Genomic DNA, 72089 nt, shown 5'->3' on the forward strand with positions numbered 1-72089 from the left:
AAATCACATAAACACTTGTCGAATGACAATTGCCCAATAGTACACGGGATTGTGAAGCTTCCCGGATCTTTCAGCTTCGGGGGCAATTTCTGTTGCAACACAGCACTACACTCCTCGGTCAAAGCCACAGTTTCCAATTCCTCAAGTTTGAGTTTTCGAGATAGAATACCTTTCATGAATTTAGCATAACTCGGCATTTGTTCTAGAGCCTCCGCAAAAGGTATGTTGATTTGTAATTTCTTGAAGACCTCTAGAAATTTTTCGAATTGTTTGTCGAGCTTTTGCTTTTGAAGTCTCTTCGGGAAAGGTGGAGGTGGATATACTGGCTTGACCCCAATATCAGTTTTCGGGCTAGACTTTTCGGCTGAATCCTTGCTTGCTTCCTCGTTGATTTTATTCTTGTCAGCTTCAACAACAGTTTTTCCACTATCAGACTCAGATGAGAGCACGGGTGTTTCAACCTGTTGATTACTCTCTTCCTTGTTTCGCTCTGTTGCTGATTCTTTATCCTTCGTAACCTTTCCGGACCTCAAGGTGACAGCCTGTACCTGTTCCTTCACTTCCTTCTTGCCCGGATTGGCCTCAGTATCACTAAAAAGAGTTCCTTGTGGTCTATTATTCAACGCATTAGCAATTTGCCCAATCTGATTCTCCAAAGTCTTGATTGACACCGATTGGCTTTTAACCATTAGTCTTAATTCTTCCAATTCTGATCTTTCATTGGAAGACTGTCCAGCCACCCCATGATTTTGTTGCTGGAATCCGGGTGGATGGAATTGCTGCCTCGGTGCAAACTGTTGTTGAAAACCAGAAGGGTTAAAAGGTCTGAATCCTTGCTGCTGAAACTGTTGCTGCTGTTGTGGCATGTAGTTCTGATTATTGCTCCAGCTGAAATTCGGATGATTCCGATTATTGGGATGATAAGTGGCCGAGTAGGCTGTTGCGACCTCTGAAAGTTGCTCACAAACTGAGCGGATTCGCTCGATATAGCACACTGATCCGAAGAATGTGCTCCAGCACAGAGCTCGCAGACTGAAGGTGGCTGCTGATTTACTAGATTTGCCAAAGAATCCACCTTCATAGTAAGAGCCTTAAGCTGAGCAGTTATGGCTGAAGTAGCATCAACATCCAGAATCCCTGCTACCTTACCCTGATGAAGACGCTGAGTAGGATTCTGATATTCATTCACGGCCATCATCTCGATCAACTCATAAGCCTCATCATAGCTCTTAGCCCATAGAGCTCCACCTGATGCTGCATCGAGCATTGGCCTCGATTGAGGACCCAAGCCATTATAAAAGCAATTTATCACCATCCAATCAGGCATCCCATGATGTGGGCACTTTCGAAGCATCTCCTTGTAGCGTTCCCAAGCTTCACATAAAGTTTAACCAGACAGCTGAGAGAATTGAGTGATAGCATTCCTGATTGCAGCTGTTTTAGCCATAGGGAAGAACTTAGTGAGAAATTTCTGAGCCAGATCCTCCCATGTCGTAATAGATCCTGTAGGAAGAGAATGCAACCATCCTTTAGCTTTATCCCTCAGAGAAAATGGGAATAGCCTCAATTTGATGGCCTCATCAGTAACCCCATTGAACTTGAAAGTGTCACGGATCTCAATGAAATCCCGAATATGCATATTAGGATCCTCTGTCGGAGAACCCCCAAACTGCACTGAGTTATGTACCATCCGAATAGTGCTCGGTTTGATCTCAAAAGTGTTGGCCTCGATCGCTGGCCTGACAATGCTCGACTGAATATCATTGATTTTAGGCTCAGAGAAAGCCTTAAGAGCCTTAGTATCATTCGCTGGTAGTCGATCACCCATTGTAGTGTTCGTTTCTTCCTTAACCAATGCTTCCTTACGAGCCTGAGAACGTGTTCGCATATACGTCACTCAAGTACCTGAAACACACACAACGAACTAAAGTGAGAAAAGAATCCAAGTCACTGAACTTTAACGACCACTAATGACAAGCACATAAACTAAAGTAAACACCGAGTCCCCCGGCAGCGGCACCAAAAACTTGTTCGCACAAAATCACGCAAGTGTACGTGGTCACAAGTAATATAGAATATAATTCAAGTTCGTTCCCACATAGACTGGTGTATTCAGAAATATGCACTTATGCACCAATGTATGATTATTATTCAATGCTTAGACAATTATCAAATTGGGTTTTGGTTTTCTACTTAACTAATTCGATTCGAATTATGAAACTAAGAATTATAAACTAAGAGAATAACGATTTACTAATGAGAATAAAACATGGGATTCCAGCTTCATTAACAACTCCAATCAGAGTTCTACCTTTATTCGATTGTAATGGTTGATAACTAATCAGATAACACGAGACTGATACACGCTAACTGTCGTTATACGCGCACCATACTGCTACACATCCACAATTAAGATAGAAGGTAAACTGACACCAATTATGCTTAGACCCTATATGTCTATAGAATTTGAAAACATAACGGTTGAAGAACAAGTTATCTATCAAGATTACATAGGGCGATGCAAGATGGGTAAAATCACATCACAAGTCATGTTATCGAACACGAAACCTATGCTCGCATGGCAAGTTCTAAATCAATATATTCACTGTCGCTTCAATAAAGATTAACAAGCAATCTTAGATGTTAGCTACGCATCTAAGACGAATAAGCACAACCAATACGAGGGAATCAAACCATCACATATGAATAAGACAAATTAACTACTGAAATTCATCGATAAATCCGCTAAAATTCCATGACAATGATTAGTTCATAATCGAACTTCTCATCATCATGGGTTCGAATGTAAACATGGTACTAAATAGGAAAAACAAAATCAAAGTACTAGAACAAGAGTTAAGAAACAAATCCGAAACGAGCATCCAAAGTTACGCCTACTTCGAAGAATTACAAAAGTGAAAAGTATGAAATCGATCTTGATCTTCTCCATAGCCGTCACGTGCTCCTTAGAATGTTTCTAGGTTGTGTTTTAAGTCCCCCAAGCCTTCCTTTAAGTTTCCCAATGAACGGGCCTTCAAACGGATCAAAAACGGGCAAAACGGGCCAAAATTCCCGCTCAGGTCGTGGGGCGGCCGCGCCAGAGTTGGGGCGGGCACGCCAACGGGGCGGCCGGGCCAAAGTTGGGGCGGCCGCGCCAAAGTGGCAGCCCTGACATCCAACTTTTACGCGTCCGTATCTTTCTCCTCGAGCATCCGATTGCTTCACCGTTTTTTTTCAATGAAAGCTATGATTCTCCTCTTCGTTCGCCTTCCAAGAAACCTACACAACAAAACACTAAAACATATCAAAAACATCAAAAGCTTGAGGCCATTCCATCAATTTAAGTCAAAACGAAGGCTTGCAAGTGGATATAAAATCCACTTATCAGTAAACTGGCAATATGGCAAAAATTTAGCAAACTCGTGAGATATGAAAGTGTGTTTACCCGTTCCTCAGCAGATTTATGTGTTTGGTTTGATTGTTGAGGAGTTGCATCTCTTAGTATTGTCCCAGAACCAAAAGCACCTGGTTCCTATTCCATGACTTCCCTTTCTTTTAATTTCTCCTTTGTCCAACCTCTAAAAGCTGGTTGTTTCCTTGGCACTTTTGTGTTTATGTTGAATACAACTCGGTCAACATACAAAATCTGCAATATAAGTAACATAACAAGTGATTATAATAGTACACACCCATATAAATAAACAAGCAGAAGGCAATTAAAAGTTAACTTACAAGTAGAAATATCATTGGTCTGGTATAGAAAAGTGATGATGTGCTCTTCCACCTTTGTTTTGTAATCACCAAACTCCGTATCAAATATGAAGCCCAGTTATATTTTGCACAATTATCAAGATCTTCATCAAACAAAATTATTGACTGGGCCACAAAGTTGTTTTTGTTTGATCTGATTAGAACATTTGCCATCACCACTAGAAAGTTGATCTTAAATAGGTCATCAACTGCCCCACTCTGCCTCATCCTTTCCACCACATCACTTGCTTTAATCAGGCTTTGTTTTTCAGAAACTGAGAATTGTTCTCTCCATTCCAGCTGTCTATCATACCTCGAATCACCTTGCGCCAGCTTAACTTCATGTCCACGACAAGGGAGTCCAAGTATCTCATGCACAAGATGATCAGTTATCTTTATGTTGCCGCTTTGGAGTACCAACATGCATTTTTTTTCATCGAAAGCCTCTAGGAATTTATAGGCCAATCTCTGAGGTATCTGCCACAATTCAAAGTCTACTAAACTCCCGAACCCTGCACTCTTCACCCACTCCTCTTGTTCGTCAGATAATGCAGAAACCATATCACATAAAAGTCTAGGAGAGTTTCTAATCTTTGCTATTTCATCATCCTGTAGAAGTTACAAAAATTATGAATATGAATGTGAATGTGCAACATTATACTAGTGACTATTGTGCATGAGAGCACTAATATTATTCAGTTGAGAATAAACGATTAGAATATACAACAGGAATGACACTTGGAGTGTAAAATAATCGTACCTTGCTTATGATCTTGTCCCTCTGCTCTATTTTCTGTTTCTGGCCTCCTTTGTTTTTACCTTTATCATTGTTCTCTTTTTGCTTTTTTTTCGGTCTTTCATCAACTTTGTTTTCCAATCACTTTTGCACAACTATTTTCAACGATTTTCGAGGTGGAGTTTGAAAATCATCGTCAGAAGTAGTTTCAGCAACATTTTCCACTGCACCATAAATTAATTATTAAACAAAAAATGCTCAGAAGTAATGGCAATACTCAACAACCAAGGAAACATAAACACAAAAGTGCCAAGGAAACAACCAGCTTTTAGAGGTTGGACAAAGGAGAAACTAAAAGAAAGGGAAGTCATGGAATTGGAACCAGGTGCTTTTGGTTCTGGGACAATACTAAGAGATGCAACTCCTCAACAATCAAACCAAACACATAAATCTGCTGAGGAACGGGTAAACACACTTTCATATCTCACGAGTTTGCTAAATTTTTGCCATATTGCCAGTTTACTCGAGTTATGTTCTTCAAACTATTTTCTACTCGGACAGGGGCATTGTTTTTCACACCCATGATTGGTTTCTAACTTTTTGCCATAATTGTTTTCTAACAACTCATAATTTCACATAATAGGTGGAAGATGATAGACAAGCTGAAAATGGAGAAATTTTTACAGAACAAAATAATAATGGAAATGATCATCCGGGTGTAGATAATCATCCGTGTGGAGATGATCAGCCAGGTGGAGATGATCACCCAGATGACATAACAGAGGTACAACTCATATTTTAAATCACCCCATAATCATCACATATATGTGATGATTATGGGGTGATTTTTATTTATACACCATAACCCTGTTCAAACTAAAAGGGGAATTGAATTTCATATTTCTATCCTCTGTTTTTATTATATTCAGTAGCTTACCATTTCCAAAATCACAATCTAATCACCACAAAATTTCACCTATAGTGATAAACTTATCTATATTTGTAAGACTTTATTGTACAGTCTTATCACTTATTGTATGTAATGTTTTTTTATTAGGATTGGTGGGAAACTCTTAATGTGAAGGCTGCTTTATTAATGGATGCAAACATCCAACTGATGGAAGCAAAAAATGAATATGATGCTGAGTTGGCTATTGCAAAGAACTTATATCCAGATGACGAGAGGATTGTTGATATGGAGGCAAAGGTGAACACTGCAATGGAGACGAACAAAAATTGGATGGAAAGCGAAAGTAATCCAGAAGATTTGGTCGATGATGAACATGTCTCACTAGGGGAAGTAAGAGATGAGCCAATAGAGCAAGTTGATTTACCTCCCGATGCTGATGATCATCTTGACATCATTGCTTGGTTGAAATCCCCAGAAGGAATAAAAGAGTTTGAATAAGACTTTGACGACTTTGATTACCCGTCGTTCTCATTGGGCATAAGTCAGATTTGCCAACAAGTGCAGGAGGAGCATGGAGAGGTTGAAACAAAAAAAGAGCATATGGAACCTGAAAAGAAAACAAAGAGGGACATCAAAGTGGGACCAGCTTAACGGTCGCCATATGTGCAGCGAAACACAAATATCATCTCCCATTACTCAAGACAAGAAATTGCTGTCTACAGGTGGATGATTCAAGAAGGCAAAGATGAGCTGTAAGTTCTTTAAATCACCTCTTATCACTCATTAAATAATTGCATCCCAAATCTTATACTACTGAACATAAAAATATTTCAGGGAAAATATTTTTGTGTGTAAAGAACAAAAATTCCTCCGAAAAGTGATTCGAACACTCAGGCCTGGGAAAAAATTGTCATATTCAGTTATAGATATATGGTCAATTTTGATGAACGACAAGGAGAACTATAAGTCCCCAGATTCCCCAATGCGCCTCTATTTCGACATTGCTTTTTCGGTCAATTGTTTCTAGCCCAATACTTTGAATTCGCATGTCATCACGAGCTGCCAAGATCTCTTCCTGCACTTTATAAAAAACTGAACGAGTGTACAACTCAGAAGCATCATCTTCAAGATAGAGTTTTGAAACTAGAGCGGGTTTTCCAGATCTACACTCGTGATTCAACCTCTTTATTTCTGAGTGCTGCTTATCCATTGCACTTTCAAATCGAATGTAAAACTGACACAAACTACTGTCACTTTGATGAAAATGACTGAAGAAAAAGTTTTCACTTTCGGATCTCGATGTCCTCCGAATTAGACCATACATTGGTTTATCACGAAAATATGCAGGGATCCACGATTCTCTCATATCATACATATCTATCAGCCAACGATTATCTTCTAACTTGAATTCTTTTATAACTGATTTCCACCCTTCCTCAAACTCAGTAGCCTCTATAGTTGAAGACCATATAACATTCTTCATTCTTTCCATAAATTCAGTTTCTTTGCACAAAAAGTTGCCAAGCTGCACATGACGAAAACACACACATTAACAAAACTAAATAGTAGAAAAGAATCACCAAATCATATTAAACATAGTATACCTTGGCAGGGAATTTTTCGGTTATATGCCACATGCACAAACGGTGCCTAGTGGCAGGAAAATCATCAGTTTCTTTAAAACAAATGGGTACAGCCTGCTTCATTGCTGGACATTGTCGGTCACTATACAAACAGGATTCCTACCCATAGCTTTCAATAGTGCTTTAAATGCCCAACTAAAATGTTCAACATCTTCTTTCGAAATAAGGGTCGAGGCAAACGTCACACATTTGTTATGTTTGTCCACTCCGGTAAATGGAGCAAAAATCATATTGTACCGGCCAAGAATGATTGCATATAACGTGGCAGCTAGAAATAATCACCAGGAAGACAATTAAAAATCACCATCTAATAGTATCACAATTTTGCTTTATACTCTGAGTGCTTATGAAATTCATGTTAACTCAAGTAATAAGCAGAATATTGAATAACTCAGATAGTTTCAAATTCACAACACACTATGTTAACAAAAGCACATGTATTAATAAAAAAGATAACTATACTGATTTTAAAGCACTTGGTAATATATGATAGCAATAATAATGAGTCCTAAACAGCAAACATCAAAAGGTTTGGTCAGGTGACCAAACTTTATAATTGAACTCACTTGTTCGTGTTGAATGTTGCATCAAAAGATACTGCATCGCCGTAGAGCTCACAATTTCTTCGTGTTGAATGTTGCATCAAAAGATACTTGCTTATTATGGTACCATCATCGTGTTTCTTCTCAGAACTACGACGAAGATCAAATCCACACAATCGTGCATACTCCTTATAAAAAGAAATACCAGATTCAAGATTTGCAAATGACTTGTTCAAACACGGCTTCAGCTTCTCATCATCAACAGTATAAGGAACATAATACTTACTTCCACCAGGACTAACCGTACAACCAGAATCAACTTCTTCGATGTCATTTGAAGAGTAACCGTCCGTCTCCATATCACGTAAATCATCAGCAAATCCAATACCTATAACAAAAGAAAATCAAAGTTAAAACTAACTGAATTCAGAAAAGGCTAATACATAAAAAAAAAATCACTTCAAATGCAAACAAAAATCACCACATCAAATTATTGATCAAAATCAAAAATCCTATAAATCAAATTATTAGACAACTCAGAGTAAGTGAATTGTACACAAAATCACTACAAATCACAACTGAAAATCACCGAATCAAGTTATCGAGTAAAATAAAAAATAATAATTATAAATCAAATTCTTAAGCAACTGATAATCAGTTTATTCTACACAACATCACAACAGTTTCCAACAACAAATCACCTCATCATATTATCATAAAAACTAAAAAATCCTATATAATCATGTTGTTATGCAGCTCAACATACTTTAACTGTAAACAAAATCACTACACTTTACAACAAAAAATCACCTCATCGAGCAAGTATAAAACACAGTTACAAAACTACATCTACAGTGATGAATGACCTTTACACCAAATCAATGCTAAATAAAAACAACACCGCCTTTAAATCACCTAGAATATGCTCCAACACATGCTCAATAACTGAATCACTGATCTTCGAACAAAATTGAAACATACACTACAGTAATATATCCAAACTATGAAGAAACTACCTTGATTTGAACTTATCTTCAGCAAATCTTCAGTAATCTTGATGAAAACAACGTAATTGATGCGGAGTTTGAGTGAAGATAACGAGGAGAAAGAGGTTGAGTTTGAGCGATTTCGAGGAGAGAGAAAGAGGTTGAGTTTAGAGAGATAACTGCCGACGGAAACAAACACAGGTAAGAGTGAAAAAAAACATTTTTTATATTTTTTTTATTATTAAAAATCAACGTCTCAGATTTAATGTGGTTTGTAATATTTGTAGGGCTGAGATTAAATCTCATATCTCATATAATTTAGAGTTCTCATGTGAGCACAAGCCTATATATATATATATATATATATATATATCTGTGTGTGTGTGTGTGTGTGTGTATTAAACTCCATAAAATTATATTTTGTGCTATATAATAAATACATGAATATAAGTTTAACTAAAACATGCATTGTTAGGGTTGTAACCTCTCTCCCACCCCTAATTCTTTCTAGCCTCTCTCTTGTCGTAATGGTGTGGGGCTTCCATCGGTTTTCATCGGTGAAAAGTTCCTGAATCAGTTAATTACTTTGTTTCTTATTAGTTTTTGAATAATACTTCTTCTCGAAAAACTTAGATCGAGAAATTTAGATCTAAAACCATCGGAGATTTTGCCGTCTCTCTCCCAAACAGGTGGGTTTCAATCCAATTTCTCTTGTTTTTGTTGTTTGGCTCCGTATCTATTCTCGAAAGAATTCTTAGATCTAAAATCATCAGAAATTTCGCTGTCTTTCATTTCTGTCTCAAGCGGGTGGATTTTCAATATGATTTCTCTTGTTTCTATGGTTCTGCTTCAGAACTAAGATTTATTTATCTTTATTTATTATTTTGGTTTGGCGTAGTCTCTCCTTGGTGATAGTTAGGTTGTTTCTCTCCTTGGTCAAAGTTTTGGTTTTTCTCTCCTTTGTTTGTGGGAGTATGATTTTTGATTCAGTGATAAAAGCTGTTAAGTGATTGTAATTATGGTCGATAGCTCAAACAGGATTAACTCCAATCTGATGTAGAGAAGAGGGTGCTTGTAAATATCTAATCTTCAAAAAATCGGGTGATTCCATGAAGAATGGATTAATCAGCAATTGTTTCTGTTTTATGTTTGTTCGACGCGACTGTTTTTGTAGATGTTGTATGGCCAGGGGCGGATCTAGTAAGAGGCACGTGGGACACATGCCCCCCCCCCCCAACTTTTTTTTTACATTTTTTCATCATTTTAAATTTTACAAAATTACCCTAAGATTTCGTTTCTAGATCCGTCCTTGCGTATGGCTTTTCATTATTGAATTGATTTTCTATTAAAAAAACATGCATTAAAACTTTAAAATATGCATCATATTTCAGTTCAAGATTTCGTTAATGGCTTCACATTTACATGTAAGTATGAGAGATGTCTTGAACTCTACATTATGATATTTCAATTATTAAAATATTCAGAAAGTAATTTCTTATTACTGCATGTCCGATATAGAACCACTTGTGAAGGGTTCTTTTGCTGTTAGTGTTGGTCTGACACTGGTCAGGTCGACGCAATCGACGACCGATCGGATAAAAGTTATTATTCTTGACATTTTTTCTAAAGTCGTACTTGTTTCAAAAGAATTTTAGCGGGGCTCAATGTCCAAATGGAGACATCGGTGTAAAAAAACGTATATATAAAGGAAACTATTCGAATACAGAAGGCCGGATTGGATCAAGATTGAAGGTTAAGGCTCAGACTTTGAATGACAAAGTCGGGCGATGAATGTTCTAAGAGACTAAGGGATGTTCTAGAGTTTGGCTTAGGCTGAAAACTATTTATAGTTCTATTTCTCAGAAACCCAATCATTCTTGTCCCAGTCTCCTAATACTACACAAACGCCCCCAAACACAAACATGTCACTTTGGGAAACAATAGGAAACGCTCTAAAACTCTACTATTCTTAAGCATAGTCTTATTAAAATGATGCGTGTTGGTGAAATACGCATGGCAATCATGAAACCGTACTTTAGACAGGCAAATACTACTACGTGAGAGATAGAGAAGAGAACTTACTGTTTAGAATTGAAAGAAGTAAAGATGATGAACGGGAGACCTCTACCGCTGCTGCTTGAAAACTTTTGATTGAGGTGCTGAGGGTGCTAGCGCGTGGAAAAGATGATGGAGGTTTGAAACTGTTTGTAAGACAATAGTGTAAAAGTGGGAAGAAAATGACTCTATTTAAAGGAGCGTATGTGTTATGTAGGAAGATTCATTTATGCATCAGGATATCATCACAATGAAGTGACAAGGAACAATGCAGTTGACAAAAACTGATGACCTCATCAGCAACTGATGGAACCTCATCAGTAAGCGGATACTTGATCAGTATCGGGTGAAATCAGTATTTAGAGATTGAATTTGAGAAGGAAAAAAAGAAGATTGATACGAAATAGATTATTTATAGATATAGGCTTCTGGTTGAGTAAATCAAGTTAGTAATTGTAGATACTGTGTACTATATAAACACAGATTATTAGGTCTTACGAAGAGAGGAGTAAGAAGCACAAACATGAGTAATATTTTGTGTAACCTAGCAGCTCTTAAGAATGTTGTTTTCTCGGGAAAGTATTGTAACAGTTCTTATTGTGATTAATAAGATCTGAGTTAAGTTTAATCTTTTTTGGTGTTTAATTTATCTTACACTACATTCGATTGATCAATAGATACAATTTCGCTTAAGTCTATTGATTCAAATCAAGGCCTAACAGTATGAAAAGACGCGCCTACCATTAATGCATCCTTAAAGATTCATGGTCGATATTAAGCACGTATCTCGAGACGCAACAGCTGGCTACCACTGTCCATAAAGACGTTACTTTGCCTGCTACCGAGCTGTTTAAATATCAACAGATAAAGATGAAGAGTCATGAGTCTTCTGGAAGACTGATTTTACATGATTGTTCCCAATTGCCGTATTTACCGACTCCGGGTGGATCAGTTCGGATTTGGATAGAGCTAGCCCAATCAAAGCCCGAGGACATGTTGGAGGCCCAAATATTTTTACCTATATTCTGGGGACATTGGGCCAAAACCCAATTGGATCGGCCCAATAAGTGTTTAAATGGGCGAAGACCACGTATGTAACAGAAAATGAACGTTGTATCACAAAGTTAATATCTCTCTATTTTTGTGGAACCACTTTCCCACTTCGGTTTCGGTCGGTCCCGTCTAAGGAAACCGGTCCCTCGTTGTATAAATAACTGGTAACTCTATTTTGTAGAGGGAGATGAATCGGGGAATCATTCCTCGAATTCTTCTCTTTGCATACGTTCGGTTCAACATAAAAATGGTTTCAGCAAAATAATTATACCCAAACCTAGTCAGGACAAACCCAAACAAACAAGGAAGTGAACAGATACATCCCAACTTAAACTATTTACGATATAAATACTAAACGGATCCCCATCAATAATTTTAAGCGGACAAGTAATAAAATCATAATAGCACCCTTTTGTATCTATCATAAGTAAATTGAAGCCATTTATGATCGTCATGGTTAATCGTTAATAGTATAGTTAGACTTGTGTTGTTTAGCCATATTAGGTTATTTAAAAACCTAGGAGTGGGTTCTCTCTCTAAAGTCTTGTCTTTTGACATGGTTGGTTTAAACTAGTGAGTTTTAGTCATCGTCAAGTTCAGTCAAGTCCTTGTTTATAGTATTGTTTCTCTAAATATAGTTTCTAATGGCTGGAGGAAGAGATCCAATGAAGGAGATGGAAGAAAGTTTTGAAAGGTTTAGACTGGAAGAAGGTGGAATTCTGTATGAAGAGAACTCGGATGATCTCTCTGAATAAACGTTCGTTGGTTCTTGGTGGAACGTTTTCTAACTGATTCATCCAATAAATTTTCAAACTATGTAACACAAAATGGCGTCGCTGTGGAGACCAGGACGAGGCATGTATGACGAGGCATGTATGTAAAAGAATTGGAACGTAACAGGTTTATTTTCCAATTTTATCATGAAGTAAATATAACTAGGGTGATTGAAGGGAGCCCATGGACGTTTAGACGCCCGCTTCTACCTGGTTTTCGCTCGTTTGAAGGAAGGAGATGACCTAAGAACAGTGGGCATTGATGACATTTATCTATGGGTGCAGCTGCATGGCATGAGTACGGGATTTATGTCTCAAAAGGTAGTCATGGACATAGGGAATTATATTGGTCGTTTTGTTGAATCTGACGCCAATAATTTTATTGGTGTGTGGAGAGATTACCTTCGTGTAAGAGTCACCATTAATCTGAACCAGCCCTTAAAGCGTAAAATGAAAATAAAACGGAGTGCAGAAAATTGGTGTTGTGTCCAGTTTCAGTATGAAGCAGTGTCAATGTTTTGTTACATATGTGGTCTGATAGGCCATAATGAGAAGTATTGTGAACGAATATTTGAAACACCTTTGGATCAAATTGAGAAACCATATGGTCCTTGGATGAAAGCTGAACCTAAACACAAAAACTACACGTTGGGTGCTCAGTGGTTAAGAAAAGGTGGTAATTTTCCGGTCAATTCTCCGGCGAAGGCAAGAGATGAAGCTCAGGGAATATCTATTACCGTAATTCATGCAGTGGATAGACACAATCCCGAAGTTTCAGGAAATAGGAGGAATAATATGGAAGCTAATGAAAAGAAATTATGGTTGTTGGAGATATAGATCACACAAATCTCGCAACTAATGAAATTTTGAACACTGAACAAACGGGGGGAAAGTTTATAGATTTAGAGTCCAATGGGCTTTTTGTTACTGACCTAAAGAGAAGACGGGTTGAGGAGCCCAACAGTGAGGAACAATATTGAAAGGCCTTATTCAAAGGTATATGTCTAATCCTATTTTGTACAACCAGTGATAACTCAACTAGTGTCTGATAACCACTCAACTTGTAACTCAACCTGGAATCGTCTCTGATAAGTTATGTCAGTAGATAGTAGATAGTTTAGTTGGAATCAGTTCAAGAAAGTCTAGTAGATACAAGAATCAGAATGTCAGAAGAATTCCAAGATATCAGCTACAAGCCACTGGAAGAAGTTCATTCCATATGATCAAGCCTCAGTGTAAAATAAACTGTGTAGCAGTTCAAGGAGTTCGGAAGGTATGAAGATTCAAGTATTTATTTCATCAGAGATTCCATATGTGTACTGAAATGAAGAAGAACTAGAAGACAAAGATTCGAAGACCCGACCACAGCTCAAATGTTTAATTGATGGAGAATATTCAATTTAGTTAGGCAAAGATGAACCAGACAGTACATTTGTGTGCCAGCTATTTATATTGAATATTTAACATCAAAGGAAGGTGGTCGTTCAAGCCGTGTGATGATCAAGACGAAGGCTCAAGACATTTGCTTTCTGGAATATAGAGTTTTTAATTAATTCTTTGTTAAATAATTAATCTCTATTAATTTATTTAGTTGTTAAATTAATTCAATTAGAATTAATTTGATAATTAAGTTTATTAATAAGTTAATTGATTTAGAATTAATTTACAAAAAGAAAGCAAAAGAAAGAAGGCCAAAAGGAAGGACAAGGAGACCGCCGCTCAGACCTGTCTAGCTATGGGAAAAAGAATTATCACCAACGCAATGGAGTGTAATATATTCTTAATGCTGGAAACCCGGTTGGAATTGATTTATATTTTTCAAAGCAAAAGGGATCCGGTTCCAGACCCACAGGAGACCGAATCTTAGACTTGTCTGACTATGAGGAAAAAGAATTATCACCAACGCTATGGAAAGTGATATAATCTTAAAGCTAGAACCCCTGATGGAATTAAAATATTATTTGCAAGGCAAAAGGAGTCCGGTTCCTGGCCCTCTAGAGACCGCAGCTTGGACCGTAAAGATTTATTTATATTAATAAATATTTTAATTAATTAGAAAATTATATTTATAAATGTCTAATAATATTAGATATTTATTTATATAATTTCTGGATTAAATTAAATATTTATTAATTAAAGATTATAAGCTGTGCGGGATTAAAAGCATTTCTAAGGGCTGGCTGAAGGACGAAAGTTTATAAACTTTCGTAGCGAGCGTACTGCCGAATGATTCAATGGTGGCCAAGACAATTCCAATTGTCTTACTGCCATGTGCTAAGGCTTGGTAGACAATCAGATTGTCTTACATTCCCTCTCTCAGCAGGACAATCTCTAATTGTCCTACCTTCCCTCACCATCAAGACAAACCAATTGTCCTACCTTGTCTCAATTTGTCTTGCCCATGGAGAATTGTCTTGCCCTTCTTTATAATTGTCTTTCTGGCTTGTTTTAGGCTTGTTAGGCAATCCAGGATTGTCTTCCCTTGCCTTGTAATTGTCTTGCCCTTCTTGTTTTGTCTTTGCAAGCTTATTTGTCTTGTCTTTTATTTGTCTTACAAGTACAAATGGTTGCCTATATATATGGCACTCCATTCTTCATTTCTAAGTGTTTATTCTCTTTGATTTCAAAGCATTGTTAAGCTTTCAAGTTGTTCGTAACTTGCTTGTTATATCCACAGTTTTCTGTGCTTTGATCACTCGGTTGTTTTAACTACTAATCTAGAATACATCCTGTCGAATTTATTCTACAAACATTAGTGGACATTAAAACTGAACCATATTAATTTAATAACGACTTTCAAGTTTAAATAACTTTTTACTTGAACCTTGTTTATTTAATTAATTAAAATCTGATTATCCTGTTTTATCCAAATCAGATTTATTCCGCGCGAATTTTTGTGACGATTGTATTCAACCCCCCCCCCCTTCTACAATCGTATCGGGACCTAACAAATATAATGAAGAAAACAAAAAAGATATTGAGATGGCAGATAATCAAACCATCTTTCTTCTGAAGTCAAAAAACATGGAAATGGCGGGTGCTGTGAGGCAGCCCCGCCAATTATTATGAGTACATTAAGTTGGAACTACCAGGGAATTGGGCTACCACGGAATGTTCAGTTCCTTAAGGACATAGTACGTCATGAAAAGCCTAAGTTTGTGTTTTTGTGTGAAACATTAGCGAGGAAAGACAAGTTAGAATGGCTGCGAGTGCAACTGGGTTTTGAAGGTCTGTTTGTTATTGAGCCTATAGGAAGAAGTGGCGGGTTAGCTCTATTGTTAAAGGGGCGTGATCATGCAAAATTGATGAGTTTTTCTCAAAACCATATAGATGTGGAGGTTAATGTGGACGGAATGCAGCAGTGGAGATTAACTGGCATTTATGGTGAACCTAATCGAGCTAATAGATCTAAAACTTGGGATCTTTTACTTCACTTAGCACGGGATTCAAACCTCCAATGGTGTGTCGTGGGGGACCTAAATAATGTCATGTCTGTGAAAGACAAAGTCGGAGGTCTGCTATATCCAAGATGGCTCATAGATGGGTTTCATGAGGCTCTTCAAGATGCAGGGCTTATTGATATGGACATTACCAGGCATCAATTTACTTAGGAAAGGGGAGCTGGTACATAAGATTAGATGAAGATCCGGCTAGATAGAGCTCTCACATCGATTTTGTGGCTGCAATATTTCCTGGTGGCAAAGTTTTATAATTTGAAGGGAGCTGCTTCAGATCATAGTCCTATATTTTTGGTTCCTCAACAAGTCTATAAACGGAATACTCCCTACAAATTTCTTTTCGAGAACGCGTGGTTATTAGATCCTATGTGTGCTCAGTTGGTTAAAGATAATTGGGAAGGGGACAATGTTCTAAGCATTCAACAAAAAGTGCAGCTATGTGGCGATAAATTAGCTCTTTGGGGGAAAAAGTGACTAGTAATTTCAGTGGAAGAATTAGGACTTGCAAGGAAGACATGAAGCGATATAGAGGCAAAATGGATGTAGAGTCTCTAGAGAAGTATAATGAGGCAAGGAAGAACATGGCCTTAATTCTTAACCAGCGGGAGGTGTTCTAGCGCCAACATGCAAAACTACTGTGGCTTCAAGCTGGGAATCAGAATAGCCAATATTTTCATGCATTTGTTAGTACTCGTAAACACAATAATCAAATCCATAGACTGCAGAATGAGGAAGGGCAATGGGTTGATCGGGATAACGGTCTACCTGAGCTTATTATAGACTTTTTCTCAAATTTATTTAGCAGAATAGAATCAGAGTGGCATGAAGTAGTGCACTACATTCCTTCAACCATATCTCAAGTTCAGAATGAAAATCTATTGAAGCAAATCATGTAGGCGGAAGTCAAGGGGGCTCTGTTCCAAATGCACCCTGACAAATCACCAGGACTAGATGGAATGACCCCAGCGCTCTTTCAAAAACAATGGATTATTGTGGGAAGAGTCATTGTAACAATGGTATGCCAATTCTTTTCTGATGGTGTCTTAAGTGACGGTCTTAATGATACAAACATTGTGTTGATTCCGAAGAAAAAAATCCTCGTCCTTGATCAGTGATTTAAGACCAATCTCTCTCTGTAATGTTTTTATTAAGTTTATTAGAAAAGTAATTGCAAATAGAATGAAGTGTCTTTTGAGCTGGTTGTGTCAGAAAATCAAAGTGCTTTATCCCAGGGAGGCTTATTTTGGACAATGTAATGGTCTCCAATGAAGTTATGCATTATTTAAAGCGCAAGAGAAGAGGTAGAGATGGCTATATGGCTATGAAAATAGATATGAGCGAGACGTATGATAGGGTGGAGTGAAACTATCTTGAAGCAATTCTTTTGAAAATGGGTTTTCACGAATGGTGGGTATTTTTGATTATAAATGTGTTAACTCAGTGTCTTATCATATAACTCATGATACAAGAGAGCTTGGTCCAATCTATCCTACTCGAGGTATCCGTCAAGGGGATCTATTGTCTCCATATTTATTGATTCTATGTGCTGAAGGTCTTTCTGCTCTAATTCGGAGAAATGTAAACCAGAATTTGATTCAAGGTGTAAAGGTTTGTCGTCAGGCGCCAAAGATCTCACACATGTTTTTTGCTGATGATTCTTACTTATACTGTAGAGCTAATGAGGCAGAAGCTCGAGGGATTTCAACAATTTTGCACACTTTTGAGATGGCTTCAGGTCAAAAAGTGAAGTTGATGAAATCTTCATTTTTTTTCAGCTCAAACATAAGGCAGGAATGTAAGCAGCAATTATGTCAGATTCTCCAAATGGTAGAAGCGGATAAGGGTTGTACGTATTTGAGGCTCCCTAATATGATGGGCAGGAGTAAAGTTTTTACGCTGGAGTTTCTAAAAGATAAGATGAAGAAACGCATTTTAAGTTGGGATGGGCAATTGATCTCGTAGGGTTGAAAAGAAGTCTTAGTGAAGTCAGTGGTTCAGTCTTTGCCCACCTATGCTATGAGTGTATTTATGTTGCCAATGGAGATTACGAGGGACCTGGAAATATCTATATCTAAGTTTTGGTGGAATTAAAGTTCAAGTGATAAGCGAGGTATCCATTGAATGAGTTGGGAGCGCTTGTCTCGACACAAAGCAACATGAGGCATGGGATTCCGGGATTTTAGAGACTTCAATATAGCCATGTTGGGTAAGCAAGGATAGAGATTTGTATCAAATCCAAACAGCCTGGTGAGTAGGCTCTATAAGCCTCGACATTTCCCCAAAGCTACGTTTCTGGAGGTTGAAGCTGGTAATAATCCTATCTTCGTTTGGAGGAGTATTTTGGAAGCCAGAGATTTGATTAAGACAGGGATGAGATGGTAGGTGGGTTCTGGGGTATCTATAAACATCTTAGGTCAACCTTGGATTCTTGATGATAATAACCCATTTATTACATCGAACTCCATGAGTCTCAATATCGCAAAAGTTGCTTCAATTACGTCTACAAATCACAGTGGATGGGATGAAGATATTCTAGCTGACTTGTTCAATGAACGAGACCAGCACTGTATCCGTAGCATCCAGATAGGTCAGGAAGGGATCAAGATGTAACATATTGGATTAAAGAAGGGTTAAATATCAAAGTAGTCACTGAAGTGAGGCTTATGTATCAAAAGCTTGATTTTTCTTAACGGGGTCTCAGTTGCACCACTTTAGTATTGAATAATGATTGTCCCGTTAGTCAAGCTCGTTGACCCGACGGAAAAAGTTACGATGCTCACTTGGCAGCTGACTAGGTCATACGTGGCTTCACAGCTGTAAATGTATGGATGTGTTGTAACATCTAAAATGAAAATAAAAACAAACAAAACGATTCAGTCCTAATTCAAACACAGTTACGGATAGCTTAAGGAGATTTGGGGGAGAAAAACCCTAACCTGGCGATTACTCAAGAACCACCTCGTCGCAGCGAGACTAACTAAGATTCGGCACCATCTAAGAGGTATGAACTCATTTCCTTCCGTATTGTTATATATGTGTGTGTTTTGCTTGTTTGATTGATGTGTGTTGCACTTTAGTTTGTTGAATCGCATGTATACTGAGTCGTATGTATATGTTTCGTTTAATTTATGTGTTATTGTAATGTCACAGTATGGATTCGTTGGTTAGTTTGTTTGTGCACCACCATGGGGATCTGTTGTATGAACCCCAGATTCAATACAAAGGTGGAGTAGTAGATGTAATTCCTGGGTTTGATACGGACGAGTTTTCATTTAGGGATTTGGATGATTTTGCTAAGAGTTACGGTTATGACAATACTGATTTGGTTTATTATAAAAAAGGGATGGATATCGAGGATGGGGTGAAGTTGTTGTATGATGATAGTGCTGTGAGGGAAATGATAGCTATTCACCTGCCCTTAGGTAGGATAGATTTGTATGTTGATCACTACTCTTTTGACGAGGTAATTGACTCTCATGAAGAGGAGAATAACAATGGGAGTGAGGGTAGTGATGTACCTAGGAAAGAGGATGGCACAGGGGGGGTTGTGGATGATGGAGGTTTTAATGATGATGAATTGAGTGATCCAGATTATAGTGTTGGTACTGAGAGTGATAGTGAAGGGGTTGAGGAAGATGACGATGAGTTTGACGTATTTGATGACAGTGACGAAGAATATGCTGAGTTCAGGGTAAATGAGAAGAGAGTGTTACATGACATGGCTACTGGTAAAACTCTAGAAAATGAGACCATCCCCTCTGGTCCAGTGCCAAGTGATGAGTCAGATTTTCCTTCGACAGAACTAAGGTCTGAGTACTCTTCAAGTGAAGATGAGAATAGCAAGATTGGGTATGTAGGTCCTCCCAATCCTAAAAAAAGAAGAAAGAGAAAAAATGTTAGTGATTCTGTTCAATGGCAAGTGGGGATGAAATTTGGTAGCATGAAAGAATTTAGGGACAGTGTTAGAGATTATGGAATCAAAGAGAGAAGGGGGGTTCAGTTTGTGACCAATGATCAGAATAGGTGTCAAGTTTGTTGCGAGGCAGGATGCAAGTTTTATATATGGTGTAGTAAAGATAAGAATGGTGATGACTGCACCATCAAGACTTTGTTTCCAGAGCATAATTGCACTAAACCATATACTAACAAGCTTGCCAGTGTTAGTTTCATAGCTCAGGTCTATGGTGATAGGATTAGAAAAAATCCACAGTGGAAAGTTAAAGACATGGCTGAGACAATCAAGAAAGAATTGGAGATTGAGGTACCTAGAATTAAGATTCTTAGAGTTAGGAAAGCAGCATTGGATGGTGTGGCTGAAGCATTAAAGGAGCATTATTCAAGGTTAAGGGATTTTGCTCATGAAATCCTCAAAAGTAATAAAAGAAACACAATTCAGATCAGAACAACCAGGTTGAATGAAAATGACGCAAACAAATTTAAGAGGATCTATGTCTGTTATCATGCTCTGAAAGAAGGATGGAAGGCTGGGTGTAGGCCTGTTATAGGCTTGGATGGTTGCTTCCTTAAAACTGTGTGTGGGGGTCAATTACTTTCTGCTGTAGGAAGGGATGGGAACAACCAAATGTTCCCCATTGCATATGCAGTGGTTGAAAGTGAAAATACAGATTCTTGGAAGTGGTTCACAGAACAAATGAGTGAAGATCTAGACTTGGGCAATGGTGCAGGCTACACTATCATCAGTGATCAACAAAAAGGCCTTGACAATGCACTTAAGGAAATTCTCCCTAGAGTTGAGCACAGATTCTGCGCAAGGCACCTTTACAGTAACTTTAGGAAAAGGTACAATTCTACACTTCACTTAGTAAATGTTTTTAGTAAATGCTCAGTACTTAGTATATTCTACGCATTTACAGATTTGCTTCACTTGCTATGAGAAGAGCATTCTGGAATGCATGTTGTGCTACTCACCCTGTTGCACACACAAGGGCAATGAAGGACCTTGAGAAGCTGTCCAAGCCAGCACATGAGCAACTGTCTAAGTTGGACCCTAAATTGTGGAGTAAAGCTCATTTTTGCACTCATAGCAAAGCAGATAATGTTGAGAACAACATGAGTGAGTCTTTTAATGCATGGATCATTAATGAGAGGTAATAATATGTCTTTATATATGCATGTTATGAGCAAGAATTTTATCTATGTATGTTGAACTTCTGATGATGTCTTTGCAGGTACATGCCTTTAGTCACCATGATGCAGGAGATACATTTCAAAATTATGACTAGAATGAGACAGAAAAAAGAAGAAATGTTGAAAAGTGAGCACCTAATATGTCCAAGGATCAAGAAGAGATTGGATTTGCTTGTTACTGAGAGCAGAAAATGGAGTGCTTCTTGGGATGGGGATAAGAAGTTTGCTGTCAAACAAGGGACAAGAGTTGTAATAGTTGATCTGGAGGCAATGACATGTTCTTGCAGAGTGTTTGAGCTTACAGGTATTCCCTGTGAGCATGCCATTGCTGCAATTTATGATAGGAGGCACCAGGTGGTTGACTATGTGAGTGATTTTTATAAAAGAGAGAAATACTTGGCAACGTATCAACATGCTTTGGAGGCTATTAATGGTGAGGAATTTTGGGAAATAAACTCAACAGATGAGCTCCTACCACCAGACATTCCCAAAAAGCTAAGAGGGAGACCTAAAAAACTGAGGAGAAAGGAAGATTGGGAAGGAGGAAATAGGAGCCAGACCAGTCAAGCAAGGGCAAGTGGACCTATCTTGCAAAGGTTTAGCAATAAGAGAAAGATGCACTGCAGCTTGTGCAAGTCAGCAGACCATAGAAAGTCAAACTGTCCAACTAAAGGTGAAAATCAACAAGGTTCTGACAAAGCTCCAGCAGCAGTCAATAACCCTCCATCTCAACCAACTTCAAAGAAAAGGCCAAAGGAACTCAAAAGACAGAAAATGCAGATAAGAAGAAAAACTACTAAGGTACCTACTGAGAAGGAAGCTGAGAATGATGGTGGTAATGGAGAAGCTGTGGGGGATGGACCTGAAAAGGAGGCAACTGCAGACAAGGGAAAAAACCCCATCTTAGAAAATGTGGAGTCTGATGAGGGGGTGGCCCTGGCTAGAGCATTCAAAGTGCCAAGAAAGTTTATGCCCTTTCTTAATGAGTCTGATGAGGTGGTTGAGAAACAAGTAAATGACCACCGACCATTTCAGGACAAGCTGTTGGGGCCACTTGGGTTCAAAGCTGTATTTATGCCAACACCAGGCTTTGTTCCATTCTTACCTCCAAGGAACACACCACCTGCATCCACTCCTCCAAATCAACTTCCACCAAACTCTGGAACCCAGGAAAGTAGCACTTTGCCTCCAACAATTAAAACCACCTCCAAGGCAGCAAGTCAAAGCTCATCAAAAGCTTCACTTGAAGGCAGTAGGAGGTCTACAAGGCTATTGCAAAAGAAGGCCTTCAGCTGGACCAACACTCCAGATGACCCTGTCGAACTTTAAGAATATTTGATTATATGCTATGCTATGTTATATGCTATGCTATGTGAACTTTAAGTAACCTTTTGTTGGGGATGTTTTATGTAATTTAGGCCTACTTTTGTTGAGCTTGTTTATGAACCTAATATATGGTGTAGTTGGCCAGTGGTCTTAAATATTATGGTCATCCTTTTGGTTGTAAGTTGCAGACAATGTACTGAGAATTTTATGATTGAATGCAGTGCAACTTCTTTATAATAAAGTAGTTCATTTATATATTTCCGCAAAAGCAAACATACATTTAGGTAGCATACATTGGCTTGCATTTAATTCAATACAACTGCATATTGTGCAACTACCTACATAGCTACCTATAGTTTTTACTTCAACATTAACACAAGTGCAACCATTGCAACAACAACACACACACAGAAATACATCTGTTTTTTCAACATTTGGTTCTCAGCTTGCATCACAATTCTACCCTCAGTTAACTCCTCCACTTGACATTGCAGGATCTTTCTCTTTTCATCATTTTCAGACAGATTCTCTTCAACCAACTTCAATTTTTCCTCCAAATAAAGGCGTCGATGATTCAAGTGAGTGATAACAGCCATTGCTCTTCCAGAAAAATCATCATCAACCCATTCAAAGAAATGACAACCAGTGGCCTCCTACGAATTTATACCGAAATCACAAATTAATAACGCATATGCTTACAAACTTCAAGCAAATACAAAAAAGCTTCAAGATTAATACCTTGGGCCTAGCACAAGTGAAGAACCTCCTTCCTGGATTATTGTAAGTCCAAGAAGTGTTCATCCTTGCCCTCTTACCACACATACAATACTTTTGTTCCGGATTCATTGAAGCAGACGAAGAACCTCCTTCTTGGCTCGTCATGATACTTTCAGCTTGGGAGAATAAGAAATTGAAGTTATGTTACACAATGAATTTGGGGGTTTGAGTTTTGGTACAAGAACCCTAGCAACAACTATATATACTACCGTATGTATCGATAGATACACCACAGCTACCACGTAGGACAACACCTAGCCGTTACAATCCACTGTGTCCAACGGCTACGAGCCACATCAGCTATCCGTCAAGTCAAACGAGCTTGACTAACGGGACAATCATTATTCAATACTAAAGTGGTGCAACTGAGACCCCGTTAAGAACAATCAAGCTTTTGATACATAAGCCTCACTTCAGTGACTACTTTGATATTTAACCCGATTAAAGAAGCATAAGGGCATTACTCAGTGAAAAGTGGTTATAGGCTTCTGCAATCGGTGGCGTCAGTAGGATAATTCGAGTTTCTTGCATAAGATTTGAAGAATTAAGGCTACTTCGAAAGTATTAAATTTTGCGTGGAGATATTTATCTAATTGCCTTCATACGAGGACTCTGCTTGCTCAACGTAATGTTCCTATCAACCACATTTGTTCGGGATGTAACCTGAACGAGGAGACAAATATGCATGTTTTAGTGTTATGCCCGGTAGCTCAGCAGTGTTGGCAACGCGTTCTGCCGGAGGTAAGCTGTGCTGAAAGTGAGGATCTCACTAAATGGTGGGAAAAGATGCTCATATGTTGTGACAATGACAGATGAGTTGAGATTCCTCCAGTTAGTTGGGTGCTATGGAAGTCAAGAAATGATTTGGTGTGGAATAACAAATACACTCAAACTAATGTGGTCATAACATTGGCAAAACGGTATTTTGTACAATGGAGATTAGCTCAAAGAGGTAATACCGGCATTACATACCCTAACCTGGTTCAGGGAGATGGTGATGTAGTTTGGGCAAAATAACATATGAACACAATCAAGATCACAATCGATGCAGCTACATTTGCTGAGTTTCAAGATTCGGGGATAGGTATGATCGCTAGAGATGATAAAGGACGTCTGATTTTGGCTCGAACGATTCTTCTGGGTGGTTTGTTTTCAGCAGAGATGGTTGAAGCCATTGCCATCAGGGAAGCTCTGAGCTGGATTAAACAAAGAAACTGGTTGCAAGTGGTGATCGAGTCAGACAGCCTGGTGGTTATTCAGGCAATTCGTAGCAAAGTCCCTATGGTGTCTCCGTATGGACGTGTTATCGAGGAATGCCAACGTGGTTTGATTGATTTATTTTTAACACAGTTTCTGTGTTCTTTATTAAATGAACGGGGGTAATTTTTTAACTTCATTTTTTTGCCCCTGTGCGGCCTGCCCTTTAACCCAGCGCCCGCTCGCGTCCACGCTACGCCCTTGCTGCGTCATTGCTGCGTCCTTGCTACACACTGAGACTAATAGCAATCAGCCTAACCTACTTGATTCCCTGTAACACTAAGTGCAAAATGCCATAATACGTATGTACACAGATTTATAGCCGAAGCCAACCTATATTATTGCATCACACAATTACAAAGGACACCCACAAAACCCAAGAGTTATGGCAAGAGTTTACACACTTTACTCTCCCAAATTTCTTCTCTTAGGCTAGATATACACCACAATATATCTATCTCTAGTCTATATTCCCTCAATATAGAACTCTACTCTCTCTCTCTCTCTCTCTATGTTTACATCTGAAATGCCTAACATTAATATGAATCAGCCACAACTTGGCAGTTTTCTAACTGCCGGGCAGTTATAAAACTGCCCCATGAAGCTCTCAACTGCCCATAACTGCCCTGCTTGTGCTTGCCAATTGGAGCCTTGACCTTTGCCAGTTTCCCTTCAATAAAACTTCCGAAAACCGTCAATAACCGCCACCCACTTGACTTGCAACTTAGCTAGCTGCTACTTGGACTGTTGCCAGCTCCATCCCTTCAGCGCCGCATGAGCGCCTGGACGCCCAGCGCCTTGCAAAGCCCGGACAACGCCTGGACAGAATTGGGCACCCAGCGCCTTACAATGCACGGCCAACACCTTAACCCTGGCCTGAACGCCTTGGACTCTGGCTTAGACGCCCAAATTCATCACCACCCATAATCGAGGTTCACACCGGGTCAAATCCTGTCACAAACCCTCCACACCACCTGGGTCAATGCCCTCATTTACTTAAGATCTACCAACATTTTAACCTCGCACAATTTTCCACGAGTTAGCTAGAGTGTCATATTCACTTTCAGATCAGGTTTGTGTGGAAAAAATCCTCCTTAAGCCTCTCATCTTTGGTCTATTTGTAGGCCAAGTACTAGGATTTAAGGATGTGTGCCTTGAATCACGACCATACACCTGTACGGGTTGAGTTCCCTACACGTGTCCAGATGTAAGCTGAAGAATAGTGGAATGTTATGAGTTTTTGTCTTCACCATGCTAGTAGTTGACCGTTGTGTGATGTCCCTACCACCTGAGGTGTCAGTCTGTGACTTGCGCCGCAAGTGTCGGTTTTGGACTTATACACTTTGTCGAGGCGCTGGTCCGAGTTGGCTATGTCGGGTCCGGACTCAATCCTGGACTCAGCTTTCTGACAGGATTGGTATACACCAATCCGGATTGGTCGTCTTTTTAGGTTGAGTCTCCTCGTGGATCCGGATCCCTTAAGATGGGACCAGACTCGGCCCCATGAGTTTATATACTTCGAGTTTCAGATTATAACCTACCAACAAACAAACGAATACTATACTATATTAAACTATAATAAAGGCATATATATAATATTTATTATTTAGTATGATATCATGTTGTGTTTTATCTTTAATTATATTCATTAAAAAATTCCAGTGAACAGTGAGATAGATTTATGTTTAAGGTTCGATTTCCAAAACAATATAATATTTTATTTTCACATTATCAATTTTACAAACATTATAAATCTTGATAATTACATTTCTTATATTTTAAAATTCATAAAAAATGTAATGATATAATAATGAAAAGTTACTAAATTAGATTAGTATATAAAATAAGTCAATTTTTTTTTGTGAGACCTATATTAAAAAGTTAATTATTGAGTCAAAGAAACTAAAATGAGTAAATATACTAACGGTGGTGTATTCGATTGGGATTTTAATGGATTGTTTTTAGTCTATAGATTTTAATGGATTTGTATGTGATTTTGATTTTGTGCGGATTCCTGATAAAATGTCGTAGAGTTGATATGATTTAAGTACAATACTTCAAAATCCCATTGATTTTGGTGAGATTACAAAAAACTTAAAATACACTGAAGAATGCCACAAAATTCATCATTTTATGAAATCCAAAACAATCCATCAGCATTCGAATACCATCAGATTTTAATGGATTTTAAACAATCCCAATTGAATAGCTATTTTATAAATAGCTGTTTGATTATCTTTGTAAATAGCTGTTTGATTATCTTTCGATTACACCCACCAAAATCTCTACCCAAAAAAATCCTTCGATTTTTTTTTCAAAAATTAACTTTTTGAGCTCAAATCTCTATTTCAACCGCTAAAACACGAACATTAACGGATTGAAATGATCAAATCTTTAAAATACCCCGATTCTCTGAATTTATCCAAACACTAAATAAAACAACTCATAAATGAATAAATGAACTTTTGATTTGGAATAGATCATTTTACACGGTCATGACAAAAAAAACCGAAGGGAAGAGCAAAGGCTTAAGGCCTCATAATATACTCCCTCCGTCCCCTCCAATTCTTATAGTTTAGAATGGAGTGTTCGGCACGCATTTTAAAACTCATATAAAATATTATTCTATAATTTATTTCTAAAATTTTATTTTTCTGAATAAAAATTTAATGTTTAAATTTTTATTTAGAAAAAAAAAATTATAAAAAAAAATTATTGAACTATATTTTATATGAGTCTTAAAATACGTGCCGAGCCCTCCATTTCAAACGATAATAATCGGAGGGGAGGGAGGGAGTATATGGCAAAAGGTCATTTATTTATCTTTCAGTTGTCATTGTCATTTGTCAAAATTGTAAACTTGTTTATTTCATATATTTAATATAAATATTTATTAATTGATACTCCCTCTGTCCCTCTCATTTCTTTACAGTTACTATTTTGGGATGTCCCTCTCACTTCTTTACGTTACTATAAATAGCAAGTTTTTCTCATCATTACACCCACTATCTTCCCCCACTATCTCATATTTAACAATAAAAACTACTATTACACCCACTACTTTCCTCCACTATCTCAAATCTATTATTAAATATTGATAGGTCCCACCACTTTACCCACTTTTCATCTAACTTTACTCCTTTTTTATACATTGTCTTGGTCTCCGTGTCCCCCTCCAATGTAAACAATTGAGGGGGACGGAGGGAGTATTGACAAAGACTGAAGGCTTTTGGGTTTTACCAAACAACCCGCTATACGCGGTCCAAATCACCTCCATATAATCCCCTCTCTCTCCTCTTAGGGTTTCAGACATACCCTTTTCCTACATTCTCTCTCAGACATCCCCTTCTCTCTCCCTCTCTCGATATACACACTGACTCTGTATCTATCTCCAAATACTCCTCCCTATTTTCTTGATTTCTGGGTTGAATCTTCACGCATACAAGTCCTCTTGAGTTTTCATTCACTTGATCAATATCAAGTGGTTCTTTTTTCAATTGGGTAGTTTTGTTTCTCAAAAAGATTGTACCTTTTTCATCATAAATCTTGTATTGAAGTCAAGACTAGTGTTCTTGACTCTAAGTTTGAATCTTTTCTCATCTTTCATGCTTTTCAGCTTGTGGGTTTATCATATTATATTATTACCTTCATGGGTTTATATCTCTTCTTGATTTCTTAAACCCATTTGTGTTTTATAGCTTTTGAAAGTTTGAGTCTTTAGTCCAATTGGGGTTTTGTTAAAGTCTTTGAGTTTGAGACTTTCAGTTTTTTTCTTAGGGTTTTGATTTTCATGTGAAAAATGCCAGCAGCAGATTTTCAAGGCTCATCAGCATCTCATACTGCCCGTTCATTCTTGAGTTTACGCCGTGATCAGGTCCATTCGATGGATTCAAATGAGCCCACCATTCTATCACAAGAGCTTGAGACTTTCCAGAGACATGTAGCTGATTTTCTAGCAGATTTGTCATCTGCTAGTTCAGGTGATCTTTTGTCACTTTCTTGGATACAGAAGCTTTTAGATGTTTTCCTTGTTTGCCAAGAGGAGTTTAGAGCATTATTGTCTGGTTGTAAAGAGGAATTGAATAGGCAGCCTATGAATCGATTGATTAATGAATATTTCGATAGAAGTGTGAAAGCTTTAGATGTTTGTAATGCTATTCGTGACGGTATTGAGCAGATCAGGCAATGGCAAATGCAGTTGGAGATTTTGCTGTGTGCTTTAGATGGTCAAAAAAGTCTTGGAGAAGGTCAGTTCCGTCGTGCTAAGAAGGCTTTGATTGATTTGGCCATTGGAATGCTTGATGAGAAAGAGTCTAATTCTGTTATTTCTCAAAGAAACCGGTCATTTGGGCGTAGTGGAATTAACAGGGAGCACAGATCAATGGAGAATCATCGATCCTTGTCTTGGAGTGTTTCGAGGTCATGGTCAGCTGCTAGGCAGTTGCAAGCTATTGGTAATAATTTAATTGCTCCGAGGCCTAATGACATATTGGCTACTAATGGACTTGCGGTTGCTGTTTATACGATGAATTATGTGCTATATTTTGTAATGTGGGCTCTTGTGGCGGCAATACCTTGTCAGGACAGAGGTTTACAGACTCATTTTCATGTCACTAGGCAGTTCATATGGGCTGGTCCAGTTCTTGCACTTCATGAGAAGATTTTGGAAGAATCAAAGAAGAGGGACAGAAGAAATGCTACCGGATTGTTGAAGGAAATTCACGAAATTGAGAAATGTGCTCGCCATATGAATGCTCTGGTTGATTCAGTTAACTTTCCATTAACTGAGGAGAAAGATGAAGAGGTGAGACAGAGGATGAAGGAGGTTAAAAGTGTTTATGAAGCGATTAAGCAAAGCTTGAATCCCATGGAAAGACAGGTGAGGGAAGTGTTCCACAGGATTGTTCGAAGTAGAACAGAATGTCTTGATTCAATGGGAAGAGCAAACACATCTTAAGGAGTGCCTTAAATATGTATTGTTTGGAAAATTAAAGATATGTTTTTGAATTATGATGTTTCTCAGAGTAATTGAAGTACTCGTGGTCCTGCAACATTAAATAAAAAAGATTTAGGAGGTAAAAGTTCATGCAGTTTTGTTTATACACTTTAAAGAGTTAAGGTTATAAATTAGACTTTGTTGTTCACATAGAGGTGTGGCTTGTTTTGCTTAATATAATTATAATTCAGAGTAAATATAGCTTCATTTTATGAAATGTCTTGTTTCTCAGTTATTATCTGATGTGGATTGTTTAGTGAATCTATTTTTCAAGTATGTATTACGTTTCAGCTTCATCGCATGGTAATTTGTCATTTTGTCTGCTAATAACTTTGGTGGTTTTGTTAATTGCGCTCATGAAGTGTGATACATTGTTCTGTGTTCACTGTGATTACTTGTCATGCTACTATAAGCATACAGAGTATGTTTACACTGTAAAGATCAATAACCTCGCTTTTGCAGAACATAGAAGTGAAAGAATTTTTAGTTGAAATTTGTTTTTCTGCTTCAATTTTTATAGTCTTGGATCAGGTCTATCCTTTTCCACATAACTGAGCTTAGAGACCACTCTTCCCCTGCTAATTATTTTTTATTTAAGTCATCTTTTTTGAGGAAAAAATGTGGGGAAGACACGTGATTAGAACCCCCACCTGACATCCATGATTTTTTAGGCTATTGAATATATGTGTCCTTGTGTAAATTTTTCTTAATCAGTTGATCCAATAATCATAGAGGGGGGATGTTTGACTTTGGTTTGGATCAACATCAATGCCTATTCAGCTTGAAGTGTTCTGACCTGCAAGAATGATTAAAGATGTGAAATTTCCTCATTTAATAATGGAAAATTTGGCTACTGAGTTTGGTCAAGCTTTTGCTTTCTTTGAAATATTCCGTTTTATGTCAAACTAGCAACTTAGGAACTATGAACTTGGAATTTAGTTGAAAGTAGATAACCTTTCTAGAATAACATTGTTGTATGACTGCAAATCTGAAATTAAATAATTGCAGTGCAATTTTTTCTTCATATCTTACATAATGCACACACATGTTATCATGTTTTCCCTACTATCTTAAATTGATGATTGATAATTTACTTATAAAGATTACTCTTTAGTGTATGTCTGCATTTATGTATGACACATGACTCTTGTCCTTCTAGATAGATTTATTGTTGTTTTATATATGTTCTATAAATTTATGTATGTGGGCATGTTGATTGTTTAGATGTCTTGATAAATATTGGTTGAATTTGATTTAACTCAATATAGAAAACCTTTGTAGGTCCTTGGCTGAAAATTTTACTAATTTGTTGGGAATTGGGAGCTGTTGGCTGTTAATATAATGATGGTGGCCCTCGTGAATGTGATGGTGCTACCTTGTGAAGCATACTTTTAATGAATATGATAGAGATACATGAAGCCCTGTAAATAAATAATAATATAATTGCAGTGTCAATATTTGCTCTGTTTTTAAGAGTATGAAATGTATGATAAGTTTCTTCCATGTGTTAGGTTCCTTCCTTTCAAACTTGTTTCTTGCTTACCCTTCTAGCTCATTTTCTAGATGCTTTTGGAGCTCAGCTTAGGTTTGTGCCACCACATTGTTCACGTCTATACTCTATAGATTATCTAGAACTTTGAAAGTTCTTTCTAGTTTCCGGCGTCTTAGTATCCTTACTTTTGGAATTTGGTGTAAATTTGCAGTGCATAATAATCTCAAGTGGATGAAAATGTGGTATACACTAGTTTCTGAAGGATTTTAAATCAGTAACCGTATATATTTAAAATTTTACTTCCGATTTCAATAAACCAAAGCATCCGTGCATATCGACTTTCCAGTGACTAGGCATGGCCTTTGAGAAACATAGTTACCCTTGACAGTAGCCCAAGATTCTTATTCTGCTATTGTACATTTGCATATTGTTGGCTTGAATAGCTTGACCTTGTGAGTTACTAATTATTAATGGGAGAAGAAGTATCATAATGAGTTACCGCAATACTTCATCAGAAAGCAAGGACTATATTCCCTACTTGATGTATATTTACATTGCATTTCTATGCACCCCTTTAACTATTCTCTGTGAATCCTTCAACAAATCTAATCCAAACTAGAACTAAAAAAAATGGAATTTGAGTTGGGGCTTAAACTCACGAAGTGCTTAGATGAGTTTGAATCTGCAGATCTAGTTATTTCGAAAAATGGAGCTGGCCCTCTTTTCATCTCCAGAGAAACCGAAACCATGTTCATCCTCAGTGCTCATCTAAGAGGTTAGTTATATTCTGCGTTTCTGATCAAGTATATTAGTTTGCAAATCTTTTGTATTTTATTGAAGTTTAATTTTTTGAACAATGTATAAAGGTTACAGGAGAGAGCAGATAAAGATTGCTATTAATGAGGATGGGAATAGGATTGCTATATGTGGAGAAAGGCCAGTTCAGGAAACAAGTATGGCAGGATGGCAAGTAATCAAGAAAGATGTAGAGATGAGGGCATTTAGAAAGGCTTTTATAATTCCTGATGGTGTGATTTTGGATGATATCAAGGCAATGTTTGATCAAGATGAATCACTGCTTACCATTACAATGAAGAAGGCGACTGAAGGGATAAAAGGGGTTACAGTTGAGGAAGTGAAAGAAGAAACGAACATCAGGGAGAAATCAGAATCACTGCAAGTTGAGGCAGATAAAGAATCATCATGGAAACAGGCATCTGCCGAAGGAGCTGATGGGATTGGTGCTCAAAAAGAAACATCAGTTAACAAAGCGAAGGAAAAGATAGCCGAACCATCAAATACTAGCTCTCCAATTGTAGGAAATGTGGCTTCGGAAGAAAGCAGATCCGATGAAGGAGCCTTGGCTGATGAGGTAGAGGACGGGAAGAAGTTACTTGATCAGTCTACACAAACAGATGCTCCGAAAAGGCCAAAGAAGTTATTATGCACGCCAGTGATAGCAGGATCATCTCTGTTAGTTTCTCTTATAGTCTTTGTAATCCACCTAATCAGAACTAAGGATAAATCAGAAAAGAAGAAATAGTAGACCATCCTGAAACTAATAATCTGAATCGAGGAAAACTTTGAGTTTCTGGTGCATCAAGTGCCAAAGTACTGTCAATTTGTGGTGTTCTTTCGGTGATATTGGGAAACTTTAGTACATATTGCAGAGTTTAGTCTCATGTTCTTTAGATTTGCGAGTTTTCATTGTTTGACATGAAACAAAAAAGTTCTCTTGCTCGTATACATTATCATTGCAAGTTTTCCTTGTTTGATGTGTTTATCATATTAAAAGACATTACAAGTTTCTTTAGCATTCGATTGCGAATGCGGAAATATAGTTACTCTCACGCACAATTCTGCTGAAACCTGAACTCTCGACCTCTGATGCATACTTGTGTGAAAACAATCAGGAGCCTTTCAAAAAAATGTGATTTGCAACCTTGTTAAAAGCTAGACAGAAATGATGGGTTCACGAGAAGAGAATATAAAAACACACAAACATAGGGAACATGAAGCATTGCACATGGATATAAAGGGAAGAAATGAGCAAGGACAAAAGGGGAGTGTAAACAAACAAGGAAAAAGAAGAGGTGGTAGTGATTCAAAAGTAGGGTCAAGGATGTTACACAAAGTAGAAGAGTAGAGCACTAATGAATGGATGATTTATAAACCATCATCTAAACTAATCATCCTTTAAACCTACTTTAGATTCAAAACCATGGTCCCAGAGCCTCATATTACGCCTAATTCTAATATAATTTTACATACAAAAAACCAAACATCTCTGTTTCTTTCTCTCTGTCTTCATTGCAGTGCAAGGAAAAGCACAAAACATAGCAGAGCTGTCTGAAGCTGCGGGTGAAACTGGAACCCCACAACCTGCAATCCCACCGAAAATATAATCTAATCACAAATTTCATCATTGCTTCATTAGTAACTGCAAACACAATATGCCGTTGCTCCTCGACTAAAAATTTGTACATCATCTAGACATGATATTACAATATAATATTAAAAGAACAGATAATTTAACATGATATCATAATATGGTGTCGACAGTCATCTGGATTCTCGAGTTCGACTCTAAAATTGTTGGAGCCGGAGATAAACTGGGATTTTCTTCTCATTTAAACTAGAAATCAAGATTGGAAAAACATCTATTGATTTTTGAAGTTGAGTCAGAATATTAGGTTAGTCAGGCAAAATATGCAAATAAGATCGGTTTATCAAAAAAAAAAAATATTTTGAAAAATATAAGGGGTGGGGGAATTGTACAATTTTTTTCTCTTAGTTGGCAGCATTATTTTGAAACAAGCGACTTCTGAAAAATCTATAAAATGACAGTGCTTAGTGATTAGACATATTTCAAACATATGGTCATGGCCATGCATGTACACTGCCTACAATTTACTGGCACTGGAAGTCTAGATCACACACATGGCACACCACTAACATTCCTTCTTCTTTTATGCATACCAGCTGAAAATAATTAATAAACTTATCTCTAAACACATGTTAAACAATGACCAATTTTGCAAATTTTGATTTGAGTCAAGCAAATGCATGTGAAAAAGTGAAAAAGTTACCTGCAGCATTGTATAGTGAGCAGCAGAGGTGATGGGCAGGGGACCAATTGTGGCAGAGTCCACTTCACCAGTCGGCAATGGCACTGCCGGGTTGCTGTTTATAAATGGTATGCCTCCACCGGGACTTGAGGCCGGAAGTAGTGCAGTGGTAGGTGCAGGACCCGGGGATGTCGAATCGCGGGGACGAAAAGGCCATTGGTACGATGGGGAGGACGATACTGCCCCACCGGGACTCAGGGGAGGAGATGCCAAGGGTGAGGAGACTTGAGGCTGGAAAATGGATACTTTGATGGCAAGTTTTTGGCCTTGTTCACATGGTTTTGTGGTGCCATTGTTGAAGGAGAAATAGAAGTACCCGAGTCTAGATGGATGCCACTTCATTGTGTAACAATTCAATAATTGGTCAGACAAAGTACGAACTAAAATAAATGTAATGGAAGACTACACTAGTAATGATGTTCAAGTAGCCAAATTAATGATGTTGAATTGTGCGATAAAATTCGTGTAATTTTTAATAATTTTGTAAGGTGTGATCGCCATAGTTGATGAAATTTTAAAGATTTATCAAACGCATGCATCGAGACATTTATTTATGCACTACTATTTTATAAAAGTTCGAGACATCGAAGTAATGAATTTACAAAACAGGGGAGATTTCAGCAAGTGAGCGCGGGGGGGGGGGGGGGGGGGGGGGGGGGGAGAGATTGAGAGAGAGAGAGAGACTTACTGTGTAGGATGTGGAGTTGGGGTTAGTGAGAAGAGTAGCTTGAGTGAAGTTGCAGAGGTTGAAAGCTCTTCTGTTCTGGAAAATGTAGAGCTTGTACTCGTACTTGTGCTCAAATACTGACAACAAAATTCAATACACCATCAGTATTTCAACTTCTCAACAACATTTACTAAAACATAACCAAGATTAACACACTGCAGCAACTACTTACTGACTGAATCTCCAACTTGAACAGTGGGGTCTTTCCAATTTGAAACACCGTCTACAACAACCGTTGCAGAATGAGCAGTGTTGACAAGCAGAGCCAAACAAGTGAAACCCAAGAAGCATACAAGTTTAGAAATGGAGAACTCCATGAATTTGAATCAAGAAAACAGTACAGAGATAAAGAGTGAAAGGGTGTGGCTTTAGACCAATATATGCAGCTTTTATCTTGTAGTTTGTCTCACGAGAGAGACAGAGAGAGAGAGAGAGAGATTAGTAGAGAGAGTGTGTATGTGTTAAAGAGTGTCAGGCATGTTTGGCTTTTCACGAGAAGACTTTGAATGTGTGACAGAGTAAATGGGCCTTTTGCTTTTGGTTCATTTCATAACTTTGTATTTATTTATTCATTGTTTGTATATTTTTCCCCACAGTAAAAGGTGAAATCATTTAAGAATATTACTGTTACATTCTGGTTTGCTAAGCCAGAGAAAGCCTGCTTCTTGTTGTAATGAGTGATGATGGGAGCTATTATTCTTAAATGATTAGCATTAGTGTTCTTCAACATTTGCACCATGTATATAATCAGCTTTATATTTGAGGATTCCCATTTTTAAGTTTAATTTGTTGTATTCCATACACTTTTTAAGAGTGTATATTCTGCTGCTAATTTAGAATCTTTGGCTTTTTCACTTTACACTACAAACAACCTAAAATATTTCCCCATCCATACTTGAAAAGTAATTACTAAAGTATCAGAATAGTTGTTCCAAGTGGAATAATACGAACTTAACAAAAGTTTAAACTCTCTTAACCTTCATGAAAAATTAAAATATGATTACATATTTTATCATGATTGTTATCTATCAAAAAATAGTTATAAAATCATCTCTAACTGTATGAAATTCTTAACAAAAATAATTAATATATATTAGAAATAAAAAATATAAAAATTATGTTAAAAGAAAAAATAACTCTAATGGAGCAGTCCATTTTCTTCGAGAAAATTTCATAACATTTGTTATCGTATCAAAATTATTTTATTTATAAAATACTAATTAATATTATTTTTAAGATATAATCTATTAATATAAATTGATTCATCCACTCAGGGTAAGCACTTCAGGTAAGCAGGTAAACTAGGTGTTAAAGAGTGAATAAAATTTATTTTTCTTTACAAAAATTACAGAGTGAATAGATACAACCATATATCATCACACATCTCTCTTTTGTGTGTGTCCCAAAACAAAGGATACTTTATCTTTTGGAATAAAGGGAAAATCTGGGATGTTGTGAAGTGTATAATACATAAAACAAATATAAACAAAAGCAAGGAGTCCAAGCTTGATAAGCCATACAAAGAAGACAGCCAGATAATAACATGACTCGGAGAAAAGGATCACTTGAACCAAGACCAAGAAAAGGATAGAAAGTAGAAGTAAATATGCAATGACAACAACTAGATGACAAAAGTTCTGCAAAAGCATATTATGCTGATTTAATAGATTGTTTGATTGAAAGTAAAGTTTCAAGGGTTTGTCTAGCGTGTGCCCATGGGCACATGCTAAGCACTAAAATCTATGCATTTGGAGGGTTTTGATTGGTGTGGTTGTTGTAAATTCAGGGGGGTCCACCATTATTAGAGAGTGTAAGCCAATCAAAAGCTTCCAAATTCATAGATTTTGGCACTTAATGTGTGCCCATGGGCACACCATAGAAAAACCGAAGTTTCAATAGCTAAATAAGAAGTCAATACTCTCATAAACAAATGTACATGTAATTATACGTGGACAATTGAACCGAGAGAAAAATAATGAATTGAGACTTGATCATTACACTTGCATGAATCAAGAATTAACGTGATTATCTTCATATCATGGCAACTCTTAGTTTCTGCTGCCGCATAACACACGACCTATATTTTCGTGTTAGCTACTAAAAGTTTGATTGTTATTATGTTATATACTCGGTAAACTTGTAAGGAGACCTGAAAGTACTCTAATATTGTGGGTGTTTGGCGGCCACTTTTAAGTCGGACTTCTCGATTTATAAGTTGGAATCATTTATTCATATTGTTTGCGTAAAAAGTCAAGAAGCACTTAGGATGTGTTCACTTCATGGAATAGAATGAGGGGAGAATGGAATAAAAAATTATATAGATTTTTTAAGGAGAAAGAAGAAGGTATGAAATAATAGTGACAAAATATGAATGTAGTTAAATTTCTTGTGAGAAAGATTCACTACACCATATTTCACCTGTTGCAACGGCTGAAAAATGTAGCCTAAGGGCCTAAAACTGTTACAATAGACCATTTGGTAACATTTTTACCAAAATTCGGTGTTGCATTTGCTGCCGTTGCAATAGACCTCTGTTGCAACATATATTTGGTTTCTTGCAACATTTTTGAGGTATTGCAATAGACTTTCAATTGTAATCTATTGTAACATTTTCGAGGCTTTTGGTAACAATTTTATACTGTTATAATAAATTTACTGTAACATTTCTTTGTAACACTATATACTTAAAGAGTGTTGCATGCCAATAATTTAAAATTTTGTTGTAACACTTTTGTGCAACATTATTAAATCAATTGCAATACTTATTAGTTTTTTGGTAACACATTTCTGCAACAGTTTTGTGTGTATTGTAATCCTTTTAAATTGTTGGGCACAGTGATATTATATAAATGCAATAGTACTTTAAAATTTTCTTAACTTGAAATTGACAAAAATAGAATGCAAAGTACAAACTGAGTCATCAAATTGAAAGATACATAGAAACCAGACTATGGTACTAACTTATAAACTATCCTTACATAAGTCAATCCAAAAGCAAGCATAGATGAAGATTCAAAAATAAAAAGTGACTAAAAATCTTCATTTTTGAGCAGCTGCCTTCCCATCCTCCTCGTTGTAAAGTGACTAAAAGCTGCACAAAACTAGTGTGTATTAGTATATGGGGACTATATAGAATCCTCTTCTATTGACTTCTACCGTATACTATTTATTTTAATTTGCAATTTACTTCATTTAGAAATACTATAATCTTATAAAAACTGTACATATTAGTATAAATAACATACTATAATCTTATAACCTTGTCCTTCACATGAAAAATAATCCAGTATAAAAGTATGTTCTGCTATTTAAGTATTTTTTGCAGTTTTTTTTTTTTGAAATTACTAATATATTACATGTAAACAATGGCAATATAAAACAGGTTTCAATTAAATATAAAAAAGTGTTAGGTCCTGGAACGATTGTAGAAGGGGGGGGGGGGGTTGAATACAATCGTCACTTAAAAATAATCGCGGCGGAATAATCTGATTGAATATAAAATTGTTAATCAGATTTTAATTAATTAATATAACAATGTGGAAGTCGTTATATAATTAATATGGTTCGTTTTAATGTCCACTAGTTCGTAGAATAAATTTGACAGAAAGTATTCTAACTCAGTGGAACAAAACAACCGAATGATCAAAGCACAGTAAACTGTGGATTTAACGAATAGCAAGTTTAGCACAACTTGAAAGCTTACAAGCACTTTGAACAAGAACAAATGAATGAGGGAGAGCCATATTTATAGGCAAAACCCTTGAACTAGTAAGACAATGGTGGCAAAGACAATCCCTAGCTTGCTAAGACAATTTGGCACTTTGTCTTGCTACTTTAGACCTTGTAAGACAATTAAATTAATTGTCTACAACTAGTAAGACAATGAAATCCGTGGGCAAGACAATCTAGGGGTCGGTAAGATAATTGAGAAGTGCGGTAAGACAATCTGGGAGATTGTCTTACTGTTCTACAATCGGCAAGACAATCACAAGGATTGTCTTGCAAGCTACCAAGGCAAGACAATAGGCGGTAAGACAATCTGGATGATTGTCTTGCCGCATTGTGAGAGTGGAACAGGCGGTAAGACAATCTGGGGGATTGTCTTGCCGCATTAGGAGAGGGCAACAGGCGGTAAGACAATCCTTTGGATTGTCTTACCTTGCTTAAAACAGCAAGACAATCCATTGGATTGTCTTACCGTGCTTGTTTTAGCAAGACAATGCCTTGGATTGTCTTTCCTTGTAGTTTAACACTTAGACAATCAATTAGATTGTCTTTCCTTCTTGTTTTTCAACTAGACAATCAAATAGATTGTCTTTCCTTGTGTATTTCAAGTAGACAATCCATTTTCCCTTTAATTAATTAACCAATTAATATTCACTTAATTATTTTAAATGCATAGATTCATAAATTAAATTAATTCGAGATAGAATTAATTTAATAAATAAATTACACATCCAATATAATTATTTAGAGAAGTGAAATAAATAATTAGATAATTAATTATCCTTTTCCTTCTTCAGCAGAGTCTTCAGTCTTCTTTAAACAATTATGATCTTCGACTTGATTGAACGACCACCTTCACTTGACTCAGAATATTTAACCGGATGAGCTGATACACAAATGTACTGTCTGGTTCATCTGTAACTAGCTGAATTAAATATTCCTTGTCAATTAAACAATTAGGCGGTGGCTTGTTCGTCGATTCTTCGTCTTCTTAGTTCTTCTTCATTTGTTTGACACAATATGGAATCTTCTGAATAAATAAAGTATTTAAACTTTATACCTTCTGATCTTCTGGACGTGCTACAAAAGATTATTTGTACACTGAGGCTTGATCATATTAATGAACTTCTTCCAGTGGTTTGCAGCATCATCCTGAAATTCTTCTGACATAAAATCTTCAATAAATCATTTGACGTTCTTCGTACGGATTCCGGATAACAATACTTGCTATTTACTTGCTTTCTTATCAGAGTTGAGTTGATTCCTCTTAAATACAAATAGGCTTAACATATGCCTTTCAATCTCCCCCTATTTGTTTGTTAACATAACATGCAAATTATCGAGAGGATAACTCAACTAACTGATAAGACAAAGGATTAAACATGGAAAGATAAATAGCAAAAGTTTCTGGTATTCATTAGACATTCACCAGATTCAAACATATAAGTAGATTACAAAAGGGGTGTTCATTTAGAACATATATTACAATACCCTATATAAATCTACAGATCAACTTCTCCTTCTTCAGTATCAGAACTGTGAAGAATAGGAGTTGAAGGTTCTTCCCTGGATGGCTTTTCTGCAGTAGTGGCTTCACCACGTTTCTTCCTTTCGTTAGCCAGAGCCAGTTGGTGCATTACTTCCAAATCCACCGGGTCCTCCTGAAAGTCAGCAGGCTGAGTCTTCTTGACTTGCTTCATCTTCCTTGTGTATTTAGAAATACCATTCCGAAGACAATAGTCAGAGATAACACTATCAGCATCAGCCTTCTCTTTAGAAGCGAATCCCTTGGTTCGTAGGAGAGTAGATGCAAGGATCAGTTGGTTCACAGGATACTTTGGGAATGCTTCATCATTCAGATACACAGTATTTATGACGTCGTCATTGATGAACTTCAGACAATAAGGTTTCTTGACAATCTGAGGACTATTGAATTCAGCATGTTCCATCAGCTTGTCTCGTAGGAGTTCATTCAAATTAGAGCTTCTTTTAACTTTGTTACGAAGCACCCAGAGCTCAGTTACAATAAATGACTTTAGAAATTCAACTGAGAGTCTGAATGTTCCGTTCCTTCTGGTATAAATGATAAGCTCCCATTCATCTAGCAAGTTCCTGACAACAACTGTAATGTACCACAGTTCAAGAGATAGGGCATGCATAAATAAATCCTCATCAGGGTTTACCTCCCTTAGATCATAGATCAAAGACATGAACTTCTTGTCGTCGAAGGGTTCCCTTTGAGGTCCATTGATGATTCTCCGTGCAATGTCCCAACTCTTACCAACTTTGTGCTTAATATCAAGATTCTTCTGCACACAGGCAGCATCATAGATTTTCTGCTTTTCCTTCTTGATTTCTTCTTCAGTAATCAGCTTGTCTTCTAGGAGCTTCTGAAAGTCCCTGAGCTTTCGCTTCCTAGCTTCATTTTCCATCTTGAACTTTCTCACCAACTCTTCATGTTCAAGATCTACAGCTTCCTCTTCTGTCTGGAACAGATAAGCTTCATCAAATACACCATCTTCTTGATTCTGACAGTAAGTGGCATCAAACACATCATCATCATCCATTTCCTTAGGAAAGGCATCATAATTGTCTTCCTGTTGATGCATGGGTTGCTTGCCTTTAGACTTTTCAGTTTCTCTGCCAGGTGCAGAATCAGAAGTATTGGTGTTAGTGTTCCCTTTATTGCTTTGATTGGAGCTGTTTCCTTTGTCTTCTCCTCCCTTGTCTCTATTCTCCCCCTTAGTTGAGGGATCCTCTCTGGAGGTTGGATCATCAGACTTGGAGTTACTGAGAAGTTGATCCAGTTTGCTGTCGATTTCATCAAATTTAGACATATAGAGCTCATGGTTGGATTTCATCTCGACAGCTAAACCCTGGATATCAGCTCTAAGCTCATCCCTGTAAGTACTGGATGGCTCCTCCTCTACTTTCTTCTCTAAGGTGACCAGTTGTGCACCTTTCAACCTTTCATTCTCAGCAATTATTCTTGCAAGTTCAGCTTGTAACCTTGCAATCTGTTCCTCAAAAAAAGCTGTGTTAGTGTGTGCACTCACCTCACGTACACTCAAAGCTGTTTCACTAGCCTCTCGTGCATGTGTATCGCTCGGTGTTTGCCTTTCATCACTCGATTCACTCATAGCTCCAGATGTACCTGTATATACTACCAATGTTCCCTGAGATGGGTTCAAAGGTAGTGGAGGAACAAATTGTCCTCCGGATGCCATTGACGGCAGATGTACTTGCACATTGCCAAGCAGCTCCTGATCATTAAAGAAAGAATGATCAGCAAATTTTTCATACATAGTAAATTGGTTTTGAAAAACTGTGCTCTCAGAAAGTGTAGTAACCTGTGTATTGGCTTGATTTTGCACTAGCGTGAGTGCTAGATCGGTGCTTGACTCTGTACAGATTACCGTGGCTGGACGGTCAACTTCAATGGGTTCACTCTGTTGAGAGAATGACTCCAGAGACTGTATTGCCATATCAGTGTCCAAGCCCTTTTGAGAAGGCGAGGATGAGGCTGCAGTTGTCTTAGAGGTTTCCACCCTTTGCTTCTTTAGAGAAGACAGAGTTGCGGGTTCAGACACAAAAGCACTCCCACTCCTTTTCCGGGCTACTTTACGAACAGGTTTCGTAGTAGTGATGTTTGTTGTGTTTGGAGAAGAGAGAGTTTGTTGAAATGAAACATCAGCGAGGATATGAACCTGTGTGTTGTCAGGTTCATTGCTGGCAGGCTGACAAAACAAGTCAAAGTTACAACCATAATCAGATATATCAATATTAAAGTTAGATGAGAAGTCAGTAAGTACCTGAGCTACCTGTAAGTTATCTCTGAATTCCTGAAGTCCAGGGTTGATAGCAGATTCTGATGGTAGTGGTTGTGAGGTTGATTGTGTTTGTGGAGAGTATTGTGTTTGAGTGAGGGGTATTATAGGTTCAGATGAAGATGGATGATTTTCAAAGAAGTTGTATTGTAGAGGTTCATATTCAAATGAATGGAATTGTTGTTGGTGGTGGATAGGTGATTGTTGAGGTCCTGGTTGAGGTGATTTTTGATTTATTTTTGAAATAAAATGTTTTGCACATTAAATCAAAAATCTAAAATACAAGCAATATTAAATATTACACATATATTTTGTAAAATTCAACTTTAATTAAATATAAATAATTATGAACTTAACTTTAATTCATAAAAATGAATTAACTTAAATTCAAATATTTATGCTTAATTAATTTTGAAAAATACAAAATAAATACAAATAATTATCTAAATGCTTAGAGAATAATACAGGGGAGTAATCAGGCATTTAGTAAATTACAGGTAAACATATAAACATGCATAATTACACAGATAATTATCAAATAATATACAGACAATCATATAAAATCTAATAAAATACCTATAAATACACAGAAAATTCACAAAATTATATAAAAATATATAAAGCATATTAAAAATATATACAATGAGAATCATGTCATATTTAACATCCCTAGCTCACAAACCAACTTAGAGAAAGTGGATTCATCAAGTGGTTTAGTGAAGATGTCAGCAATTTGATCAGTCGTGGGCACAAAATGTAACACCACCGTACCATTCATGACATGTTCTCGAATAAAATGATACCTGATATCTATGTGCTTGGTTCTGGAATGTTGAACCGGATTGTTGGAAATGGCTATGGCACTTGTGTTGTCACAAAATATTGGAATTTTGTCGACAGAAATCCCATAATCATTCAATTGGTTTCTGATCCACAGTATCTGAGCACAGCAGCTTCCAGCAGCTATATACTCAGCTTCAGCAGTAGAAGTAGACACTGAATGCTGCTTCTTGCTATACCAGGAAACCAACCGACGTCCTAGAAATTGACAGCTTCCAGACGTACTTTTCCTATCAATCCTGCATCCTGCATAATCAGAATCTGTATAGCCGGTTAAGTCAAAACCAGTATTCTTAGGGTACCAAATACCTAAACCAGGTGTACCCTTAAGATATCTAAAGATTCTTTTGATGACTATAAGATATGATTCTTTAGGATCAGCTTGGAACCTAGCACACAAACATGTTGCAAACATAATATCTGGTCTACTAGCAGTGAGATAGAGTAAAGAGCCAATCATACCTCGATAGCTTGAGTTATCAACTTTCTTACCAGATTTATCCTGGTCAAGCTTTGTGGCAGTGGCCATGGGTGTCTTTGCCGGAGAAGAGTCTTCTAGATTGTACTTTCGCAGAAGATCTCTGACATACTTTGACTGGCAAATGAAGATGCCATCTTCCTTTTGGCTTACTTGAAGACCAAGAAAGTAGGACAGCTCACCCATCATACTCATTTCATAATTGCTCTGCATTAACTTAGCAAACCTCTTGCACAAGTTATCGTTAGTAGAACCAAATATAATATCATCAACATATATTTGAACAAATATCATATTATTATCATGCAATTTGTAAAAGAGAGTTTTGTCTATGACACCTCTAGTGAAATTGTTTTCAATTAAAAATTCAGAGAGAGTGTCATACCATGTTCTTGGTGACTGCTTGAGCCCATAGACAGCTTTGAATAAGAAGTAAACAAAATCAGCAAATTCTGGATTTTCAAAGCCAGGGGGCTGTTCCAGATATACTTCTTCTTCTAGCTTTCCATTCAGAAATGCACTTTTCACATCCATCTGATAAACTTTGAAGTTGGAATGTGCAGCAAATGCAAGGAATATTCTGATGGCTTCAAGACGAGCAACTGGAGCATAGGTTTCATCGTAATCAATTCCTTCTTCTTGAGAATAACCCTTTGCGACCAGTCTGGCTTTGTTTCTTACAACAATGCCATCACCATCTAACTTGTTACGGAAGACCCATCTAGCTCCAATTGTAGACTTTCCTTTTGGCCTTGGAACCAGGGCCCAGACTTCTTGTCTCTCAAATTGATTGAGTTCTTCTTGCATGGCAAGAACCCAATCAGGATCAGCAAGTGCTTCATCTATTTTCTTTGGTTCTAATTGTGATAGAAAACCAGAGAATAGACATTCATTTGTCGTAGCACTTCTAGTCCTTACACCAACATCAGGATCACCAATTATAAGATCAAAGGGATGATCTCTGCTCCAAATCCTTTCCCTTGGAAGTTGTGTCCTAGATGATTCAGCTGTATTGTCAATAAGCTGATGTGTATGACTAGTTGATCCACCAGCTCCCCCTGAGTTGTTGCCAGGATGACTTGATGATCCACCACTAGCATCAGTGGAATCTCCAGCATTATTGCCATTTCCTCCACCATTGCCTGGATCATTATCATTGTTGTCATCACCTGTTGCAACCTCAGGTGGCACATCATCATCTGAATCAGAATCTGGATAGTTATCAAACTTCAGAGATTCAGATGGATCAGCAGATTGTAAACTTGGTAGTTTAGTGTCATCAAATGTTACATTGACACTAACTTTCACTGACAGAGTATCAATTACAAAAACTCTATAAGCATTATTTGTATAACCAACAAAAATTGCTTCAGATGCCTTTGGCTCAAACTTGTTCAAGTTCTCTTCACCATCCTTGAGAACATAACACTTGGCTCCAAAGACATGAAGATGTTTGACATAAGGTTTCTTGTTGTTATACAGATGAAATGGAGTTTTCATATGATCCTTGTTGATCAAAGTTCTATTCTGGGTATAGCAGGCAGTAGACACAGCTTCAGCCCAAAAGTACATAGGAAGCTTTGCTTCAGCAATCATAGTCCTAGCAGCTTCGATCAGTGTACGATTCTTTCTTTCGACGACTCCATTCTGCTGAGGAATCCTTGGTGCTGAATACTGCCTTCTAATTCCCTTTTCAGAGTAAAAGTTGATTAGAGTTTGATTCTTGAATTCTGTGCCATTGTCTGACCTTACAGCTTTGACTGGCACACCTTTATCCAATTCAACTAACTTTATATGATCAGTCACTGTCAACGGGGTTTCATCCTTAGAAGCCAGGAAGTAAACCCAAGTAAATTTTGAGAAATCATCCACAATAACCAAGGCATATCTTCCTCCATCAATGGATGCAACATTCACAGGGCCAAACAAATCCATATGTAACAAATGAAGTGGATCTGTAATGGTATTGATGGTTTTGCCTTTGTGAGATGCTCTCTTCGCTTTTCCTTTCTGACAAGCTTCACAAAGATCATCAGTTGAGAATTCCAGGGAAGGCAACCCTCTCACTAGATCTCTCTTGACTAGAGAGTTCATGGTTTTGAAGTTGAGGTGTGAGAGCTTCTTATGCCATAACCAACTATCTTCAGTAGACGCTTTGGCGTAGAAACAGTGAACTTCGTTTCCTGGTCCTGAAGACAAATCAGCTACGAATATATTGCCTTTCCTTATGCCACATAGTGAAGGACGCTTATCCTTGATATGTTTAATGATACATATCTCCTTTTCAAAATGAACATAATATCCTTTGTCACAGAATTGACTGACACTCAGGAGATTATGTTGAAGTCCTTCAACTATTGCAATATCCTCTATGATGATTCTTCCAATTTTGTACTTGCCATATCCCACAGTACGACCTTTGCTATTATCAGCAAAACTGACTGTAGGGCCAACTCCTTCTCTTATGTCTTCCAGCAGAGATTTATTGCCAGTCATGTGCATTGACGCTCCACTATCAAGCACCCAGGTAACACGAACAATTCCACTGGCACCCTGCAAAAGACAACTTGATTAAACATTCTTTGGGACCCACACTTGATTGGGTCCAGCAAACTTAAAGAACTGATTTCTATCAGGTGTAACAACAGAGCCTCTTGGACTGATACTTGATTCCGATTTGACTGAACTTACTTCCTTAACAACAGCCTTATAAACCTTGGTTTTAGGCTTCGGAACATAAGTCTCCTTCCTAACACGAGTAGGACTAGCAGTCTTTGATCTAGCATGCTTGTTGTTTGTGTGTTGTCTAGTTGATGTGTTTTCATTTTTAGCATGCAAATTTTTAAAATAAGCAGACATCAAATTGAAAGCACAAGTCATACAATTATCAACACTACAAGATTTATGACATGCATCAAAAGCAGAAACAACAGGAGTATCAGTCATAGTAGTAGGAACATCAATAGATTCTACTCTAACCTTGTTATCAAATTTAAAGTTTTCAGTAGAATGACATCTATTGTTCTTGTTCTTACTATTCACAAAGTTATTAGGCTTGTTGAATTTAGTTCTCTCAGAGTTGACACCTAAACCAGCTTTAGGCAACCTAACATTGCCTTTCACTTTGATTGGTTTCAGTGATGTCAGGATCTCATCTCTCTTTTCATTACTCTCTTTCAATTTAAGGTCTTCCTGTTTGAGTTCATATCTAATGACAACAGGAGTCTCTAAAAGAGGTTCAGCTTCTGAGGTTTTAAACAAAGGTTTAGGGGAATCTTTCAAAACAAAAGGAATCCCTCTCTCCTCAGCACTCTTCTTAAAAGGAGTAATGTTACTAGCCTTACCTACAGATTTGTTATAGTCAAAACCTATTCCAACAGTTCTCTTGATCTCTTGTTTATCATTAAGTTCTTTGACTATCATGGAGGCATCCTTAAAGGCTTTACATTTCACTTTCTCTTCGTCTAGCTGAAGTCTTAAAGCAATCTCACCTTTCTCTAGAACTTTGACTTTAGCACATTGTAATCCTAAATCCATAGTCAATTGTTCTATTTTAGGTTTTAATACTTTCATCTCATTCATCTTATAAGCATGAATTTCTAAGACTAAAGTATCAACTTTAAGATTGGCAGCTTTCATCTTTTTAATAGCATCATCTCTTTCAAGTCCTAATTGCATAAAAAGTTTAGGGCATGTAGGATCTACCTGAAAGCTTCCAGCAGGAGGAGGTGAAGATGATCCAGCATTAGCCATGAGAGCAACATTCCCTATCTGCTCTTCTTCATCACTGTCTGTATCATCCCAGCTTTTCCCTTCTGCCAGATAAGACTTGTTCTTGAAACTTTGACTTCCAGAAGTACCCTGATGCTTTCTCACTAGTGCATCATACTTCTGCTTCAGCTCGTCGTAGGAATCTTTTCTCTTTCCTTGAACCTTGGGCTGTTTGCATTCAGTTGCAAAGTGTCCTGGTTCACCACAGTTGAAGCATTTGAACTTGCTTCTATCCACCATCCCAGTCTTGTATCCTCCTTTGCTCGTAGAAGATGAATAACCTCCTTTCTGAAACCTGTTCACAGTAGGTTTGTACTTGTAGGAGGGGTTCTTCTTGAATCTCATGTTTCCAAATTTCTTGGCAAACAGTGATAGAGATTGATCTTCTAACTGTTCTAGCTCTTCCATTGTATAGAACTCTTCGTCACCACTGGAAGAGGCAGTCTGACCCATCTCAGGTACAACAAATTCCTGAGTGGTTTTAGAAGGAACAACAACATCCTTCTTTTCTTCCGGTGCAGGTGACTCAACAACTAGAGCTCTCGAATGGTTCTGTGTTTTACCCCAGCCATATCTCTGTTTACTCTGAACTTGCTCCAGTTCATAAGTTTTCAAAACTCCGTAGAGTCTTTCCAGAGAAATCTCATTCAGATCTCTGCTTTCCCTGATGGCAGTGATTCTGTGTTCCAGATGTTCGGGAAGTGTTAACAGAAACTTCATGTTGACCTCTTTCTTGTCATAGAATTTCCCATTCAGATTTAAATTATTTATCAAATTATTAAGTCTGATAAACACTTCTGAAATCCCTTCTCCGGGATTGGAACCAAATTGTTCATACTGAGCCATCAGTATCTCTTTCTTGTTTTCCCTAACTTCCTCTGAGCCTTCATTGATAATCTCTAATGTATCCCAGATTTGCTTGGCGTTCGTACAATTTACAACAGCATTGTACATCACTGGATTTAGAGATTCAACCAAAATTAGTTGAAGAGCGTCATCTAAGTTCATCTGTTCACTCTCTTCATCTGTGTACTCAGAAAGTTCTTTCGGAATGACCTGATGAGGTATTAACACACCATCCTCTTCGTGTGCTAATATGACATTCATTGGAGTAGTAACACCTTTGTCCAAAATTCCGATGTATTTTCTGTTCGCTGTTCGGAGGAATAGGAACATGTGCCTTTTCCATAGGCCAAAGTGTTCTTGGCTGAACGGTGGGATTTTAATGCTACTAATCTTTTGGGTACTCATTTTTTAAGGATTTAAAGTGAATAGTGTTTGGATGAGAAATGGATTTTTGAATGAAAAATATTTTAAATCAAAATTAATTTTTTTAAAAAAAAATTAATTCGAATTAAAATATTTGGATTTGAAGTGAATAGTGTTTGGATGAGATTTGGATTTTTGAAAGAAAAATATTTTTAATCAAAATTAATTTTTGGAATAAAATTAATTCGAATAAAAAATATTTGGACGTTACAGAGTGTGTATAGGATCTGATACGGTAAAATGGTATCAACCGCTCTGATGCCAATTGTTAGGTCCTGGAACGATTGTAGAAGGGGGGGGTTGAATACAATCGTCACTTAAAAATAATCGCGGCGGAATAATCTGATTGAATATAAAATTGTTAATCAGATTTTAATTAATTAATATAACAATGTGGAAGTCGTTATATAATTAATATGGTTCGTTTTAATGTCCACTAGTTCGTAGAATAAATTTGACAGAAAGTATTCTAACTCAGTGGAACAAAACAACCGAATGATCAAAGCACAGTAAACTGTGGATTTAACGAATAGCAAGTTTAGCACAACTTGAAAGCTTACAAGCACTTTGAACAAGAACAAATGAATGAGGGAGAGCCATATTTATAGGCAAAACCCTTGAACTAGTAAGACAATGGTGGCAAAGACAATCCCTAGCTTGCTAAGACAATTTGGCACTTTGTCTTGCTACTTTAGACCTTGTAAGACAATTAAATTAATTGTCTACAACTAGTAAGACAATGAAATCCATGGGCAAGACAATCTAGGGGTCGGTAAGACAATTGAGAAGTGCGGTAAGACAATCTGGGAGATTGTCTTACTGTTCTACAATCGGCAAGACAATCACAAGGATTGTCTTGCAAGCTACCAAGGCAAGACAATAGGCGGTAAGACAATCTGGATGATTGTCTTGCCGCATTGTGAGAGTGGAACAGGCGGTAAGACAATCTGGGGGATTGTCTTGCCGCATTAGGAGAGGGCAACAGGCGGTAAGACAATCCTTTGGATTGTCTTACCTTGCTTAAAACAGCAAGACAATCCATTGGATTGTCTTACCTTGCTTGTTTTAGCAAGACAATGCCTTGGATTGTCTTTCCTTGTAGTTTAACACTAAGACAATCAATTAGATTGTCTTTCCTTCTTGTTTTTCAACTAGACAATCAAATAGATTGTCTTTCCTTGTGTATTTCAAGTAGACAATCCATTTTCCCTTTAATTAATTAACCAATTAATATTCACTTAATTATTTTAAATGCATAGATTCATAAATTAAATTAATTCGAGATAGAATTAATTTAATAAATAAATTACACATCCAATATAATTATTTAGAGAAGTGAAATAAATAATTAGATAATTAATTATCCTTTTCCTTCTTCAGCAGAGTCTTCAGTCTTCTTTAAACAATTATGATCTTCGACTTGATTGAACGACCACCTTCACTTGACTCAGAATATTTAACCGGATGAGCTGATACACAAATGTACTGTCTGGTTCATCTGTAACTAGCTGAATTAAATATTCCTTGTCAATTAAACAATTAGGCGGTGGCTTGTTCGTCGATTCTTCGTCTTCTTAGTTCTTCTTCATTTGTTTGACACAATATGGAATCTTCTGAATAAATAAAGTATTTAAACTTTATACCTTCTGATCTTCTGGACGTGCTACAAAAGATTATTTGTACACTGAGGCTTGATCATATTAATGAACTTCTTCCAGTGGTTTGCAGCATCATCCTGAAATTCTTCTGACATAAAATCTTCAATAAATCATTTGACGTTCTTCGTACGGATTCCGGATAACAATACTTGCTATTTACTTGCTTTCTTATCAGAGTTGAGTTGATTCCTCTTAAATACAAATAGGCTTAACATATGCCTTTCAAAAAGGCTTTTATATTTATTAATATAATTGTGCTAGGAAATTTTAGAGTTTGAGAAACAATCTAAAATATGTTCTGTATATTTGTGTAGAAACAATCTAAAATACGTCTATAGGTCGGATTCATGGCATTATAATATTGTATACCTGTTCCTTGACAAGGCAGTAGTGCACACTGCACACAAATGCAGACCTTGTTATGCTTGATCATAACTCCGTCGATTTCACTTGTTTTTTTCTCCAGCTTTATCAACATCTGCATCATTCACAAATTAAGTAAGTAAATTTTAATTTCTAACTTCTTCAAATCATGTTATGCTACAGGCTCATACATAAATCTATGTTCTTGCATATATGCAAAGATATTACAGGGTTGCCATACCTTCTCGATTTAAGGTTAAAATTCTTGAGCAGGTTGGAATGTCACAAAATTTTGATCCTAAAAGATCATTTTAGTGTCTATTAGTGCATATGCAGATTATTTGCACCCTTATAAATTTTCATCCAAGGTAATGGTCTCATACTTGCCACCATAGGAAGTGTTAGCTTGCTGCGGAGGTCCAATAATGTCCATCCCATGGCTCCCTGCGTGTAGTACCTTCTTTATCTTTAGAAATTCATACACCTTCATTCTGTGACTCTGAGCAGAGTATATTTCGAACAAGGTACACATTCTCTGAAATAACTCAAGTGCTACATACCTTGTTACGGCTTCTTCCACTTATTATATATAGGTGTGGGTAAGTGCCTGGAGACTTCCTAGACTGCCGAGCGTATCTGCATATTCATCTCTTGTAGAATGTCTTCAAACTCATATCTATTAGAATGTGATCAGATATAAATGTGATGTAGTTCCTATTTATATGTTTGTTGTATGTACACTGTACTTGAGTTATTATGCTAACTAACAAGCAACAAGTATAGGATATCTATAGAGTTGAAGGTGGCTATATTAAAAAGATATCTATTAGGTAGATAAATTGTAAAACAATCATTATGCAGTAACTTGTGATTACTATGTCTTTGTACAAAATCAATAAAAGTCACAATCGTTAGCTCATTTTAGTTCTACATGATGTAGGAAAAACTAACCTATATATGCCTCTGTACTGCTTTCGGAAGTCTGGTGTCCGCACCTATAAAGTAGCCTGTACATTAGCGCTTGTAACATTGTTACCATAAATCCTTACCAAATTCGACAAAAAAACCCATAAATCAAAACCCCACAATGAACCTTCTTACCCAAAGTCCTTACCTTTAACACAAATAGTCAAAACCCCATAAAAGCTAACTCATTAAACCCAATCGACGACCTCCTCGACTCCTTAAAAACCCTCACGTACTCACCAAACTCCCAACTCTTGACATACCCAACAATCATATTATTCCACCACACAACATCCCTCACCGGCATTTGATCAAACAACCTCCTAGCAGCACCCACCATCCCCAACTTAACATATTTAGAAACTACATTATTTCACATCTCTGATATTTTATCAAACAGTTGGCGGGCAACAACATCATCACCACATTTACAGTACATTTTAATCAAATGATTCAATAAAAACGTACAATCTAACATGGTAGATACAGAGCAAGGTACAAGACAAAAAATAGAATAAACTAACATAGTGGATACAAAGCAACATTAATAATTCTCAAAATCTTACCCTAATCGAACAAATTAAGATACAAAATAAGAACAAAGAAAAAGAACACAAAACAAGACACAAAACCCTAAAAAAATTAAGCTCTAAACAGCACAAAATAAGAACACAAAGCCCTAATCAAAATATTAGCACATGAATTAGGACAAAGATAGAAATTTTACCTTAATTAATATTAAGGATTCGCAGCGTGAAAGACGAAAAGATTTGCAGCGTGAGAGAGGAGAGGAGAGAAGAGTGACAGTAGCGTGAGAGTGGAGACTGGAGTGAGATTGGAGTGAGATTGGAGAGGATTTTGTTTGGGGGGTTTGTTTTGGGGGTTAATTTTGGGGGTTTCGGTTTGTCCCGCCAACAATAATAAAGAAGCCCGCCTATTTTTTTGGTTTAATTTGATAAAAATGTTGCGAACTATATTGTAACATTTGAAAAAGGTGTTACAATTGGTATCAATATTTTTGAATCTCTGAAAAAGTTACTAGGCATGCAACACTTTTCCGTTTTAGGTAACTGTTAGGTCCAGAAACGATTGTAGAAGGGGGGGGGGGGGTTGAATACAATCGTCACAAAATAATCGCGGCGGAATAATCTGATCGGAGTTTAACTTGTTAATCAGATTTAAATTAATTAATATAACAATTTTTAAGTCGTTATATAATTAATATAGTTCGTTTTAAAGTCCACTAGTTCGTAGAATAAATTTGACAGGAAGTATTCTAACTTAGCGGAATAAAACAACCGAATGATCAAAGCACAGAAAACTGTGGATATAACGAATAGCAAGTTACAAACAACTTGAAAGTTTACAAAGCTTTGAACATTTACAAATGAAGAGGTGAAGGCCTATTTATAGGCAAATCACTTGAACTAGTATGACAAAGTTGGTATGACCATGCTACAAAGAACAGTATGACAATGTGAGCTAATGTCATGCTACAATTGAAATCAGTATGACAAAGTGAGCTCATGTCATGCTGCAATTGGAATCGGTATGACAATGTCAGCTAATGTCATACAACAATTTTCGGTATGACAATCCATAGTATGACATATGACTTGGAGGTTAAGTTTGGATCAGTATGACAATGCAAAGTAATGTCATACTACTTAACTTCGGTATGACAATACATAACATTGTCATGCTAAGCCAAATCGGTATGACAAAGTGTAACATTGTCATGCTACACAATTCGGTATGACAATGTGCATGTCATGCCACTTGACACGGTATGACAAACCAGGTGCGGTATGACAATCTATATGATTGTCATACCGTGCCCAAAATCAGTTTTAAATAGATTTTCTTTAATATAATTAATTCAATAATTATTCACTTAATTATATTAATCATATAAATTCATAAATTAAATTAATTCAAGTGTGAATCAATTTAATAAATAAATTACATAACTTATATAATTAATTTGAGATGTGAATAAATTAAAAGAATAATTATTTTGAGCACAGCCTTCAGCAGCAGGTCTTCTGACTTCCTTTAAAAGATCTGATTCTTTGTCTTGATTGAACGACCACCTATTGTTGATGCAGAATATTTAATCTGAGTAGCTGACACACAAATGTACTGTCTGGTTCATCTGTATCTAGCTGAATCAAATATTCTTTATCAATTAAACATTTGAGAAGTGGCTTGTTCGTCGAGTCTTTGTCTTCAAAGTTCATCTTCATAAGTAGAAATAGTTTGGAATCTTCTGAATAGATAAAGTATTAAAACTTTATATCTTCTGGACTTCTGGACGTGCTACAAAATATTATTTGTACACTGAGGCTTGAACATATTAATGAACTTCTATCAGTGGTGTGCAGCAGCATCCTGAAATTCTTCAGACATATGATTTTAATAAATCACTTGACGTTCTTCGTACGGATTCCTTCAATAGAGCTTGCTAATTTACTTTCTTTCTTATCAGAGTTGAGTTAATACTCTTAAATACAAATAGGCTTAACATATGCCTTTCAATCTCCCCCTATTTGTTTGTTACCATAACATGCAAATTATCGAGAGGATAACTCAACTAACTGATAAGACAAAGGATTAAACATGAATTGTAAATAGCAAAAAGTTTCTGGTATTTCATTAAACATTCACCAGAATTCAAACAAGTACATTAGATTACATAAGGATGTTCTTACTGAACATTTATTACAAATTCCTTAACAAATCTAAAGATCAACTTCTCCTTCTTCGATATCTGAACTGTGAAGGACAGGAGTTGACGGTTCTTCTCTGGATGGCACTTCTGATTTAGTGGACTTACCACGCTTCTTACGTTCCCGTGCCAGAGCCAGTTGATGTAACACTTCCATCTCTACAGGGTCTTCCTGGAAGTCCGATGGCTGAGCCTTTGTAACATTCTTCATCCTCCGGAAATATTGAGAAATATTCCTTCGGGTGCAGTAAGCTAGAATCACATCATCAGCATCAGACTTGGCTTTAGAAGCGAAGCCCTTGGTTCGAAGTAGAGTGGATGCTAGAGCCAGTTGCTTAGCAGGATACTTTGATAAAGCCTCTTCATTCAGATAGACAGTGCTTAATAGCTCCTTGTGAACGAACTTTACACAATATGGATTCTTGACAACCTGTGGACTGTTGAAGACAGCACAATCCAACAGCTTATCACGAAGGAGTTCGTTCAGGTTGGAGCATCGCTTTACCTTATTGCGAAGTACCCAGAGCTCAGACACAGAGAATGATTTAAGAAATTCAACAGATAACCTGAATGAACCATTTCTCTGCGTATATACAATCAGCTCCCACTGTTCTAGAAAATTATTGACTCCAACAGTCAAGTAATCAATTTCTAAAGCAAAGGCATGCATAAAGATATCCTCGTCAGGGTTTACCTCTCGAAGATCGTAGATCAGAGATAAAAACTTTCTGTCATTGAAAGGCTCCCTTTGAGGTCCATTGAAAATCCTCTTTGCAATGTGCCAGCTTTTTCCAACTTTCCTTTTTATATCAAGATTCTTCTGCTTGCACGCAGCATCATAGATTTTCTGCTTTTCTTTCTTGATTTGCTCTTCAGTTATCAGCTTGTCCTCTAGAAGTTTCTGGTAATCTCGAAGCTTACGCTTCCTAGCTTCATTCTCAGCTTTAAACTTCCGGACATTTTCTTCGTGTTCAGGATCAACAGGTTCTTCATCCTGGAATAAATAGCTCTCCTCAAATTCACCTTCTTCCTCTGCTTGACGGTAAGTAGCATCGAAGACGTCATCATCATCCATGTCTTGTGGAAAATCATCATAATTATCAGAATTGAAGACATCCTCAGATTGATGTAACGGCTCCTTGCCTTTTGACTTTCCAGAATTGTCAGGAGCAGATTCAGAAGTATTCCCTTTGTTGCTTTGATTTGAGCTATTTCCCCTGTCATCTCTGTCACCTTTGTCTCTTTCTCTTCTATCTCCTCTATTCTCCCCCTTAGTTGAGGGATCCTCTCTGGAGGTATCAGCATCTGACTTTGAGTTCTTTAGGAGTTGATCCAGCTTTCTGTCGATATCATCAAATTTTGACATATACAGTGCATGATTAGATCTCATTTCGACAGTCAACTCATGAATTTCTCCTCTAAGCTCATCCCTGGAAGAACTGGATGGCTTTTCATCAGCTTTCTTCTCTAGGGTCACCAACTGTGCACCCTTTAGCCTCTCATTTTCAGCTATCATCCGAGCTAATTCAGCTCTAAGCTTAGACATTTGTTCCTCAAACAGAGCCGGGTCAGTGTGTGCACTCACCTCACGTACACTCATAGCTGTTTCACTAGCCTCACGTGCATGTGTATCGCTCGGTGTTTGCCTTTCATCACTCATTGTTTGCACTCTTCCAGCTGTACCTGTATAAACTACCAATGCCCCCTGAGATGGGTTCAAAGGTAGTGGAGGAACAAACTGTCCTCCGGAAGCCTGTGAGGGCAAGTTTACTTGCACGTTGCCAAGTACCGCCTGATCAGAAAAGAAAGTTTGATCAGAAAAGTTTTCATACATGATAAACTGGTTTTGAAAATCTGTGCAATCAGTAAACATAGTAACCTGTGTATTTGTTGGTTCTTGCACTAGCGTGAGTGCTAGCGCAGTGCTTGACTCTGTACAGGGTACCGTGGCAGAGCGGTCAACTTCAATGGCTTCATTCTGTTGAGAGAATGAGTCCAAAGACTGTTTTAGTGCCTGTTCCATGTCCAAGTCTTGTTGGGAAGGCAAGGATGAGGCTGCAGATGTCTCCAGGGCTTCCAACCTTGGCTTCTTTATGGAAGACAGAGCTGCGGGTTGACTCGACAAACTGCTTGTACTCCTCTTTCTGGCAATCTTACGAATAGGTTGAGTAGTAGTGATGATTGTTGTGTTTGCAGAAGAAGGAATGGGTTGAACAATGTCATCAGCTGGGATATGAACCTGTGTGTTGTCAGGTTCATTGCTGGTAGTCTGGAAAACAAAATCAAGGTCACAAACATAATCTGACATATCAATATTAAAGTTAGAAGAGAAGTCAGAAAGTACCTGAGCTACCTGTAGGTCCTTTCGAAAGGACTGCAACTCTGGATTTGAGGATGAGTCAGCAGGTAGTGGTTGTGAGGTTGATTGTGTTTGTGGGAAAAAGTGGGTGTGTTGTTGTTGTGGTAGTGGTTCAGATGAAGACGGTTGAGTTTCGAAGAAGTTGTATTCCTGGCGTTCGTCTTCAACTGTGTGTGTTTGATGTAGAGGGGAATGATGTTGTGATTGGTATGGTGACTGATGTGGAGATTGATGTGGTTCAGGGTGTTGAGGTTGATGGTGTTCTGGTTGTGGTTGAGGTTGTTGTTGTTGCTGTTCTTGAGCCACTTGAAACTGATGCAGTTGTTGTTGAGCATTGAACTGTTCCAACAAGTATGGAGTTACGACCAGGGGTACATTTTCATGTTTTCTCTTGTTGGTCAGAGATTTCATCAGCTTTGTACAGACACGAGAAGTTGGTGCAATTGGAGAATTGAAATATGAGTTCTTCTCCGCGTCTGTCATCTTGTCATTCAGAAAAAGCATTAAGAACCGAGGGAAAAAGCATACCACTTTAGCATTCTGTGCAACTGATCGGCTGCTGAGTGGTCCCAACTTCTTTAAAATCGACTGAAGAAGCAACTTGCCAAAGTTGATTCGTCGATTGTAAACAATACAGAATCCAATTATTTGTAGAAGGGAGGATATGATGTTGTAGTTGCTTCGAGTGGTAGGTGAAAAGACTTTTGCCAGCGTGTCGAAGAACAAGTCCCACTCAGGTTTAAGATTCCCTTTCAGCATCCTCGGTAAATGAATCTCTCCTTGATAATGAATAGTCTGAAAGAATTGGACAATCTCATCATCAGTAGGAATCTCAGCAAAGTTGTTGCGTGGAAATCCAAGAATTCTATTTACGTCATCCACAGATATAGTGATACTTCGTCCACCACCAATATTTCCCGAGACTCTGAAGCTTTCCAGCAATGTAGTGTTGATGGCAGAGGAGTAAAAGTCTTGGAGTGGTCGAATCTGTAAATCAGCATGAGCGGTGATCGCCGTGCTGACTAAACTTTGACTATTCAGGAATCTCACCCACGGTCGGAATCTCACTAAACTGATATCAGGGTCTAAGTACCCATTGTAGTTTGTCTCCCCGATCACAAATTGGCCAGCCATTTTTATAATTAAAAATTGAATTAAACGAGAATTTTTTCAAATAAAATGTTAATTCTCAAATTTCTCGCAAATTTCAATTAATAATTAATTAACAATTAACAAATTAATTAATAATTCGAATTAATTGATTAAACTCGAATCAAAAATTAATTAAATTGAAAATGGTCCAATTAAGTTCCACTAAATCCAACTAAGTCCCAACTGACTTCCAATTAGCCAAACGAGCCCTTAACTTTACTAAAAACCCCAAAATTCGAACTCAAGGTTAGGGTTTCAAAATCAGTTGAATTCAAACAAGTGCAAATCGATCTGTACTGGTATTCCACAGCCAAATAATCACAGAACCGGTAACAAAACGCTTAAACTCGGTCAAACTCGTCCTGACTCGGTCGACTCGGTTGAACTCGGTGAAAACAAAGCAAAATCGGGCAGAGTAACAGCTTAAATCGTGATTAAATAGTAACCAGCAAGCAAAATCGTGCTTGAAAATGAGTAACCAGCAAGTTTTTATGGAAGAAACTTGAAAACCGAGTGGAGTAAGAGTGTGTGTATGCAACAGTGTGTATAGGTGAAGAAGATGAAGTGAAGAAGTGAGTATGACATTGTATAGATATGTCATACGGGTTTTGAACTTCGGTATGACAATCGATTCAATTGTCATACCGAGGTTTAAACAGGCGGTAGGTGAAAAAGTTTAGTATGACAATGGTTGAATATGTCATACGAGTTCAAACTTCGGTATGACAATATAAAGAATTGTCATACCGAGGTTTAAAAGAATCTTGTATGACAAACTTCACATTGTCATACGGGAGTCAAAAACCGGTACATAAACTCGGTATGACAATCTATCAGATTGTCATGCCGAGTTAAATAAAATTAACAACACAGAAATATATATAAATATTATGATTTTTGATTTTCTTTTTGAAATAAAACCTTTTTTTTTTTTACACATAAAATCAAAAACCTAATACAAGTAATATATAAAATATTACATAAATATTTTGTAAAATTCAACTTTAATTAAAAATAAATATTTATGAATTTAACTTTAATTCATAAAATGAATTAACTTAAAAACTAATATTTATGCTTAATTAATTTTGAAAAACACAAAATAGACACAAATAATTAACTAAATGCTTGATAAATAATACAGGGGAGTGTGCAGCACTTAGAAAATTACAGAGACATATATGTATATGCATAATTACACAGAAAATTCACAAAAATATAATAATATATATAACACAAATATATAATATATACAAAGAGAATCATGGCATATTTAACATCCCTAGCTCACAAACCAACTTAGAGAAAGTGGATTCATCAAGTGGTTTAGTGAAGATGTCAGCAATTTGCTCAGTCGTGGGTACAAAATGTAACACCACTGTTCCATTCATGACATGTTCTCGAATGAAATGATACCTGATATCTATGTGCTTGGTCCGGGAGTGTTGCACTGGATTGTTTGAAATGGCTATGGCACTGGTGTTGTCACAAAATATAGGAATTTTGTTAACCTCAATACCATAATCATTTAATTGATTCCTGATCCAGAGAATCTGAGCACAGCAACTGCCAGCAGCAATGTACTCAGCTTCAGCAGTAGAAGTGGACACAGAGTGTTGCTTCTTACTGTACCAGGAAACCAACCGACGTCCTAGAAATTGACAGCTTCCAGACGTACTCTTTCTATCAATCCTGCAACCTGCATAATCAGAATCTGTATAGCCGGTTAAGTCAAAACCAGTATTCTTAGGGTACCAAATACCTAATCCAGGTGTACCCTTAAGATATCTAAAGATTCTTTTGACGGCTATAAGATGTGATTCCTTAGGATCAGCCTGAAACCTAGCACATAAACATGTTGCAAACATGATATCTGGTCTACTAGCAGTGAGATAGAGTAATGAGCCAATCATACCTCGATAGCTTGAGATATCAACTTTCTTACCAGATTTATCCTGGTCAAGCTTAGTGGCAGTGGCCATGGGTGTCTTTGCCGGTGAACAGTCTTCTAGATTGTACTTTCGAAGAAGATCTCTGACATACTTGGATTGGCAAATGAATATTCCATCTTCCTTTTGGCTTACTTGAAGACCAAGGAAGTAGGACAATTCACCCATCATACTCATCTCATAATTACTCTGCATTAACTTAGCAAACCTCTTGCACAAGTTATCATTAGTAGAACCAAATATAATATCATCAACATATATTTGAACAAATATCATATCATTATCATGCAATTTGTAAAAGAGAGTTTTGTCTATGACACCTCTAGTAAATTTATTTTCAATTAAAAACTCAGAGAGGGTGTCATACCATGTCCTTGGTGATTGCTTAAGCCCATAGACAGCTTTGAATAGGAAGTACACAAAATCATCAAACTCTGGATTTTCAAAGCCAGGGGGCTGTTCCAGATATACTTCTTCTTCTAGCTTTCCATTCAGAAATGCACTTTTCACATCCATCTGATAAACCTTGAAGTTGGAGTGTGCAGCAAATGTAAGAAATATTCTGATGGCTTCAAGACGTGCAACTGGAGCATAGGTTTCATCGTAGTCAATTCCTTCTTCCGGAGAATATCCTTTTGCAACCAGTCTGGCTTTGTTTCTTACAACAATGCCATCACCATCTAACTTGTTACGGAAGACCCATCTAGATCCAATTGTAGACTTTCCTTTTGGTCTTGGAACCAGGGCCCAGACTTCTTGTCTCTCAAATTGATTGAGTTCTTCTTGCATGGCAAGAACCCAATCAGGATCAGCAAGTGCTTCATCTATTTTCTTTGGTTCTAATTGTGAAAGAAAGCCAGAGAATAGACATTCATTTGTCGTAGCACTTCTAGTCCTTACACCAACATCAGGATCACCAATAATCAGATCAAAGGGATGATCTCTGCTCCAAATCCTTTCCCTTGGAAGTTGTGTCCTTGATGATTCAGCAGTATTATCATTAGGCTGATGTGTATGACTAGTTGATCCACCAGCTCCCCCTGAGTTGTTGCCAGGATGACTTGATGATCCACCACTAGCATCAGTGGAATCTCCAGCATTATTTCCATTTCCTCCACCATTGCCTGGATCATTATCATTGTTGTCATCACATGTTGCAACCTCAGGTGGCACATCATCATCTGAATCAGAATCTGGATAGTTATCAAACTTCAGAGATTCAGATGGATCAGCAGATTGTAAACTTGGTAGTTTAGTGTCATCAAATGTTACATTGACACTAACTTTCACTGACAGAGTATCAATTACAAAAACTCTATAAGCATTATTTGTATAACCAACAAAAATTGCTTCAGATGCCTTTGGCTCAAACTTGTTCAAGTTCTCTTCACCATCCTTGAGAACATAACACTTGGCTCCAAAGACATGAAGATGTTTGACATAAGGTTTCTTGTTGTTATACAGATGAAATGGAGTTTTCATATGATCCTTGTTGATCAAAGTTCTATTCTGGGTATAGCAGGCAGTAGACACAGCTTCAGCCCAAAAGTACATAGGAAGCTTTGCTTCAGCAATCATAGTCCTAGCAGCTTCGATCAGTGTACGATTCTTTCTTTCGACGACTCCATTCTGCTGAGGAATCCTTGGTGCTGAATACTGCCTTCTAATTCCCTTTTCAGAGTAAAAGTTGATTAGAGTTTGATTCTTGAATTCTGTGCCATTGTCTGACCTTACAGCTTTGACTGGCACACCTTTATCCAATTCAACTAACTTTATATGATCAGTCACTGTCAACGGGGTTTCATCCTTAGAAGCCAGGAAGTAAACCCAAGTAAATTTTGAGAAATCATCCACAATAACCAAGGCATATCTTCCTCCATCAATGGATGCAACATTCACAGGGCCAAACAAATCCATATGTAACAAATGAAGTGGATCTGTAATGGTATTGATGGTTTTGCCTTTGTGAGATGCTCTCTTCGCTTTTCCTTTCTGACAAGCTTCACAAAGATCATCAGTTGAGAATTCCAGGGAAGGCAACCCTCTCACTAGATCTCTCTTGACTAGAGAGTTCATGGTTTTGAAGTTGAGGTGTGAGAGCTTCTTATGCCATAACCAACTATCTTCAGTAGACGCTTTGGCGTAGAAACAGTGAACTTCGTTTCCTGGTCCTGAAGACAAATCAGCTACGAATATATTGCCTTTCCTTATGCCACATAGTGAAGGACGCTTATCCTTGATATGTTTAATGATACATATCTCCTTTTCAAAATGAACATAATATCCTTTGTCACAGAATTGACTGACACTCAGGAGATTATGTTGAAGTCCTTCAACTATTGCAATATCTTCTATGATGATCCTTCCAATTTTGTACTTGCCATATCCCACAGTACGACCTTTGCTATTATCAGCAAAACTGACTGTAGGGCCAGCTCCTTCTCTTATGTCTTCCAGCAGGGATTTATTGCCAGTCATGTGCATTGACGCTCCACTGTCAAGCACCCAGGTAACACGAACAATTCCACTGGCACCCTGCAAAAGACAACTTGATTAAACATTCTTTGGGACCCACACTTGATTGGGTCCAGCATACTTAAAAAACTGATTTCTATCAGGTAATACAACAGAGCCTCTTGGACTGATACTTGGTTCTGATTTGACTGAACTTACTTCCTTAACAACAGCCTTAAAAACCTTGGTTTTAGGCTTTGGAACATAAGTCTCCTTCCTGACACGAGTAGGACTAGCAGTCTTTGATCTAGCATGCTTATTGTTTGTGTGTTGTCTAGGAGATGTGTTTTCATTTTTAGCATGCAAATTTCTAAAATAAGCAGACATCATATTGAAAGCACAAGTCATGCAATTATCAACACCACAACATTTATGACATGCATCAAAAGTAGGAACAACAGGAGTATCAGTCATAGTAGTAGGAACATCAATGGATTCTACTCTAACCTTGTTATCAGATTTAAAGTTCTCAGTAGAATGACATCTATTGTTCTTGTTCTTACTATTCACAAAATTATTAGGCTTGTTGAATTTAGTTCTCTCAGAGTTGACACCTAAACCAGCTTTAGGCAATCTAACATTGCCTTTCACTTTGATTGGTTTCAGTGATGTCAGGATCTCATCTCTCTTCTCATTACTCTCTTTCAATTTAAGGTCTTCCTGTTTGAGTTCATATCTAATGACAACAGGAGTCTCTAAAAGAGGTTCAGCTTCTGAGGTTTTAAACAAAGGTTTAAGGGAATCTTTCAAAACAAAAGGAATCCCTCTTTCCTCAGCACTCTTCTTAAAAGGAGTAATGTTACTAGCCTTACCTACGGATTTGTTATAGTCAAAACCTATTCCAACAGTTCTCTTGATCTCTTGTTTATCATTAAGTTCTTTGACTATAGTGGAGGCATCCTTAAAGGCTTTACACTTAACTTTCTCTTCGTCTAGCTGAAGTCTTAAAGCAATCTCACCTTTCTCTAGAACTTTGACTTTAGCACATTGTAATCCTAAATCCATAGTCAATTGTTCTATTTTAGGTTTTAATACTTTCATCTCATTCATCTTATAAGCATGAATTTCTAAGACTAAAGTATCAATTTTAAGATTGGCAGCTTTCATCTTTTTAATAGCATCATCTCTTTCAAGTCCTAATTGCATAAACAGTTTAGGGCATGTAGGATCTACCTGAAAGCTTCCAGCAGGAGGAGGTGAAGATGATCCAGCATTAGCCATGAGAGCAACATTCCCAATCTGCTCTTCTTCATCACTATCTGTATCATCCCAGCTTTTCCCTTCTGCCAGATATGATTTGCTCTTGAAGCTTTGATTTCCAGAAGTACCCTGATGCTTTCTCACAAGTGCATCATACTTCTGCTTCAGCTCATCGTACGAATCTTTTCTCTTTCCTTGAACCTTGGGCTGTTTGCATTCAGTTGCAAAGTGTCCAGGTTCACCACAGTTGAAACATTTGAACTTGCTTCTATCCACCATCCCAGTCTTGTATCCTCCTTTGCTTGTTGAAGATGAATAGCCTCCCTTCTGAAACTTACTAACAGTAGGTTTGTATTTATAGGAAGGGTTCTTCCGGAATCTCATGTTTCCAAACTTCTTGGCAAACAGGGATAGAGATTGATCTTCTAACTGTTCAAGCTCTTTCATTGTATAGAACTCTTCGTCACCACTGGAAGAAGCAGTCTGACACATCTCAGGTACAACAAATTCCTGAGTAGTCTTAGAAGGAACAACAACATACTTCTTCTTTTCTTCCAGTACAGGTGACTCAACAACTAGAGCTCTCGAATGGTTCTGTGTTTTACCCCAGCCATATCTCTGTTTACTCTGAACTTGCTCCAGTTCATAAGTTTTTAAAACTCCGTAGAGTCTTTCCAGAGAAATCTCATTCAGATCTTTGCTTTCCCTGATGGCAGTGATTCTGTGTTCCAGATGTTCGGGAAGGGTTAAGAGAAACTTCATGTTGACCTCTTTCTTGTCGTAGAATTTCCCATTCAGATTTAAATTATTTATCAAATTATTAAGTCTGATAAATACTTCTGAAATCCCTTCACCGGGATGGGAACCAAACTGTTCATACTGAGCCATCAGTATCTCTTTCTTGTTTTCCCTAACTTCCTCTGAGCCTTCATTGATAATCTCTAACGTATCCCAGATTTGCTTGGCGTTCGTACAATTTACAACAGCATTGTACATCACTGGATCTAGAGATTCAACCAAAATTAGTTGAAGAGCATCATCTAAATTCATCTGTTCACTCTCTTCATCTGTGTACTCAGAAAGTTCTTTCGGAATGACCTGATGAGGTATTAACACACCATCCTCTTCGTGTGCTAATATGACATTCATCGGAGTAGTAACACCTTTGTCCAAAATCCCGATGTATTTTCTGTTCGCAGTGCGGAGGAATAGGAACATGTGCCTCTTCCATAGGCCAAAGTGTTTCTTGCTGAACGGTGGGATTTTAATGCTACTGATCTTTTGTGTACTCATGTTTAAGGATTTGAAGTGAATAGTGTTTGGATGAGATTTGGATTTTTGAAAGAAAAATATTTTAAATCAAAATTAATTTTTGGAATAAAATTAATTCGAATAAAAAATATTTGGACGTTACAGAGTGTGTATAGGATCTGATACGGAAAATGGTATCAACCGCTCTGATGCCAATTGTTAGGTCCAGAAACGATTGTAGAAGGGGGGGGGGTTGAATACAATCGTCACAAAATAATCGCGGCGGAATAATCTGATCGGAGTTTAACTTGTTAATCAGATTTAAATTAATTAATATAACAATTTTTAAGTCGTTATATAATTAATATGGTTCGTTTTAAAGTCCACTAGTTCGTAGAATAAATTTGACAGGAAGTATTCTAACTTAGCGGAATAAAACAACCGAATGATCAAAGCACAGAAAACTGTGGATATAACGAATAGCAAGTTACAAACAACTTGAAAGTTTACAAAGCTTTGAACATTTACAAATGAAGAGGTGAAGGCCTATTTATAGGCAAATCACTTGAACTAGTATGACAAAGTTGGTATGACCATGCTACAAAGAACAGTATGACAATGTGAGCTAATGTCATGCTACAATTGAAATCAGTATGACAAAGTGAGCTCATGTCATGCTGCAATTGGAATCGGTATGACAATGTCAGCTAATGTCATACAACAATTTTCGGTATGACAATCCATAGTATGACATATGACTTGGAGGTTAAGTTTGGATCAGTATGACAATGCAAAGTAATGTCATACTACTTAACTTCGGTATGACAATACATAACATTGTCATGCTAAGCCAAATCGGTATGACAAAGTGTAACATTGTCATGCTACACAATTCGGTATGACAATGTGCATGTCATGCCACTTGACACGGTATGACAAACCAGGTGCGGTATGACAATCTATATGATTGTCATACCGTGCCCAAAATCAGTTTTAAATAGATTTTCTTTAATATAATTAATTCAATAATTATTCACTTAATTATATTAATCATATAAATTCATAAATTAAATTAATTCAAGTGTGAATCAATTTAATAAATAAATTACATAACTTATATAATTAATTTGAGATGTGAATAAATTAAAAGAATAATTATTTTGAGCACAGCCTTCAGCAGCAGGTCTTCTGACTTCCTTTAAAAGATCTGATTCTTTGTCTTGATTGAACGACCACCTATTGTTGATGCAGAATATTTAATCTGAGTAGCTGACACACAAATGTACTGTCTGGTTCATCTGTATCTAGCTGAATCAAATATTCTTTATCAATTAAACATTTGAGAAGTGGCTTGTTCGTCGAGTCTTTGTCTTCAAAGTTCATCTTCATAAGTAGAAATAGTTTGGAATCTTCTGAATAGATAAAGTATTAAAACTTTATATCTTCTGGACTTCTGGACGTGCTACAAAATATTATTTGTACACTGAGGCTTGAACATATTAATGAACTTCTATCAGTGGTGTGCAGCAGCATCCTGAAATTCTTCAGACATATGATTTTAATAAATCACTTGACGTTCTTCGTACGGATTCCTTCAATAGAGCTTGCTAATTTACTTTCTTTCTTATCAGAGTTGAGTTAATACTCTTAAATACAAATAGGCTTAACATATGCCTTTCAGTAACATTTTCGAAAAATATTACAAAAGGGTAGCTGTTTTTTTGCCTATAGTAACATTTTTTGCAACATTATTGACTCTTGCTGTTGCAATAGGCAAAATATGGTGTAGTGATTGTGAAGAAACATGATATAGAAAAGGAATGAGCATTCCTTCCAAAACATGTGGGTTAAAATTATATTTAAAATAGTAAGATTGGAATGATTGAAGGAATGAAAATTATCTACATATTCTTTGATCAATACCATTTTAGAGGACAAAATTCATTCCATTCACTCCAAGTGAACACAACCTTATAAAAAGTTAGGAATGCCAGCTTTTGTTTCAGGGCTTCTACTTATTTTCCAAACACTTTAATCACTTATAAGTCTAATCTTGCTTCTAACTTCTACTCCACTTATTTATTTTAAGCAAGAAGCACTTATTTTAAACTCACCCAAACGGCCCCATTGTTAAGTGGGTGGTTCTTAAATATTATGGCGTAAAGAATCTATCGTGATTATTTTATATTTTAACATTCTCTCGTTCACATCTATTTTTGGATCGAGAGTGGATCATGAGCGCTCAATTTTGAGACATAACTTTAGCTTCGTTTCCATATTTAAATACGAAAATATTAATGGTCGTGGAGAGTCAAACCTGAGTCTACTGTGAGTCCGAACTCTGATACCATCTTAATTTAACTTTCTATGCAAATATTTTGTCTCTCATTGAATCGCTAATAACTGTATACTTCAGTTGTATTTATAGATACAACTACAACACTAATCAATATAGGATTTAAATACATAACTGACGATAGCCACTGTCTAGTTAAGAATTAAAGATAAACACTATCTGTTAACAATCTTGGATACTTGTGAACAACTTAATATTTAACTTTCTATGCAAATATTTTGTATCTTATTGAATCGCTGATAACTGTTTACACTAATCACTATAAGAGTACAATACATAACTTAAAATTACCACCGTTAGTTGAGAGTTAAAGATAAACACTATCTATCACCAAACTTATATATACTTGTTAACACGCCCCCGCAAGCTGATCGTGGACAATAGTTTAAACGAAGCTTGTAAAAAAATCATTGAAATAGAGACTTCGCATGAGATTTGGTAAGTATATCTGTAATTTGGTCAAAAGCATATATAAACCCAACAATAATAATTTTATGAAGCACATGAGAACGAACAAAATGATAGTCAACTTCCACATTACGAGTACGAGAATGAAACACGAGATTAGAAGTAAGGAAAACAGCACCAAAATTATCACATCATACATGTGGATGTCGAACTAATAAGACACCAAGTTCAGTTTAGAGATGATGTAGCCAATAAAATTCAACATAAACATCCGCAATGGCTCGAAACTCAAATTCACTGAACGGTCGTGTAACAGTAGACTGCTTGTGAGAAGTCCAACCAAGTAAATTTTGTCCTAGATAAATCAAAGATCCTCCAGTAGAACGACGATCATCGGGACAACTGCCTAGTCAGCATCAGTAAATGCTGTAAGATATTGTTAGGATATTTTTTGATTAACAAATAATAATTAAGAATACCTTTGATAAATCGAAGAACACGTTTTGATGACTGGGCATGCAAATCTGTTGCACAATGAATATACTGGCAGAGTTTGTTGACAACAAATAAGAATTCAGGATGAGTGAGCGTAGCATACTGAAGCTGATAGCAAAGTTGTCGATATTGATTATCCTCTAAAGTGGAAAGAGGGGTACCTGAAAATCGAGACACAACAAACTCAAAAATCATATGAATCGACCTTGATTTACTCCCATAAATGTTGGCTATGATTATAATTTCACGTAGGTATTTTTGCTGAGTTAGAAGAATGCCAGAACTATGTTTCAAAACTTGAGTTTCCAAGAAATGATGTAATAATCCCGAATTGCGCAAGTCAAATTCCTTTGATAATTAATGAATGAACTCTTGAACTAGATTTTACATATTTCTAGTAGTGATGATATCATCAACATAGACTAAATAAATATTCACAATATACTATTTTAAAATGTTTACCTTCATCTTTATTTTCTCAGATGTTGGTCTTTGTTTTTTTGGTCTTTAATAAAAGAATGTCTTCGTAGTTAATTAAATATTCATTTTCAATGTTATTTACGTATATTAAAAATAATTTATTAATATAAGTAGTTAATAATGATTAAATATTAAATTTTAGATTTATAATTTAATATAATTATTGGAACCAGTTTTCTGCCGAAGCGTGATGCCCGATATGATCTGCAAGACGAAGAATGCGAGGGATTGTCCCTCCGATTCCCCTCCGATGTGAGAATAAGTTAGTGGTTCAAGATGGATAATCAAGGAACTGCAAGTGTTTGTGTGTATATGAATACGTGAATTATAATATGACTTTACTAGATTATTTAAAGAGGAAGGAGCCGATTCTCTGCAACGTCTCCGCCCGATGCGGGAGTAAGGAACCGCTCCTCCGAAATCGGGGGTATATGGACGCGACGTTGTGCGCCAACGTCTCTCTGAGGCCCGTAACAGCCAATTCAAATACATGGGCCGATCCGATTGGGCTTCGGCCCCTCGTCTGGAAGTTGGGTCTGGACTACTAGACCTCCAACAATGATATTTATATAATATAATATATCAATAATTAGATCACGTTAAGGTTGGATCAGAAATTCAGATAATAATTTAGATCAATTAGTAATTCACATTTTGATTTTTGCATCACAACACTGGGTGCTTTAAAAATCTTTTAACCAGTGAAGAGTACTGAGCAGGTTAAGTCTCCTCATCTAATTTTATATTAATATATGTAAATTTTCCTCTAAAATCTAACCTTCATTTCCATTCTATTTACTAACCAGTTGTTCAACACCCTAGAACACGACTAGGGAGATTAAAATCATATTGGCATAATGCCATATAATTCACATATTTCCTGTTTAGATTATAGCCGAGTCCTTAGTGGCGCTCTTTGCTAAATTATGATATCAAAATTTTAGATACCCGACAAAAGATTGCAAAATTAACACACAAGCATTCAGTAAATATGTTTGATCCAAACATGTTTTGTTCCCTGCTAAATATAACATGCTATGTTAAATTTGTCGATCTTCGGTTCTGGTACCAGAGTAAAGGAATTATTTAGCATAAAACTCCAATAATACAAAGTACAAACATATTAGTGCTACAGAGCTATTAGAACCGAGAAGCAGTGCACTACATATTACTATTATACTTTTTATAGACGTGTCACGTTTGAAGACAAATTATAAAAAACGTATAAAAGATTGAGATTGTGGACAAATTATAAAGATAAATTTTGAGGATGATCGTTGGAGATGCTCTTATTAATTGTAGTCTAAATATTCTGAGTGAGCAATTCACATCCCACACGCAACGCTTCTATTCTGCGAACTTAGGGGATGTTTGGTGGGAATGAGAATGAGAGGTATGATAAAGGGTAACCCAAGAGATGTGGGGGGAATGATTTACCCTCAAAGGGGGATTAGGTTCCCACTACACACAAAAAATTTGCTAATTCAAACACAATGTATAGATATGAGGTTTCGATTCCCGTTAACTGGCCTCATTAACCATGAACCTAACGGCCTCTTAGTTGGTGAGTAGGTGTTTGTGAGTATTGTTGGAAAAATTAAAACTAAACTAACTAAAATATATATTATATACTTACTAATAACTTGAACAAAGAAAAGAGCTTCGATGATAAGAAGAACAAGCAACTTTTTTGTGTGCGTTTTTACTGAAATATCATTCACTATTTATAGGCATTCTCATATCATCTCCACCCCATTCAACATGTAACCGCCCCTTGATTATCTCCTTTTAGTAATTGAAAAATATGTAACTCCCACAATATCTATTATTGTAACACCCAAAATCAATATTGTAACTCCAAATATTTATTGTGTATAAATATTTGATTTGTAACTTAAAATATGTATTCATAATAAGTTCATATATTAATTTTGTACAATTAATATATATTTGAAAATCCATTTGATTAATAAATATTATTTTATTTTTTATTTTTTTTATTAAATAATGTCAATTAGTACAACATCTCCCACTTGACATATTTGATAACTATCTTTATACAACTCCCACTTTCCTCACATAATATAAAAACAATATTTAAATTTAAATTCTTAATCAAAATATGGAATTTTAATATTCCCAATATATACACTGTTAAATATCCCAACACTAAGTGTCAATTTTTTTTCTCCTTTTGTAACTCAAGTTACTCTTCTAATTACACCGGATTATATCATATCATCACTAACTGTGATTAAATACTTTATACAAAAAAAAATAAACAAAAGCTTCAACAGCTTTTAACACAGTTCTAATTTGCAACCTTTAAAACTTGCTAAAAAATTTTAAGCAATAATCTTCTTAATAATTATCAATTTTAAAATGTCATACGCTAATAATAAATGACACAATCATATATTTATTCATCAATGCCAATATGAATTTCAAACATTTCTTGATCGGGCTCACAATTACACATTTATTGCAATATATACATAAAACTTACAGTCAAGCTTATACTTGCCCATAATAAAAAAAACTTTCTTCAGAGTTTAAACAACTCATGATCGGGCTTATACTTGACCATTGCATACACCTTTTTATCCTTCCCAATTGAAACCCTATTGTTATAAAAACGCACATCTAACCCATTCTTCAAGAGTGCAGGAATAGAAATTAGATTGCGCCTCATGCCTGGAGCAAACATTACATTCTTAAGAACCATCACACTGTCCTCAAGATCCAACCTGTATGTACCAATCCCTACCACATCCAAGTAGGTATTATTTCCCATGAAGATTCTTTGCTCTTCCTTCTACAATTCTTGATACTCGATTAAATTATTTTTAGTCTTTACAATATGGTGGGTTGCACGTGAGTCAATCCACCATCCATCAATGTCTGTAGCAACATGACAAGCATTGCATTCAATAACTCACACAAACTCGCGTTTATTTGAACCTTTCAGTTCTTGGTGTTTTCCCTCATTTGTTTCTTGATTTCCAGGACACTCATTTTTAAAATGCACATACTTTCCACAAGTGTAGCAACTTCCGACTGGAAACTTCTTCTTTTGTTGTTGAGGCTTAAAAGTTCTTCCTCTTGAAGGACCAAGTCTTCCTTGCCCTTTGTTTTGGTAGCTTGGTTTAACTTTTGATTGAGCTAAGTTCAACTCTAAGCGCTTCCAGCTGTTCACCAAATCATGTTCCATAGCCAAAGCTGCCGAGAGTTGAGATGGGCTCTTAATTGTTCCATTCAACCTCAAAGTTGTTGCAGCCATGTTAAGGGAGCTCGGTAGACTGTTTAAAATTCCCGCAATCTGCATATTCTCGGAAAGTTCATTTCCGGCCGCCGCCAAATCCTAGGCCATCACTAGCATTCTATTGCAATGATCAATTACATTCTCGCTCTCACTCATTTTGCAAGTATTGTACTTGTGCAATAGAAGCTTCACATTCACATCAGTAATTGCATCATACTTTTCTTTGAGTGTATCCCAAATTTTTTTGGCACTCTCATAAGTCTCAAAAGCTTTGATTAAA

General features: G+C 36.9%; 4 protein-coding genes and 1 non-coding gene across 5 annotated transcripts; 3 read left to right on the plus strand and 2 right to left on the minus strand.

Annotated features, from left to right (window-relative positions):
• Window positions 1-1325: 1325 nt before the first annotated feature.
• Window positions 1326-1432, plus strand: LOC135150021 (small nucleolar RNA R71). Its single transcript, XR_010288376.1, has one exon. It is a non-coding gene; the product is annotated as a small nucleolar RNA R71 (small nucleolar RNA).
• Window positions 1433-22739: 21307 nt separating this feature from the next.
• On the minus strand, window positions 22740-23262 carry LOC108218458 (uncharacterized protein At4g04775). Its single transcript, XM_017391395.1, has 2 exons — window positions 23119-23262; window positions 22740-23033 (listed from the first exon to the last, which is right to left on the minus strand). Exons 1-2 carry the CDS (start codon window positions 23260-23262, stop codon window positions 22740-22742), a joined length of 438 nt encoding a protein of 145 aa, XP_017246884.1.
• Window positions 23263-27673: 4411 nt separating this feature from the next.
• LOC108202330 (protein BYPASS1-LIKE) lies at window positions 27674-29421 on the plus strand. The gene has a single exon (XM_017370721.2). The coding sequence runs from the start codon at window positions 28214-28216 to the stop codon at window positions 29369-29371; it is 1158 nt and encodes a 385-aa protein (XP_017226210.1). The 5' UTR covers window positions 27674-28213; the 3' UTR covers window positions 29372-29421.
• Window positions 29422-29771: 350 nt separating this feature from the next.
• Window positions 29772-32646, plus strand: LOC108202339 (inactive protein RESTRICTED TEV MOVEMENT 2). Its single transcript, XM_017370728.2, has 2 exons — window positions 29772-31677; window positions 31769-32646. The coding sequence occupies exons 1-2, from the start codon at window positions 31533-31535 to the stop codon at window positions 32443-32445; spliced, it is 822 nt and encodes a 273-aa protein (XP_017226217.1). The 5' UTR covers window positions 29772-31532; the 3' UTR covers window positions 32446-32646.
• A 337-nt stretch (window positions 32647-32983) lies between these two features.
• LOC108202350 (early nodulin-like protein 9) lies at window positions 32984-35271 on the minus strand. Its single transcript, XM_017370736.2, has 4 exons — window positions 34930-35271; window positions 34719-34834; window positions 33992-34366; window positions 32984-33284 (listed from the first exon to the last, which is right to left on the minus strand). The coding sequence occupies exons 1-4, from the start codon at window positions 35072-35074 to the stop codon at window positions 33210-33212; spliced, it is 711 nt and encodes a 236-aa protein (XP_017226225.1). The 5' UTR covers window positions 35075-35271; the 3' UTR covers window positions 32984-33209.
• Between the last annotated feature and the right edge of the window lie 36818 nt (window positions 35272-72089).

Source organism: Daucus carota, chromosome 1 (assembly GCF_001625215.2).
Source record: "Daucus carota subsp. sativus chromosome 1, DH1 v3.0, whole genome shotgun sequence".
Taxonomy (NCBI): Eukaryota; Viridiplantae; Streptophyta; class Magnoliopsida; order Apiales; family Apiaceae; genus Daucus; species Daucus carota.

What these genes read in the sequence shown, in the direction of transcription:
- LOC108218458 (XM_017391395.1), bottom strand. Translation starts at nt 23,262, where the DNA reads ATGACGAGCCAAGAAGGAGGTTCTTCGTCTGCTTCAATGAATCCGGAA. An exon ending in TCACTTGTGCTAGGCCCAAG is followed by an intron (nt 23,034 to 23,118) that starts GTATTAATCTTG and finishes ATAAATTCGTAG; the next exon opens with GAGGCCACTGGTTGTCATTT.
- LOC108202330 (XM_017370721.2), top strand. Translation starts at nt 28,214, where the DNA reads ATGCCAGCAGCAGATTTTCAAGGCTCATCAGCATCTCATACTGCCCGT.
- LOC108202339 (XM_017370728.2), top strand. Translation starts at nt 31,533, where the DNA reads ATGGAATTTGAGTTGGGGCTTAAACTCACGAAGTGCTTAGATGAGTTT. An exon ending in CCTCAGTGCTCATCTAAGAG is followed by an intron (nt 31,678 to 31,768) that starts GTTAGTTATATT and finishes CAATGTATAAAG; the next exon opens with GTTACAGGAGAGAGCAGATA.
- LOC108202350 (XM_017370736.2), bottom strand. Translation starts at nt 35,074, where the DNA reads ATGGAGTTCTCCATTTCTAAACTTGTATGCTTCTTGGGTTTCACTTGT. An exon ending in TCAAGTTGGAGATTCAGTCA is followed by an intron (nt 34,835 to 34,929) that starts GTAAGTAGTTGC and finishes TTTTGTTGTCAG; the next exon opens with TATTTGAGCACAAGTACGAG. An exon ending in CCAACTCCACATCCTACACA is followed by an intron (nt 34,367 to 34,718) that starts GTAAGTCTCTCT and finishes TACACAATGAAG; the next exon opens with TGGCATCCATCTAGACTCGG.